The sequence below is a fragment of the Gallinula chloropus genome (assembly GCF_964237585.1).
Source record: "Gallinula chloropus genome assembly, chromosome: 18".
Classification (NCBI taxonomy): Eukaryota; Metazoa; Chordata; class Aves; order Gruiformes; family Rallidae; genus Gallinula; species Gallinula chloropus.
This window is the reverse complement of record NC_140103.1, coordinates 2893677-2954624: the sequence shown is the minus strand read 5'-3', so window position 1 is coordinate 2954624 and position 60948 is coordinate 2893677. Positions and strand designations below refer to the sequence as shown.

Here is a 60948-nt window from a genome sequence, read left to right as displayed (position 1 = left end):
AGAAACAGCTCTTGCCTGCGGAGTGATGGATGTGCTCGGGGATGAATCAGTTCTCAAGGGCCCTGCTATTTTAAACTCTTCTCACCAAGAAGCTTCCTGACGTTGAAACTTCTGTTTTCCTAGAAGATTGCCCCATAAAATCCCTTGCCCTCAAGCCGCCTCAGTTTTTTAACCTCATTATTTCTACCTTTTTTCTCAGGCAGCCCCCCCCCCCCCCCCCGAGGGATACAGGGGCTCTAAACACAGTAGCAAAGGGTTTCTCGGCGGTGTGTCCCTGTCACCAGGGTTTGGTAACGCATTTGGCCAAGGAAGGGGGAAGGAGGGAGCGACCCTACCGCCTCCCTCGCCCTGCACCTCGGGGCCAGGGCTAAGAGCACGGCGGCTGGCGGCTGCCAACAGGTGCATTCTCTTTGGACGGAGGCCCCCCGCTCTCCTCAGAGGGAAACAGGGACTGGGCCTCCCCCTCCGGCCGCCAAAGCTGCGGGACACCGGGGCAGGAAGGAAGCGATGGGAAGGCGGGTCACGGCCCCAGCCCGCTCCCGCCGCCGCCGGGCGCTAGGCCGCGTCTCCAGGGCCGGCGTGTTGCTATAGCGCGGCCCCGCCTCGCCCCGCCCCGCCCCTCGCCGCGCGCCGCTGGCGTCCCAACATGGCGGCGGCGAGCGGCAGCGGGCGGCTGGCGGTGCTGGCCCTGCTGCTGGCGGCGGCGGCTGCGCGGCTGTACCGGGCGGGGGAGGACCCGCTGACCGTGCTGGCGGCCGGCTCGGTGCGGCGGGCGCTGCTCAACTCCTCGGCCGCCTGGGTGGTGCAGTTCTACAGCTCGTCCTGCGGCCACTGCATCGCCTTCGCCCCCACCTGGCGGGCCCTGGCGGGGGACGTCAAAGGTGAGGTGCTGCTGCCGCCCCCCCATCCCCCCTCGGCGAGCTCCGGCCGGGCCCACACACCCCCCCCCCCCCCCGGGTCGCTGCCGCCGCCCGGCTCTCTATACCTGCGCCGGGCGTCAGGCCGGGCTGCCGCGGGGGCCTGACCCGCTTGCCCGCAAGCCCTGTGCCCCCGCGGCCTCTCTCGCGTCCCTGGGTCGCGGCCGTTAGTCCTCGGGGCCTGGGTACCCATGAGGGCCTCCGCGGGGCCTCTGCGTCTGTGGGCACCCTTGGGACACAGGGCTGCAACGAGGCCTCGGCTCGCAGGGTCACCCGTGGGCTTTGCGGGGCCATGGCACAAGTGGGTGGCCAGGCGGCGTGTGGGCCGCGGTGCCTCAGAGCATCGTCCCTCTTACCGCCTTACCCACAACGGGCACAGCCCAGCCACTCGAGCGGCACGTGGGACAGAGCGAGGTGTGGGTGACAGCAGCCAGGCTCCACAGGAAAGGTTTCATAGGAATCCAGAGGTCAAACACAACCGCCCGCCGTGCACACAGTGACCCGGCTGTGTGTTGCCACACAGCGTGCGAGTGGGCACGCTCTTCCAGGCCTTTACCCTCTGTCTGTTTTGGGAAGGGACTGGCCTATTTGCAAGGCAAAAAGAGAAATAGATCTAGTGGTACTGAAGAGGCCGTGTGTGCGTTTGGTTTGTATCTTGTGAATTCAATATAGTGTGGATGGGATGGAAGGGGGAAAAGGACTGCCTGGAAATAGTGCAAAAATCAAGCGAGGTGAGCACCAGATTTATCGAATCTTGACTTAAAAAGAAGCAGTGACCTCCATGGCTTGTGGTGAGGGAGACTTGCATCGCCGTGTTTTGGGCTGCTTGGGTTTTTTGGTCAACTGCTGAAATGTTTTGCTCTCTAGATCTATGGAAATAAATGGGCCCCTCAGGTGAATTCTGGTTAAATTCAGTATCTCTGGTGGGGAGAAGGTCTGAGATGACGTGTTATCCTTAATGTAGTGGTGTTAAAGGCTTTTAAGTTATTCTTATTTTAGCATTTGACCCAAGAGATGTTTCTGGGATGATGGCAGTCCTAGTGCATTCAGATGGTTTCAGTTTGAGAGGGAGTGGAGAGCTGTGGCAGCCTTGGATGAGAAAAGTGTTAACGATTAGCGGATTAGGGATCCATGGAAATGGAGACCTACCCAAAACAAGTCCTGGTGAACTCATCGCACACTGAGGATGGCTGGCTGGTGAGCAGACACTCAGAAGCTGAGAAACACAGAACGGGAATGGTTTCAGAGCATTTCACATGCTCTTTACTGGGATGGCTTTTTTTTTTTTTTATTAAAGCAGTAGCTTTTTTTCTGTTTTCTTTGCCTAAGCTTGTGTAACATTCTTTCACCTTCTTATTTAATTTGGTTGTGGCCAAAACACTTTTTGAGGGAAAGTTAGAGCAAGGAGGGTTTGAACGCTGCAGTGAAGATCATGAGGAGCCTGAACTGACTAGAGCTTTTGTCAAAAGAAGACAGGGACGTGTTTATGTATCACTACAGCAGCATGATAGTTTTCTAGGCAATATTTTTTATGTAACTTATAATAATGTCTTTAAATATATGTTTTCTTTCTCATCTGCAGTCACGATAACCACAAAAGATGTTATGTGCTTGCATTGCTCTAGCCAGTTAAAGGTCTGTCTACTCTTTAATCCATTAATGGAGTTTTTATGAAGACTTCTATTTAAAAAGTGGATTTTTATGTTTGTGGACATCAGCACGGCCAGCAAATGCAGTTGGCTTCTGGTGCTGCTTGTCAGCAAAACGTTTCCATGCTGAAGTTGGAATGAATGGATTTTAGTAAGAGACTGAGAACGGTCATGCTTTTTGTTGGTAGCTCCATCCAAAAAAAACCCCTAAAAACCTTTCACCCGCCTAGGCTGTCTGGACATTTATTTTTCAAAAATATTTACTCACCCTCTAGGATATTACAGCTGTCTGCAGTCTCATCTACATTGGAGAACTAGATCGTTGTGGTTCTATTTGCTAACTCGATGGATTTCAGTTAAATGGGTGCCAGGCCTGTGATGATATACCTAATTCTTATTTCATTTCTCATTTGTTAAACCTTGGCGATGCTGTCATTTTAAACTTCATTGCAGAAGATAATCCTCCTGAAAAGCAGGACTGGGGCTTGCTTTTGTTAATTGGCATTTTGAGTTTGCCCTCCCTCTCCTCCCAGAGCAGGCTTTCAGCTTAGTCGCTCCCGCTGCATTCCTAATCACACGTGTAGTTTTATTACAGTAGTGTCCAAAGTGGCTGTTATAGTTAATAGTACTTTTTCTGTCTTAAAAGATGATTGCATCTATCCACCAAAACGCCTGTGGGCTGGAATGATGTGAAGTAATTTTCTGTGTAGCAGTAACAAACCCTTGAAAATCTCATATACAACCACCCTTGACTTCTATGCGGGAGTAATCTACTCCTATGGATTTGGAAGAAGTGTTTCAAATCTAGCAGTAATTATTTCCTTCTACCAATTGTTCTTCAAACACTTTTGATGGGGACCAGTAGAAACTTTGTGTTCAGAAAGCAGCCTATATGTTAAAATACGTAACTGAAGTAGCACACAGGAAGAGGTTCCTCATGATGCTCTTACCCCCTGATTGAAACTTCGTAGTAACAAGTGCTGGAGGGAACACACAAGGTCTGTGCAGAGAAAGTCTCTTCCTCCTACCACTCTGAACAGGGTGTTGATGTCTGTAGTGTTTCTTCAGTGGGAGGTTTCACCGACCTGCTGGAGCTCCAGCTTGACCAATTCGGGTCATTTGTTGGAACCTGTGTAGGATAAACAGAAACAGTGTTGGTTTATGTGATGTCACACACCAACCCCTTTATAGAGTTTGTGAATGAGTTAGTATTTCAGAAATGTTAACACTAACTTAAAATTAATCAGCATTAAGAAACCAGGATGCTGTACCCCTAAGCTTGCACAGGCTGGGTGCTCTAGCAACCTCCACACCCTTTAAAAAGAAAAAGCTCCTTTTTAAGCAGAAACAAATGCAAAGCAGCACACATCCCAGCTGGTGCTCTTTAACCCAAGTATTTAGCTAGAGATGGGCTCGCATTGTTGCCAGCAAGCCATTTGCATGAGGTTCATAGTGCTGCTCATTGTACAGAGGAGGATGGAGACAGGTGGAAAAAGGAGGAGGAATGGGGAAAGTTGAATGAGAGAGATACCCAGAAGCCAAACTTTTTATTTTGTGTTTTATTTGATGGAATAGCGTTGTATCTTTTGTGCTCTGGTGAATGCATGCCCATCTGCTCTAGCATGCTTGTAGTTACTCCTGGTGCCTGTTCAGCTGTTGGCATGTTCAGCACAACTGAAATTCTCCCTCAGCTGCCCCATCCTCCTCCAAAGACAAATAAAGGTCAGGCTACATATCAAAAGCAGCTAGGCGTGCAACTGTCAGTCAGATCTTGAACTTGATGAAGCTTTCTTGCTCTTTGCTGTAAAAACAGGTTTAATTTTAGTGCTTTTTAAATTTTATTGATACTTGGGAATTGTGGTGTGCCTTCAAATTCTGCCCACTGCTGTTTTGATTTAGCTTAGCCTTAAAAAGTACCTAAGGAGTCTGTTGGAGCTGTTCTTCCTCAGGGCGATTGCTGCAGTGGAGTATGGCTCAAAAAGATAAGTTCCTGGCAAAATGAGAAGGAAAAAGCTATAAATGAGTTGAAAGCCTTTACTGAAGTTATATAAGCATATTTATAGAAATACTTGAACTCTTGTGGTTGTTGCTATGAAACATTTATAAAGGAAACTTACAGTGATGTTCAAACCCAATTATTTAGCACTCTGGTTAAAACTCAGGTATTTTTTGAGATCTAACTAATACCTTCCTGAAGAATGCCAAAAGATAAAGACAGCCTTCAGCAGGCGACCTGGGAGCCTCTGAGAAAACTGGACAGCATGTGGATTAGTAAACAGTTGGATTATATTTTATTCAGTTATATATATTCTGCATGCTTTGTTTTATGAGCTTAGCTAATGGGCAGAGCTAGGCAGTACAATCTGGAATCTTGCAAGTGTTGGTCTGGCCCTTGTTTCATCTTCCTGGATTCAACAAAATGTCTTTGGTCCTGGCAGTGCTACGTTGGGTGTTGGGATTCCTCTTATTTAGGTGTATTGAAAATACTGATGCAGCTATGAAAAACAAGGAGGGTTTAGTTATTTTAAAATCAGTAGATTGTTACACTTGAGGATAGAAGTGAATAGCAAATGAGAATCGACCAGGGGCTTGATTTTTATGCCGTTGGAATCTATAGGAGTTCTGTTGTTGATTTCCACTGGAAGCAGAGTAATCCATCAGCTGGGATCCATGATTGCTTCTGCTGAAAATTGAAAGATATCTTTGTTTTCAGACTGGGAAGCTGCAATTAGAGTTGGTGTGCTGGATTGTGGGGAGGAAGAAAACTATGAGACGTGCAAAGAATACGGTATTCACTTTTACCCAACCTTTAGGGTAAGTGGCATAATATGTTGCCTTAGGTAACTGGTGCATGCTTCATAGTAACAAAAACCATAACAAACTACTTACACAGTGTGTTATGTGTAACTAGTTGTTCTTCAGCTGGACCTTTTTTGCTTTTGGTGAGAAAGCTGTGGGGTTGATAGAAGATTAATGGGAGTTTTTTGCTGAATGCAATAAATGTTATTTGTAGTGGTAATTCAGTCCTTGGTTCTGAATGTGAAAAATTCTTGTTTAAAGATGGTACCATTCTAGAAAGCACTATATTGCTATGCTTATGTAATATTTAGATGTGATGTTCTCATTAGATAACAATTTGCAGACATATTTTTCAAATTCAAATATTCATGATTATTAATAATTTTTTAAAAATCTGGTATGTGAAAGTGAATGTAATTTATTGAAATTGCATCATGAAACCAGCTGATTTCATTACCAGAGTTGCAATTAAAAATTTGCCTTTGATCACTTGCTGTTTTTCTAATTAATTTCATAATTTGCTTAAACTGGCTTTTGAAAAGGATCTTGTGTTTGCCAAAAGTATCTACTATTGTTCATCTGCAAGTCTCAGTGTGATTTTTAACTTCTCTGTATTTGTCAGTCAGTATAACCACGTTACTAGCTGTAAGTGTAAGCAGAATGTGATGGATTGAGTAAACTGGTAGGACAGGAGAGGGAACAGGAGATGTTTTGACTGTAAATTTGTGATGTTCTCTGACAGAATAATATTCTTTTTTTTTTTAATTGCAATACACTCTTTATTAGCCACTGAATCTTTTGTATTTTTATAGCAGAAGGCTCCACTAGATGTCCCGTTTAACCACTGGAGGGAGTTAAGAAAATGTGAATAGTGCTCTAAGTATACACGTAGTGATTTGGTAATCAGTGAATTCGTGCTTGGGTTAATGTTTGCAGTAACGGATCAATATATAACGTTGAATTATGCATTGTTGTATTTTTTTCCTCTAAAGGTCGGCTTTATTGTGTATCAGTTTTGCTGTAATAAGTAAAAACTACTGAAAGCCATTTTTGTTTCTAAACTGAGCTTTCATCTTATACCACGAGTTATTTTCAAAGTGATAATTGTTGGACTTTTTTTTCTCTCCCACATAGTACTTCAAAGCATTTACAAAGCAGTTTACTACTGGAGAGAATTACAAAGGTAAGAATATGGTAGCATAAGAAATCCCAAAGCAGTTATCCTATCAGCCAGGAATGTGTCATGCAGTAAATGAAATCCCTGTGTCAATTAGTTTAGACAGCTGAAGTGGAGATGGACACTAAATAGCTCTTTGAGATCTGATACAAGTACTGGGATGAAAATGGGATGTCAGGCAGAGTTTTAGACAGGCAGAGTGCTTGTTCAAGAAATTGGGGCTCACATTCCTCATTTTTTAAAAATATGGTTCTTAATTTACACAAATGGATAGATTTTTATTATTATTAATTCCTTTTTTCCATCAAACACCTCATCAGCCCAGATCCTATTTGCTCAATCCTGACTCTGGGGCTTTTTGATCTGTCAGCCACTTTCCAGGCATCTCATGGGGAGAAGCCCTATTCAGATGTTGACTAACTGAAAACAGGCTTATCCTGTGTGTCTGACAGGATCACAGCTTGAGGTGGTTTGTCTGGGCACAAAAGTAATGTTGTCCTTTTCAATGGATTAACATTTAAAAGGCCAGAGGTCAGGAGAGAGACCACCTGCACCATTAACCCTTCCTGGAGAAGTAGAACCCTAGTTGTACCTGTTACTTTTTTGGCACTTGGGAGCGTTTCTGCTTTTTAATTTATTTATTTTAAAGAAAAAGAAAATATATCCTCAAATTCTTACGTGGCTTTATAATGCCACCTGCCCCATTTGGTGAGAACAGGGAACCTTGGCAGTGTTTAATGCATGATGAATATCCTTACTGCAAAAAAGCCTGCTGAAGTTACCCACCCCAGCTATTGGGAAAACGAGCACAGATTTAGAATGAAGCCTTGTTGGAAGAGAAAATCAGCAAGGCAGGCAGATGGTTAGATTTGGAAAAGTCTTGAGGTTTTATTAATTTTGGGGTGGGATGACAGCTTTTAAAAATGATCTCATCTCAACATTAAAATGAAATCCTACAACTAAATCCTTAGTCCCTGTTCTTCAGCTAAATGACGTTCTGGTTTTAAGTCCAAATTTAAAACACAAACCTGACACAGAAAAGCATGAGGCTATGAAAACCTTCATGTGACTAATTTTGTTTTATTTTTTGCCTTTTTCTGTAACCTGTGCTCAGCAGGAGCAGACAGAGAGCTGCAAACAGTTCGGCAGATGATGATCGACTTCTTACAGAACCATTCTCAGGAGGTGAGACCACCTGCTTGCCCACCATTGGATCCAGTTTCGTAAGTCCCTTGTTCAAATTACAGCTGGTGTATTCTTACTGTGTTAATGAAATAAAATCTAGAAGGTCCTATAAAAGACAAACTAAGCTTTTTTCTTATTATCGACTCTGCTGTGAGATTGTAAAAGGAAATTCCATCAGTAACAGCGGGTGTATTGCATCCTACATGTGCTAAGTAGCTTTTCTTTTCTTTTCTTAAAAGGTCTGGTGATATTACTTCTCTTTTTGACAAGAACAGCCACCACTATACTGCCATTGTGTTTGAAAGTAATAACTCCTATGTTGGGCGAGAGGTAAGGTATGACTTTGAGTGTGAATGAGGGAATGTTATCATAACACAGCTGAATCTTATGTCACTTAGCCAAGGCACAAAGTTTCTCTGTAGCTCTGAATTAAAAAGTTACAAAGGGCAGTTTGTGAGGTATCACAAAGTCAAGGGATTATTTAGGGCTGTTGTATTTAATCACCCAGAGGAACTTGCTTACAAATGAGTGGGATGCCATGTTATCTTCTTCAATTCATGTTTTAGCAGAAGATTTAAATTACAGCACAATTCTCTCTTTCAAGATTTGGAAGATCACAACAAAAATATTCTCAGATGATGTTATTTGGTTTGGTTACTGCTAGAGAACCCTTCATAATATTCCTTCTCCTGGGCAGCTGTTGTGATTTCACTGTCCATAGTAATCTGAATTATTGGGTTCTCTTTCTTCACGTAGGGGTTTTAGGAAATTACGTCCTAAATTAGGATGATAGCATCAAATTGTTTTCACAGCTCTGAGGCACTGAGGAAGTGGAAGTCTTTGGGTTTTTTGCTTCCCCCACCCCCTCAATAAAATATTTGATTTGGCATCATTTCACCACCTAATGAGCCTGCTGTTAGCTTAAACAACTGTTACTTTTCTCTTCCTGCCAAGATCTAGGATAAGTAAAGAAAATAAATTGCATAATTATCTAGGCATAATCTGTGTAGAAACATCCAATGTCTGTGAAATGTTTCTAATTAGATTTGATGCTGAGATGGCCCAGTTGCATAAGTGGAGGAGAGTGTGCTGCCAGAAGTAAGAATCACTTTGAGAAGCAGGCTGCTTCCAGACATTTGTTTTCTGGAAGCTGCTGTGTTGATACAAGTGGGCATTACTGAAGAGAAGAAATGTGATGATTATAAAGTTCTTCAGCTTTTTATCACATTCACTGTAGTTTTATTACCTGCTGCTGTAGGGAAAGGCTGAATGTCACCTGATGAACAAAAAGTGGAGTCTGCTTTCAGAAGAAAAAAAATACTTGCTAATATTAGGTAGTATTTTAGCTTTATAGAATAGTGAAGTAGAAAATGATATTGTTTTCAGATTTACAGTAGAAGACAATATGGACAAACCCAGTAGAAGTCACAGGAGCTGAAGAGAGGAAGGCTGTGCATTTATCAGTGATGAAAGGATCTCTTAAATTACAAGTTGGAAAGTGAGGGAAGACATAGCAGAAGTAATTTTCACCTGAAAGGGTAAAAATATAGTCTAAACTGAAGCAACAGGAAAGACATGGAAGAGGCAGAGGGAGGGAAAAGTTAAAACATGACAAACAGAAACGTAAGAAGAGTTGGAAAGATGGAAGGTTCTGTAGGTAAGAATGAAACATTTGAAATCATAGTATAAGAGCTTAGGGTGGTAGAAGGATGTGAGGAGTGCAGTCCTCAGCATGACAGAAGAGGAAGCCTTCAGCACTGGGATCTTGAAGGATTTACAAGGTTGTTTTTTTGCAAAGGACAAATTTTCATTACTTGAGAGTCATCATTTTAGTAGATGCAGGGGTGGTTGGCAAAGAATGGTTGAGTCCTGGCAAGTCTTTGAGGCATCTGGATGTTACTACCCTCTGCTGCCTCCTCTGTCTTTGCTGAATTTTACACTTTGCAAAGAAATTTGTGCCCACTCCCAGCTACTGTAGTGCAGAAGCTCAGTGTGAGGTTTAAACAGCTGATGCAGATTAGTTTGAGGTAACATCCCAGACTGTGAACTGGAACTCATGAGAGAGACAAGTTCCAGTGCAGAGTCTCTGCCGTGGGGTTGGTAAACAAGAACTGAACAGACACAGCTATATTTGGCAGGGCTTGCCAGGCATAGCCCTAACTCCTGTGAGAGCCTATAATCATTTTCCAAGTCATGGCCTTTGGCATCAGAATGCTGTGGAGTGGTGGGACCAGTGTTTCTGCACTACCTGAAAATTTGCCTTCAGACTCATGTACATAACATGAAACACAGACCTGTTGGTGCCTATGGAATATCCTCTGGGCTATTTTGAGGTTTATGAAACCATTTAATTGTCATGATTTCTTTGGATGTTAGACTTCAGGGGGGAAAAGATCAGCATAGACCAAGGGAAAAAATGGAAGATAAGAGTTAATAATTTCTTTAACTGAAATTTAGTGTCCACAGGATACTCGTAGATGTGTACTCCCTTGATGAACAGCTTAACAATACCCTTAAAAGACGATGCACGTCCCCTATTCATATGTCTTGTCCTACAAGATTGGCTGTTCCTTGAATGATGTGTAATTCATGTCATCTGTTCATTATCCAGGTTATCTTAGACTTGATCCAGTATGAAAACATCGTTGTCAAGCGAGCGTTGAATTCTGATAAGCCTTTTCTTGAGAAACTTGGTATTACCTCAGTCCCTTCGTGCTATCTGGTGCATCCAAATGGGTCCCATGGATTAATTAACATGTAAGTAGTTATCTCTCTGAGGAATACAGGGAGGTTCACTTAAGCTATAAAACCAGTTTCCATAGCTTCCTTTCATACCAAGTAAGTTATTCTATAACCTTTTTCGTGAGCACAATGACATTGTCCTGGCATGTAATCAATACTCTGTGCAGACTGAAGTTGTGTGTTCCATCTCTTTGTGTTTGAAAATTGCCTGTCTTGATCTCTCTCCAGCAATTATTAAATAATCCAGTGGTCTTGTTTATTCTTTGTGAGTGCTTGTAATAAACAGACGTGGGTTAGGCCAGTGGAAGTTGGATTTCATCATAGTGTAGGGGTGATTAGCCAAAGTGGTGTGGTGGCTAATTATAACCCTGTGGTGTTTGACTACAAAACCAAGTTTATACTGCTGCCAAAACTCACTTGTAAGTGGATGATTTGAAGCAGTGCTTCTAACTGGAAATAAAAGCTCTAAGCCAGCGTTTGTTACCCGGAGTTTGATATGCAAAGAGCAATGAGCTGCTTGTTCTTAATAAACCATTTAATATTGTTATTTCTTTTTTAATAAGAAACCTAATATTACTTTCACTTACTGCTTGCCTGTTTATAGCTTCAACCTATTACTGTGATACTCCTGGAAGGAAAAGCACTTTGGAACGAAAGTGGAAAAATAATCAAGCATCAAAGTTCTTAAACTTGTTTCTAAGTCAGAATGTTTGTTCTGTGTGAACACTGATGGTGTAACACCAACTGACATTTTGATGAACATGATTTATTCTTACTTTCAACAAAACTTCATACCACTAGTCCCAGTGATTGTTGTCACTATTCCTAAACTGAAAATTATTTCATTTTGCTCTGTATCAAAACATAAAATGTTGCCACCAGGACTGTAAAACATAAACCAAAGCAAGTATCTGATTTTAGAAATACACTCATTTATTTTGATTTTCACTTAGTCTGAGATGAAAAGTAATACTTACTTTGGTTATGTGCAGTTTGAAGCCTCTGCGGTCTTTCTTCTCTTCATATTTGAAGTCACTGCCAGGTGTTAGAAGAAAACTTCTTTTGCCACTTCAGCTACCTGCTCAAGAAAACAAAGAGAAGAGTATGGAAATCAAAGCCTGGAAAGACTTTGATAAGTAAGTGATACCCTCCATTTTCAGATTGGTGCTTGGCTACTAAAATTTGCTTGCAGATTTTTCTTGCTATGTGGGAAGCTGTGCTGTAATTTATTAATAAATCCTAGCACAGGTCAAGATTTTACTTCAGTCCATCCCAGGTACACCTTGAGGTGAATAGGTTGGTCACTACTGGATGTAAATTAAAGTAAAATTTAAGGCATTCATGCTAAATACTGGAGAAATTATGGTGTTGGAGCTGAAAGCAACGTTTTCAGCTATTGCTTCAAATTTGTCCATTTTTCAGTTTATTCAGGTTGTGAATGAGGCCATTTCCAGCATCAGAGTTAGAGGTTCTTTATGATTGTGAGCTGCTTTTTTTACCATTCAGAGGTAAAATTGAGGGCTGCCAGCATTTGGTTAGTAGTGGGAAGCATCTGCACTACTATGGAAGGAATGTTTTCTTCTCCAAAAATATTGTTAAATACTTAATTGACCTAAAAGTGGCAAGGACTCATACCCCATTACCTGAAGTACATGGGTCACTGATATGAATTGTTGGGAGACTTCAGCAAGTAACCAGTGTCCCTCTAAAAAAAAAAAGAATAATAAAACAACAAGCTGTAACATTTCTGCAGAAAATGAGAATTCTCTGTGTGTGTAACAGTGAAGTGGTGCCCTCTAAAAAGTGCTTGTCAGATGCAAATATAATAGGAAATAAGAAAGTCACTGTAAGAGACATTTATCATACAAAATCCATAAGGTTTATCTTCACCCTCTTTCCCTTTTTGAGAGAAGGATGCAAAGGCTTTGCAGAGAGATAATCCCTCAGCATCTTTAGATGGAAAAGATGTAGGACTGAGTGCTTCATTTTGTACTTACTTTCCTTTCATGGACACTATTAGTGTCATCTTCTTTCAATGACTATTAGAAAATACTTTATATGAAACAATCTGTTAACAAAACAACTTAGTTAAATCGAGCTGCTTTTGAGCAAGGCAAATAGGCAAGTCCAAATATCTTCCAAATAGGATTCTTTGGGAGAGCCTCATGCATTCACATGGATGTCTCTAGGAAACTCCAAGCAGAATTTTGCTGGTATTTAAAATATAAGTGAGTATGTTATTAATGAAGGAGATAACTTCAGAATAAGTTTGTAGTTTCAGTTGTAAATATTTGCAATTGTTCTGCATTTTAATGTATTATTTCCTGCTGGTTATTTAGGAGGTGGAGCCAGCCACTTTATTGAATGATTGGGGTTTTAGTTCTGTTTGTTCAGTTACATTGCTCTGTATTACAGTGTCTGAAGTTTGTGCTCTGGAAGCATTGAAAAATAGGTGGCTTGTTTGATGCATTTGAGCTTTGTGTTGTTGCTGTGAATATATTTGGTTGTGAGAAGGAACTTTTTAAATTCTTGGGTTTACATGTACCTGTTTAAGGTACCTAATTCTGTTTTAAGAGCTGGTGTGATTAAATTTGGCAGTTAAACTTGTATGCAGAGAGTAAAACTACTGCATTTGGGAGAGAATTTCTAGGTTCAGTCCTTCCCAACATGAGCTTTTTTCAGTCATGTTGCACTTATGCTCTGTGTACAGTCTACCCTTGTTCAACAAAACTCTCAGCATATAATTTTTCTGTTTGTGGTCAATCCTGAAGAGAAGCTGTAATTTCCTTACCCTGGTTATTTCCTTGCTGACAATGTCAGGGTTATAATTTCACTACAAGGTAAAACTGGGTGGGAGGCAAAAGGTTTAGTCAAATACAAAAGAAATTCTAGTGTGTGGTTGTGCTTCATTTGTCTAAACTGAACAAAGTGACATAAAATTACTCCTTTAGGAGAGTGTGGTGAAGCTCATTGAACTTGACATTCACCATACCCAGCACTTGAAGTAACTGCTGTGTCTTCCCACGCTGGTGTGGGGCTTATGCAATCACTGTGGAGTGGCAAATGTTGAGGTTTTAATGACACCCACTATATATCAATTTTACCTTCATGACTGGTGAGAAAATGAGCGAAAGAAACCTGCCACTTTGTACCATTATATATGTGTGTTTCAGATCTAAGCTCTACATGGCTGACCTTGAATCAGGATTGCATTACCTGCTCAGGGTAGAGCTTGCTACGCACAAGACACTTGAGGGAGCTGAGCTAAAGACCTTCAAGGATTTTGTTACCATCTCTGCCAAGGTATACACTTCCAGCCTTTGATTATTTGTAAGAATAAAGTGACTCTAACATAAAATTTATTATATGACATAAGTCTCTCAAAATGTCTTTCAGACTGTTTAAATATGTGCTTCCTCACTAGCTTAAAAAATAGTTTTGTGGCTTTCTTTAAATGTTATTATTGAGTTATTGTCTGCTATTGACATACTTACAGGGTTGAAATGCATTTTAATTTAATCTTAGTGGGCTTGAAATTAAATAAAGCTTAAGTAGTCTGCAGCATATTGAACAAACACTGTAAATACAGTCTATTTATCAGATTTTCAGGATAAGTGGCTATTGTAACTGGGATTAAAAACCCCTTTGTTTTTCATTCTTGATTTTTGGATTTCATTTGGGCATACTTGACAAGTGGTGTTCTATTTAGAGATAGTAGTAACTTCTGCCTTGATTTTTGAATGCAGTTGAGATCTTGAAAAATAGAGGCATTGAATATAACTGAGAATTTAAAAAGTAAAGATGCTTATAAACTACATTAGAGTGAAGGAATAATCATAGTATAGTGTGGTATGACTTTAATAACAATTGAAATCATTTCTAATGTCAGCCTACTGAAATGACCAATGTCTCTTTATATTTACTTACTGAGCAGCTAACACTTTGTTTTATTTTAAAGAAAGTGAATCTGTATCTGTTTAAGGGAGTAATAAGGCTGATATGAACTACTTCCAAGTATCTGGATTTATCTGGAAATCAGACAGACAGTTCCTTGCCCCCCCGCAGCCATCAGAGGTCAGAAATCTCTGGCTGGCCTCATTTCTTTAAGAAAGTGTAGTGGTAATCTTTCCATCATATTATCCCTAAAACATCCTCTGCTCTTCCTGATGGCTCCTGGCCAGCTGATGTCATTTGCTTATTAGTGCATAAATGGGGAATGCTCTCTCTTGGTTGCATGCTCATCTCCAGACTGCCATGGCACAAGTGGGGATCCCTTGTCCTTTATTTGCATCCTCTTGGCATGGGATACTTTCCTCCTAGCTCTCACTCATTCTCAGGTGGTTTTGCTAGGAAATGTTTTATACTGTTCTCCTGTGTAGCAGCTTTTATAGTGATGATAAATCCAAAGTCATGGAATTCTCTGCTTCCCTACTTGGGGAATTTTCATTGTTGTGGCATTAGGGCTTTTTGGCAATCAGGGCAGAAGTCCATTGTTTTTTTTAAATCCTACCTGAGATACTCTTGGCTTTTAGATGGTAACTCATAATATTCCAGGGCTCAGCAGTTCAGATCTTCACTGTTTGGGTTTTTTTACAGACTATTTAAGAGTTGTCTCTGAACCTGGTGTTAGAATATAGACAATTAACAAAAGGGAGTTCCTGCCTATTAGATTTGCCACAGCATCAAGAAGGAGGTCTGTGAATTAGAGATACTGTCAGCAGTTGGACAGTGGCTGCAGAACAACTAGCATGTGTATGGCATGTTCTGTCATAAGTTGTTTTATGTATTTAATGTAACAGATACAGGGACTTTATTTCTCCATCTGTTAAAATACTGCTCCCTCTGGAAGGGTCTTTAGAGAATGGTATGGATACTCTACTTAATTCTATAGTAATTACAACCATCACTAAAGCAAGATACCATTTCTAGTGTAAATTAATGGTGTTACTGCTGAGTTACAGCTCCTCACACTCATCTGGCCAGATTGTGACTTTTCTAAGTTGCAAGTTAAGGAAATCGCTGTTTCCAAATCCCTTTGGAAATCACTATTACATGTATGTAAAGAGAAACAACTTCCAGGTAACCTACAGAAATCTGACCAAATATTTTATAAGAACTGATGAGAAGGGTTTCAGCCTCTTAGGCTAAAAGATCACTTAGGTCTCATGTTCCTTTCTGAACTATACACTGAGCTCAATCACCCTAATGAAAAATTCTACTTAACTTTGCAGAAGTTACTCTGTAGGAGTTCTGCCTGCTGTTGAGTAGCTTCATCACTGATTAACACTTTGTACATGGAGCTTGCTACATTTTGAAAGGGAAAGTTAGTGTGAGACTGCTTCTTACTAGAAGCAGAGCAAGTAGTTAATTTGCTCATTAACAAAAGAGAATCTGAAGCACTTTAAAGACAGGAAAAACACGTCTAGATCAAGATAAGAGTGTCTGGCTGCTGCTGAGATTGGTTGTTTACAATATGTGTGTATTCTTTTTGTTTTTCCTCAGCTCTTTCCTGGCCGTCAGCCTGTGGTAAAGTTGTTAGAGACCTTGCAGGAGTGGCTGGTGAGCCTTCCATTAGACAAAATCCCCTATGATGCTATCCTAGATCTGGTCAACAACAAAATGCGGGTAAGCTGTTACTAGTTTCCAGCATCAAATACAGCATTAGTAAAGGATAAGATTCTATATAAATCTAAGACATCACTTACTGATGGTCCCTCAGTCATAATGGAGTTATAAGAAGGTTAAAATGAAAATAAAGGGAAATCATTACCAGGAAAAAAAAATCCACATGAAGGAATTGAAATGAGAGAATTGAAACACACAATCCTGTCTCAGTTTTATAGTGAACAAGCAATGTGCCTGTTCCCTGATGTTAGCTTCAAATGGTGCAAGATTCCCAGCAGAAATTTGTGAGCTGCCTTTGCTTGCTGAGCTGCCATCAGCAAGATTCTTCCCCAAGGTCAGAGTTTGAGCAATGGGAAATTTACCCATTGAAATGGGTATTATTCATGAAGAGTTTCCCAAAATACTCTTTAATTTCCTGGCATGGTAAAGGTCTTGCTAGGAATCACATCTCTGTTTGGCACTGCAAAGCCCTGTGATAGGGCCACCTTTGCACAGAAGTTAACCTAAGTCTTTCCCTTGTCACTGTCTGACATTTGGAAGCATCCTGTGTATTTTAGGAAGCAGAGAGATAGGTCTCAGAAACTAAAATCTGGATTTTTTTGGTATAATGAATACATAGTTGTTTTGTTTTAAGAAGAAATTAATTCTACCTCTGAGCCTGTCAAGACTTTGCCACTGTAATTCACATAGATCTTTCCATAATATGGAATTTTTCATGTGCCCAGGGAAGCTGTAGCTCTGTCAGAGTTTAAAATAATATTTGTGTGTGTTATATTCATACTGTGCTTAATAAACAATTACAAGTTACATATTCTGTCAGACTAATTAGACATTTGTGATATGCATTTTAGTGGTTTAACAGCAGTGACTGTACATTGTATATTGTGTGTTTACAAGAGACAAGAGTTTGATAAAGGTGCATCAGAGTATCTCAGAATTAAGGTTTATTATAAGCTTAAAATTTGGTTGCTTTATGCATAAATTCATTAGCAACAAGTGCAGAGTCATTTACAGTTCTTTATCCTTGGATCACTTCAACTTCAAGGTAGGATCAACTCTGACTGCTGGCATGTTCAGTAGTGAATTTTAGTCCCAGAGCTGTTTATATCTTAAATATGTCTTCAATTTTTTTCCAGATTTCTGGAATATTTCTCACAAAGAAAGTTCAGTGGGTTGGATGTCAGGGCAGCAGACCAGAGCTCAGAGGTTATACCTGCTCCCTTTGGAAGCTGTTTCATACCTTAACTGTTCAAGCTGCTCTGCGACCACAAGCTTTGATGAACACAGGTAAGCAATTATGTCAGACACTTAAAGGACAAGACAAATACATGCAGCAGTTCTGCCATCAAAAAACTGATCAGAGAAAATAACAGATTGGTGAAACAGTGGCTTGTGAGCCTTAGCTTTCAGGTTTGTACCAGCAGAGGTCAGAGCATCGCTTTGCTGCAGCAGGAAGGCTGGGAAGGAAAGCAGGTCAGTTTGTCCTTGCTTAGAAAGGTGGTAAATAAACTCTGTGGCCTTAAAGCTGTGAGCAGTAAAGCAGAAAAAAAGGATAGAAATTCGAACTACCTGAAGAGGGATGAAGATTGTTCAGGCTACCTGAGGTTGTACTGTTAATTTAATTTGAGGAGAATGAGATTTAACTGTACAGTTTAGTAGCTATAAAAGATGTACAACCATTAGCCAAGTCTTTTGCAATGCTATTTCTTAGATATTGAATGTTCTGAATGTTTGAGGGGTTTTTTTAGCTGAATGTAACTAGTCCCCATTAATCTGTGCAGTGATACACTACTTTGCAGACACTTGGTAAAATTGCAGATTTGTTCACATTCTGGTGATTGCTGTTTAAGAAATGTACTGGATATATAATTATTTTCCTTATATAATGGAAATAGAATTACTAATGCTAAAATATTGGTCTTGATTTGTTTTTATTCTTTCCAGGACAGTGCTTTGGTTATAATTCTATTTAGTTTTCATTTAAAGCCTTTTTAATGTCTTTTCCAAGGAATAGAAGAATGCTAGGTGGACTGTTACTACATCATAAAGTGCAGTAATTTGCTATTTCAATTGCTAATTATATGCTAAAAAGAAATTAATGTGATTATTTCAAATTCTGGGTACAAACATTTGTCCAGCATTACTTGCAATCATGAGAAAAATCTCTCACTGCTTATTGTTGAGTCTCTGACAGAATAGGGATTTTTATATATATATATATAGCTAATCATCCTATTGTTGATTTTTGTTCCTCTCTTTTTGTTTGTTTTTCATGGGACAAAGAGGTTGAATCCCTTAGATTTAGTCCTGTACTCTGCCTGGTGAGTTTGGGGGTTTATTTACTGCTCAACAGGACCCTGCAAAAGTTCAATTTTCCCCTTTTGTCCCAATTGCCAAAAGTGCTCTAATTAAATGTAAAAATGTTCTTAACTATTGAAAATTGCATCTTAAATCACTGTGAACTCCAGTCATTCTGAAGTTAAAAATGCATTGTGGAACCTGAGAACTCTTTGGCACACTTACCCATCGATTTAAATCGGGACAGATATGTGATGATCACTTCTTACGGCGAAAGAATTGGGTCAGTCTGAGACTGTCGGATTATGTCTTGGGAGGTTTTCCTCTCCTTATTGCTTGTTTAAATCCCATCTACTAAAAAGCATGATGTACTCCCTAATCCTTCCCACCACAGGTAGGGTTTTATGGTTCTTGTCCACTTTAAAGATTAGGGTTACCCTGAATTGCAGTAGTTTGGGAGGAAAGAGAAAAGGAGGATTACACGATGATACATGGCAGATGTTAATAGAAGATTCATCTCTGGGCTGATAAAAGAAAAACAAACAAAATGAGCCATTTTGCAATTGTTTGTTTTTCTTTTTAAAGCAGCTGTATTTGTCTTGATAGTTTCCTCTCCTTGCAGAGCCTGGCAGTCGGTGTGAGCTTGCTATGGCTTTCTTGATAGAATGTTTTTATTGGTTTAGATCTGCCCTGTTCTGCTGGCAAACGCTGTAATTTGAATCTGCAGTGGGATCAGCATAAGGGAATCCAAAGGAACTCTGAACATAACTGCTCACATCAGAGGCTGTATAAAACCAGTGTAGAAATGTAGTCCTGAGCATGCTCTTTTATGTGAAATGGGGTTCTAGGTAACAGGATCCATTGGGGTGACTAAGACAGGCTTGTGGATTTTAAAAAAAAATTACCTGAATTCTTTCTAATCTGTTGCTGAATTTAAAAACCACCCCAGAAATTAAATTTTCAAGAGCACAGTGTTACACAGACATAACTAAATCTGTGTATGAATCCCTTTTCCTCCCTGAAGAGGTTGTTTACTAGTAGCTACTTTTGTTTTGTTTGTGGCTTTTCCTAAATACATGTTTTGGTGTATGTGGTAAAACTGTTTTGCCTGAAATTCGTTTCAACTTTCCAAATTTATTATTTAGCCTTTCTTTTAATACTGTAATTTAATCTGCTTTAATCTCATAGCCTTTTATTTATACATGCCTATTCAATCACAGATATTGAATGTCTGAGTAGAGATTGTTTGCTTTTTATGATTTCTTTTGGGCTTTAAAGACTATTTTTTTTCACTGCCTGCTTTAAATACAATGTTGTTGCTCTATACAAAGGTGTTTATGGCAGTCTCCATGCATTTCTTACATACAGAACAGATATCTAAGTACTCCTGTGGCTTTGAATTGGTTTTGTTGAGGGTGTTGGGGTTTTTATCCCAAGAAACAATGCACAGGGAGAGGGCATATGTGCTACCAAACTGTTTGTTATTCACTGCCAGAACAGGAGGCTGAGCAAAGCACCGTAACCCTTTACTACAGACCCTACAAAACCTGCATTGTAAATTACTCGTGGTAGAGGTGTTCAGCTGCAGGAGTCGGTAATTTGATCAATCTGCATCATAAAATGTGTTTCCTTTGACAAGTGCATGTTTGTGATGATGTATAGCACGTTTGGAAACACATTTTGGCATAATTTACTAGGTCAATTAAGCATGAATCAGAAAATCTGAGACATGGAGATGAAGCCATTAGGATCTCAAGAAATTATAGCAGGTTTTCAAGCCTCTTAGAGATGAAGGCACTACCTGCTGCCATGGGAAAGCCCCAGGACAAAGTTTGCCATCTGCAAAGACTTTCACTTCTGAATCAAATAGTTGTTCTTTTGCATTATCTTTAGTGTAAAAATGTGAATGGTAAAGAAAGAATGTGTTTGTGTTTATTTTAGGGGGAATTCCTGAGTTATTCATGGAAGTTTGAGTGTTGCTGAGTAGCTCTTACGTGTCTGCATTCAGTGCCTGCCAAAAAAGCTGTGGAATTAATAACCATAATGAGATTCTGGTATTCTCTAATACCTCAGAGTCATGGAGTAACCAACATTTATCACAAGCCCCCTCTGAAATACTTACCAGAGGGTTTGTGACTCTTGGTGTTTCAGTAGCACTGTAACTGTAGTGCCTGAGCGTAAATGTAATGGTGAATGCATAAGGTAAATATGCATGTAGTTACTGGGCAAGATCCTGGAGAAAGTCTCTGCTTCCAGAAGCATTGTGTAAAGTATAGACAGTGTGGACTTAGTATTTCAAACAGTTTCAAAATGTATTCTAATCAGGGGCCTCTGGGAAGAAAATAATTAATGCCTGATTTTCATGTAGCTACATTTGTTCCCCCACTCGAATCAGAAGATAATCTTTCAAACAAGGATGTCACTGTAAAGAGCACTTGACTTTTATATCTTATTTTCATGTGGTGTTCAGGGTAACTTTGAACACAATTGTACAGACCAAATGTGTTAGCATAACTGTACTGGCCAAAATAGCTCTTTTGCATTTTTAATATCACTGTTGCTTACCTGGCACTTTCTGAACCTTAGTGTGAAACAATTCCTTTGTGGCTGTGTCTGATATCCCAGGCAAAACAAGTACTGTTTGAGAACACTTAAATTCTACTTTATTTATTGCCAAATAATTTGGCTTCTAAACATCTCCCCTTGACTGGTTAGTGACAGTGTTACACAAGTATATTCCTGGGGAGGAGCGTTTCTTCTGAGAACTGTGTGAAGCTTTTAATCCACCTGCTGTCTCTGACTCACTGGTGTATAGGTTCTGAATGGCACATGTGCTATGGGTACCTTTACTTTAAAGTGACTGGTTTCTTATGTGTAAAGTGGAGCTGTAAATGTGCATGGAGCAAGAAGGTAATGACATTTCCTTTCCTTTTCCCACAGCTCACTTTTATGTCCATTAAAATGCCTGTGTTGAAGCAATGCTTGTCTAGATGGTGCTCAGTGCTTCTCTCATCTGTCTTCCCAGGTCTTGAAGACAATCCCCAAGTAGTACTTCAGACCATGAGGAAATACATTCACCACTTTTTTGGATGCAAGGCTTGTGCTCAGCATTTTGAAGAAATGGCCAAAGAGTCCATGGATTCAGTTAAAACCTTAGACAAGGCTGTTCTCTGGCTCTGGGAGAAACACAACGTAGTGAATAACAGGCTGGCAGGTATGGAAGAGCTTGCCTTGGCACACACACACACACCCCCAAAGGTAGCTGTGTCTGAAAGGCATGGCACTGGGTTTGCCTTTGAATGAAGGGCTATGCCAATTAGGCTTTGTAACACAAGTTTAGAAACAACAGAAATAGTTGTTCCAGCTTGACCTCCCTTTGTTAAATATTGGCTTCAAAAAAGCAGCTACACATTGACCTTGGTGTACAGGAAGGGGTACTTGTGTGTAGAGCAAATCCTAGAGCATCCCAGTCGACTGTAACGACTGTTTCTCATAAGCATGAGAAATGCATGCTTGAGAGAGACTGCTCCAGCAGCAGAATGATCTGTTATGATACATGTGAGAGAGAGAAAAGCATCATCATTGTAAAAGGTACTATTTCTTCTGAGATTTCACCTGTTGCTTGATGAGAGGATCTTTCTGGAGTAGAAATCAAAGCCTTTCAAAAAGGAGCAATGCAGTTCAGCTACTTACCAGGGGATAAAAAATAATGGCATTTCTTTCTGTAGCAGTTTAAATAGATGTTAAAACCTGTCTTAATTTTGTTCTGGAGAGCTACTGCATAGAAAATTATGATAATTGAACAGACTTTCTCAGGATAAAAGAGCCTAAACTATTAGCAGATCAGCAACTGAAGAAAATAAAATTACTCTATGAAGAAAATCTGTTTCCCCACTAGATTGCTGTGTTTTCAGTTAGACCAGAAGTACCATTAAAATACTGTTGTATTTAATCCTTTCTGTTATGGGGATATCAAGTAACTAAAGCACTAAAGAAAATTGGTTTCTCTTTGCACTTAATCCCTGTCTGCTGTTATGGATCTGTGTAATGTAGCATTACTTACAATTTAAATATGCTATATTGTGTTTATACTATGGGTACACTGGATTCCCAAGATTTATGAAGTATTAAATACTGTTGTGAGTATAAACAGTTTGTCTCCTTTCTCCAAGGGAAAAGGTAAAAGATGAGGTATTAAATGAAAGCATCCCCTGATGTTTGGTACTATAGCCAGGTTGAACAGGGGGAAAAAAGTCTTCCTGTTAACTTGAAGTTACCAAGTAGTGGAGCAATCTGCTTATTTAGAGCATTAAATTATTGGAAAACTCCCATGGATATTGATTTAGGTGATGCAGCAGCCAGCTAAAATACCCTTTTAGTGTGAGGTCTAAACAGACTGGAATAAATAATAATGTTAAATTGGCCTTTTTACTAAAATTTCTTTGTGGGACAGTGACTTATTTTAATTCCTAAAAGCTGTGTGGGTCTTTCTGGTAATAAATAGCTCTCTGAGAAAGGGTGTTGGAGTGGTCAGTGCCACCACAGCCTTCAGGTGTGGGTCGTGAGGTGGTTGTGTGCAGCTCTGCCCTGTTGTACAGGATTGATGGCATTCTGCTTTTTGGCAGGAAAACATGAAGCACAGCAAGTTTTGTGTTTGTAATCTTGCTGTAAGATGTTTTCTTTCTACTTTCTCTGAAACATTGATTAATGAGTGATCTTTATTTAAGATACCTGCAACACATGCTCGCTCTCCTACTACTCAGTGTCAGGGAGATGAAGATTTTTAAGCATCCTTTGAATCATTGAACAATATTTTGCTCAAAATCATGAGGACGTTTCCTGCCTTTTAAAAGGTTAGAAAGCATAATAAAATAAGAATCTCTATATATTTATATTTATTTTTATGTATTAAATATACAACTTTTCTTGAGAGCAAAGGAAGGGAATTGTGATTTTTGTGTTTGTATTTTGAAAGAGGAAGCAATACTTTGGAACAAAATTGATACATTTACAAGGAAACTTGGGAATTTTCAAATGTCTTTCTGATTGTCTTCAGTTGAACACAAACATTACTGTGCTGTGGGCTTTTCTTGCCATCCTCACTTTGTAAGTGGAAAATGTTCTCTGTGGCTTCCAGTGAAGTGTCTGATGGTTCAGCTTTTCTAGTTCACTCACTTCTGATTTTATTTGCTTCCTCTTCTCAATCAGGTGATTTGACTGAAGATCCAAAATTTCCCAAAGTTCAGTGGCCAACTCCAGACATTTGTCCTGCATGTCATGAAGAAATCAAAGGGCTGCACAGCTGGAATGAAGCCCAAGTTCTACAGTTCCTGAAGCATCACTATAACAGTGAAAACATTCTCTATAAATACACTGAAAGCCAGGCTGACTCTGAAGCTGAACAGGGAGATACAAGGGAGGTGAAAGACAAAAGCCTGCTGAAGAAACCAAGTGGAAACAGAGAAAACAAGATCCAGGATAAAGAAGATTCAGGAGTGAAGGCGTTAGACAAGCTGATAGCAAACCGTGGACCTGGCAAAGACAGCGGGAAAAACGCAGCTGAATCAGCCAACCTTAAGGAGAGCAAGCAGGCTGTGTCTTTCTTAGGGATTGGGTTTTCAAACCTAGACATGAGTCTGTGTGTCATACTGTACGTAGCATCCTCCTTGTTCCTGATGATCATGTACTTCTTCTTCCGGGTGAGATCCAAGCGCTGGAAGGTGAAGTCCTATCGGTCGGCTGTGTAGAAGTTCGAATGGGAAACGCAGTTTTCATCCTTTGTGGCTGTTCAGGACCAGATACAGCTTTAATATTTATGATCAGGGATTTTATACACAGTGTTCCTTGTTTAAAACCCCTTTCTTTCCAAGTCATTTCACAAGTGTTCTGGTTTAATACACAGAGTTCACCGTAGGAGCCCTAACCCTTAGCAGAGGCACACAGTGCTACCCTGAAACATCCACTGCAGTCAGCATTGCATTTCTCAGTTAAGATTTTTCTGTGACTTACCACCTGCATCCTTTACTCATTCTCAGAGTAAACATTACATTATGCAATCAGCTGTGCCTGGGTTTAGAAGGGAATTGGATACTGTTTGTGTACTTCAAGTCAGTTGCTGTTTTGGTTGCTTTCTTTTTAATTTATCCAGAGCTGATTTTACCTGCCAGAGTACTGAACAGTTACACTGTTGCCTTGGCTGCTTCATTTGGAGAAGCAAGAATTCTGATTGTTTTCTTTTTTCCAGGAAACAGAGTTGTGTTCTGATTAAATCAATTCTAAACATATGTGACTTCCTCAAATATTCTTCACTGCATACTTACAATAGAAAGCATTACGTGTTCCAACCAGTCTTCCCATTCCCCTGTGTGTTCCAGCCAAGGATGTGTGTGTCTCAGAATTTGGGGGCAGTTTGTATCCCAATCAGCAGCCTAATTCTGATTGCTGATGGTGTCATCTGTTTTCATAGAGTTCATAGGTAGGCAGGGACAGACTGGGACCCAGTGCTGTACTCGCTTGCTTACTCTGCCAGATGTGTTGATGGGGTGTTAGGTAACTTGCTTCACTCATTATGAACCAGAAAAGCAGGAAGTGTTCTCTTACCCAGATGGAAGCCAATTCTGATGAACTCCAGTTAAGGGAAACACTGGTTTCAGTGAAGGATGGTGAGATTTGTGTGTCAGAAGAAATGTGTGGATCTGTTACACAGCAGTAATTTGTGAGGTGGGATAAGCTCTTCTCTTGGTACTTCAGTTCTGAGCTCCCAGAAGATACCAACTGCTGCTGGCTGCAAAGCTGTCTGTACATAGAAGAACAGCCCATTTCTTTGGCTCTTCTGATGGAATGCTCCTCTGTTTGGGTCAGGAAGGGGTTAACTAATGGCCAAATCTGATTGCTGCTCCAGTCTGGGCTGTGACAGCACTTGGGAGTAGGGGAGTTGCCTTTACAGATCTGTTTGGGGTCCTGGTTGAGCAGTTAGAAGAAACCATGAAAACAGTTATAAAATGACCACTAGAACAGGAGTTCCTGTCTGATCCTGGCTGGGGGGATAATTCACGTCCTGGATAGTGAAGTTTATAATCCTATCCAATGTAATTGAGCATGTTCTAGTTATCCATTACCTAATCTTTAGTTAATCCTAATAGGTTTTGGCCTCGATGTTTTCTTGGGCAGTGAGTTCTCCAGATTAATTATGTTATATAAAAAGGCTTTTCCTTTCAATTCTACATTTGCAACTTTTAATTTGATTGAACGTTCACTAGCTCTTCTGTTACAGGAGAGGGAATAAATAGTTCCTGGCCAGTTCACTGTATGTATACTGGAAGTGTCTCCTCCTTATTTCCATCATAAGCCTTAGCACAAAAAGTTTAAAGCCTGGTCTAAAGCACAGGCTAAAAGCACAAAAACTCAACAGGGGTGTTCTTTTTTTTCATTATGAGTTCTTCTTGGTATTTTTTTCATAATCAATTCTTGTTTGCTCACAGACATGGGCGTTTCTGACACAGGTTTCTGTACCTTCCAATGGCAATAAGAAAACTTGAGTGTAAAAGATGCTGCCAGGCACGGCCTCTGTGGTCCAAGAGCTGCAGGGAGCACCTGCAGACAGCTGCTTCTGCTGTGCTCTGACCTGAAAACTTCCCTCTAATTCTGCTTTTTAAGGACCTTCCCTCACTGTGGAGGAGTTCTGGCCCGAGGAGCCTTTGTGGGTGTCTCTCTTCTTTAGGAATTCATGAATCCCTGTATTTATAGCACCTTGAATGTTAAAACAACTTGTAAGTAGCTGGAAATGTAGTGAAGGTGGTCCAGGCTGGGTCCTTGGTGCTGCTGGGGTCCAGGGAGGGGTCCTGGGAGGAGGTTGGTGAAGAGGAAAACCCAGAGTTTTCAAATTCAGTTTTGAAAAAATCACACAACTTGTAAGTGACCTGATCTGGGGAGGTGTTGATACCGTCCAAGGAGGAAGGATGTGTAGCTCATCTTAAGAAAATCACCCAAACACCAACAACCCCCCAAACTGCAGCACAGCAAGTATCAGATCTGCAACATGTGGGAGTTTGGGGGACTCTTGGATTTCCCTCTGTCAGTATTGTCACATGTTTTGAAGTTGAAAACCAGTCATTACTGCTGCTGTTTCAAACTCTGCCCAGTGTATAGAGTGTGTTAGCTTTCAGTCAGGCTGCTTATTTCCATCTGCATAGGAAAACAAAAGGTTTTGAAGGTTTGTTGGGATGGTTTTGCTGTTAAAACAGCAGCAAGGGTGGGTTTGGAGTAAGGGAGGGATTTTTTTGTGACCTTCATGTTGCTGAGGCCTTGCTGGGTCATGACAAAATGAACTGATACTCAAACTTCCAGTGGGTTTGGCTTGTTAAGAGCCTAAAAACACAGGGTTGGGATCTTGATTACCTGTGGTGGTTGTTATGGGCTGACTGGCTAAGGCTTTCACTTCAGCTGCTAGTAGTGGCCTCACCTGGAAATCATTGGTTACATCAGTTGTGTAAATCCTGGTTTACTTGCTCCTAATTACTATTTGTCTTTATAATGACAAATCCCATCCTCTTCTGCACTCTGTGAAGGTGTCTGCTGGGCATGTGTGATGCTGCTTTGCCATTTGTCAGGGCTGAGTTACAAGAAAGTGTTTCCTTGTTCAGAGTTGCCTCAAACCACCGTCTCCTCAGTCCTGGAGGGTCTGTGGGGGTGTTGTGTGGGACACCAGAAGTTTCTGCAGTGCCACATTCATTGGTGGATCGAACCAAGAAGGATTTCTTGGCCCTTTGTAATTCATGGAGCCGCCTTTGCTCTTGGATGGTTTTAAAGAGCAAATATTAAACCTGCCTAGAACATAAAAGGAGCACTGTGGAATGTGCCAGGAGGGAAAGAAAAGCTGCAAGTGCTGAAGAAACCTAATGAAGTTACTCCTAGGAACTCTTAATTTCCATCCTGCTGTTCCAGCTCAGGACAGGATGGGAACTCTCACCTTAACAAAAGGCTGGGCTGGACTGTCCAGGTCTGTGCGTGGTGTACGAGGTGTTGAACACAGTGACTGTAACAGCTCAGTAATTTAAATGGCTTATTTATTTGAATTCAGTAACTTGACACTTTCAAGTCTGTTCTGCTTTGGTTTTTTACTCTTGTCTCATTCCTCTCTAGGAAGGAAAAGTGATGGTTTTGTACTAAATTGTAAACTAACGTGCTTGTTTAAAATAAACTGCAAAACCTTTGGGCAAAAAGTGGTGCCTTTTGGCTTTTCACTTGTATTTTCAAGTTGTTTTTAGCTAAAAGCTGGATTGCAGGCTGGTTATCCAAGGACAGCTTGTACACCTGTCCCTTTCAAACTGTCTTGGTCACTTCAGGTACGTACTTAATCTTGAAAAGCACCAGGAACAGGTTATCACTGTTATTCCACAGCTTTATGAATGGCAGAGAATTTTTGCAGGAGTGATGGAAGATGATTTGCATGTTATAGACACCCACACATCTGCCTTTCCCTTAAACCTGAACATCTCCTCTTTGGCCAGGATGGTGCCAACCTCCACTGGATGCTTCAGAATCCTCCTGCACAGCCCCAAGGCCACCGAGGAGGTGGGGTGGGTGACTCATTAGGAGTATCGATGATCTTCCTGCAGAAGGACTCAGATATTTTTATAAATCAATAAGGTTTTAGAAATCAAGAAGGGTTCTAAACCTGTAGATAAGGTTATCTGAAGTTTGGTGATGCAACACACCTCTCCAGGGACGTGTGTTTCCTTGCTGGGCTGTGGCCTTGCCTAGAAAACTGATGTTCCCTTGGGGAGTCTTGAGGAATGGGCTCATCACCTCAGTGTTGTGAGGGTGAGCACAGCGCAGATGATGATGCTGCTGGGGGTGCCCTGCCCTTACCACACAAAGTTGCTCCCAGACTGGTCCAGTTTCCTCTGAAGGATGGTGCAGCCTCTGGGTCTGATCGCAGGAGAGCTGATGAGAAGGGAACAGGGAGGGGAATAGCTTTAAGCCCAGAGCTCTCAGGGGCTGCTGAGTGATCTGAGCCAGGAGAGGGAGAGGGCAGGAACAGGTACAAGTTTCGTTGGGGTTTCTTTTTAATAGTGGTGGAACCCCAGTGAGGAGCCTACAGCCAGTGTGACGCCTGCTGCAACCCAAGCAGGAGGGTGCAACAGTGTGTGTCAGGTGGAGATCATCCAAAGGGGCTTTTGTGGACCCTGCTGAGATGGTGCTGTGGGGCGAGTCCCCCATGGAGCTGGGAACAGGAGCCTGCACAGGGCTGGCACGTGTGGCTGATGGTCCTGAGGGGGACACTGGCCACCACCATTCTGCACAGCTGCAAGTGCCACGACGCTGACCTGTGCCACGTGCACTGGGGAGCAGCCACCACCACACACACTTTCTTAAACGGCTTCCTTAGAGGATCAGACTAAAAATCCACTTATAAAACTGAGCTTAAAAGAGGCCATATGGGTCGTCACCTGCCCCCCCCCCCCACCAAAGCTGCCCCCGGCCCTGGGGAGGGTGGAGTGCAGCCCGTGCTGGTGGTACCCAGCATTGCCACAGCATGGTACTGGTTGTGCTCCACCACTGCTCTACCTGGATCCCAGATCTAAGCCAACCTGACATTTCTAGGTACTTTATTTGGGGCTCTCAGATCCTGGTCCCCAGAATCTCTCCCTGCATTATTTTCCACCCATGCACATCTGAGCTGTCCCCAGAACAGGACCTGTGTCCCTGTCCAGATGGACCATCTGAGGGGACGGACCTGACCCAACCATCAGTCCTGACAGTCCCGTGTGGTGCAGGATCTGGAGCAGGCAGGACGACAGCTGGGTGCCCAGGGGTGAGTGGCAGCAGTGCAGGGCCAAGGTGGGCACCACCAGGTCGGGGCTTTCAGGAGCTCAATGCTGGGCCCACTGCTCAGCTGCCCCCACGAGCGGGCGAAAGTCCCCGTGCTGCCGTCCGGCAGGAACATATGTGTGTGTTTGGAGGCTCCCGCCCCTAAGCTGCTTTTATTAATTTGTAATCCCCTGTGAGCAGGAGGTAAAGGGATTCGGGGGATTAACGGGCTCACAGTAACAACCACAATTATCAGCTCCGGCTGCCTGGAGCAGGCAGCACCCCCACGCACGGGGCTGCCCAGCCCGGCACAGGCACACGCACAGGCGCACAGACACGTGCCCACACCCCCTGCACATACACCAACACCTCTGGGCACGCGAGCACGAGGGTGCGGGCACAGCCTGGCACATCTGCTTGTACACACACACACACACACGGAGAAGCATGCACGTCCCCATGGGCACACAGGCTGGCACACACACACACACATACACACAGAAGCGTGCACGTCCCCATGGGCACACAGGCTCTCACACACACACACACACACCCTGCTTGCACACTCACACAAACCACATCAAACACCCGTGTGTGCACACACACAGCTACACGCATGGTCCTGTGTGCACATGTCCCTGCACCCTGTGTGCACACACACGCTCCTGCACATGCCCCGTCCCCGCACGCACATCCATGTAAACACACGTGCACACAGGTCTAATGTCTGCCCCATCCTTGATTAGTGCAATTAACGCCCCCAGACACAGGGTGCTGATTGCCACGGGTCAGACTCCGTTCTCTCTGTGCTCATTAATTGCTCAGTGGAGGGGGACAAACCCAACACCCACCCGCTCCCCACGGGTGCTGCTGGGGGACCCCCGTGCGCCGGGACAAACGAAATCCGGGCGCGGGGGCGGGCGGGGGGGCGGTCTCGGGGGAAGGGGGGTTCCCCCCGACGGCGACTCCCTCGCCCCCCGGCAGCAGCGCGGGGCTGCCGTCGGGGGCTTTGCGGGGGGAGGCGGCGGCTGCAGCCTGAGCCCACGCGTCGGGAGCGGCGGCCCCGACCACGCGTGGGCCGTGGGGGAACAGTGTCCCCTCCCTCCCCTCCCCTCCCGCTTTTCTGATGCTAAAGAGCCCCGCGGTGAACCGCGGCCCAGCTGCGGCCCGGCCCGACGGCACGGTGCCGCCCCCAGCCCGCCCCCCCGCGCCGGCCCCGCTCCGCCCCGGGCGGCGGCCAGCCCCCGCGCCGCTCCCTGCGCTCCCCTCCGCGCCGCTCCGCCACTCCTCCGCAGCCACCCGCGCACCTCGGACGGCGCCCGGCGCGCCCGCGGAGGCCGCGATGTTGCTGGAGAGGGTCCGCGCCGGTTCGGAGAAGGCAGCGGAGCTCTGCCCCTTCCCGCGGAGCCCAGGTGAGGGGGGGCCGTGCAAACCTCCGCGTCCCCCCGCGGAGGCATCGGCGACGGCTCTGGGAGCCCCGGCGGGAGCGGGCCCGGCCGTGCCCCCGCCTGCGCCCGTTCCGCGCTGCTCGGGGTACCGTCGGGGCCACAGACGTAGCCGGCCGCAGGGGAGGGCGGGCGGTTTGACGGCTCCGCGGGTCCATCCCGGACCATTCCGCGCCTCCCCGCGCTCCCTCTCGTTCTCTCCTGCCTCGTCCCCGGCATCACAGGTCACCCCGTCGCCCCTCGCGCCCAACAGGTCCAGCCCCGCGCCCGGCTCCAGCTGCCCCTCTGGGTCCCGTCGGGTCTGGACCGGGGGTCCGTGCTCCGTCCCGGAGGGAAAGGCGGCGGCTGCCCCGGGCTCACCCCCTGCGCCGGCCCCGCGGGATCTCTGTCCCGCACCGCGGAGCGGCGGCTCCTGGCCCGCGGTCCCTCCGCTCCGCGCGCAACGACGGCGGGGACGAACCGGGGAGTTTCTGCCCGCCGGTTGTCCCTTGTCGTTGGGCACCCCCTGCGCCAACCCCCCCGGCTCCCACCCGGCTTTTTCCGCTCCTAGAAAAACTCCCGTTAATTCGTCCCCTAAACGTTTGGGGTTTTTTTAATGTTTAACGAACGGAAATGGCGCTGCCGAGACGAGGAGACCCGGGCCGCGCTGCCCTGACGTGTCCGGGGCACCGGGGGTCTCTCTGGGGGTGGCAGAGCCGGGTCCCGGGCAGCCGATTTGGTCCCGCTGCGGGACCGTCCCGGCTCTCGGCAGCATCGACGGGGGCTTCAAATCAAAATAACGAGAAGCCGAGGCGGGGGCCCCGCCGGCCTGAGGGGACCGAGGTGGTACCGGGAGCGGGACCGATCCCGCGGGACCGACAACCCGGCAGCCCCCCCCCCGCCGTCGGGCTGGTGCCCCCGGTCCCACTCCCGGTTTGTGGCAATTCCCGGCGGCTCCCGGCGGTGCGGTCCCGGCAGCCGCGGTAGTTGCGCGCTCGACCCCGTCAGTTGGGAGATGCTTTTGCTGGGCGGGGAGGAGGCGACACCGCCGAAAGCGAAGCCCCGGTAGGAGCAGCGACACGAAAACGCCGTTTGCCCGCAGGACGCGACGCCCGTTCGTGGCACCGCGGGCTCCGTCGGGGCCCGGGGAGGCAGCGAGGAGGAGCAGCGGGGCTCACCGGGGCTCACCGGGGCTCACCGTGGCCGGGCGCCGGGGCAGGGCGACGGCAGGACCGGGTCCGGAGGGGGTTTCGTGCCGCCGGAGGGGCCGAGCCGTGCGGGGCTTTGTCCGGGCCGGGGGCAGCCCCCGGGGCTTGCGGCTAACAACGACCCCCCGGCAGCGGCCGGCGGTACCTCCCCACGGCGCCTCCCGGCGCGGCCCCCGCCGCCCGCTCTGCCCCCCGCCCGCCACCGGCCCCGTCGGGGGGCGGCCCCGCGCCGGTTTCGTTTCCGGGCGCCCCGGAGCCGTCTCTCTCCCGCCGTGCCCGGCCGGGAAGGGGCGGCGGGAGGGGATGTGCCGCCGGCTCCGGGGGGGATTAAATACAGCTCGGCGCGGTGCCCTGCCCGGCGCTTCAGACCGGCACCGGCGGGGAGGGTCGGCATCTAAAAATAACCCGCTTTAGCGAATTAAATCCCCGGCGCCGCGGGGGTGGCAGCGACCGGGGGAGAGGCCACAGCCGCCGTGATTTGGGGGGGGGGTCGGGCAGGGCCGGCGAAAGGGGGAGCGCGGCGGCTCCGTACCCCGGCCCGGCCTCGGCAGCGACGGGGCGGGGGGCGGCGGCGGGGCTGGGGGCGGCGGGGGCTGCGCCCGCGCCCCGCGGAAGATGCGCCAGATTTGGCGGCCGGTCTGAGGGAGCGGCGCGGCCGCGGCCCGCGGAGACACCATGCAGCGTAAGAGCCGCGGGCCGGGACCGGGCCGCTCCGGGACCTTGCAGGGCTGTGCCGTGTTGCCGTGCCGGTACCGCAGCCCGGTCTCCCCGGTTCTCCCCGGTTCTCCCCGGTTCTCCCCGGGGCCGCTGCCTTCAGGATATTTTTCTGGACGCGGTGAATTGTTGAGGAGACGATCAGTGCCTCTAACGAGATCATCTCCAGCGCTGCCCCTACGCACAGCGAAGCATCTCAATCTCTCTCTATATATTTATTTTAACGTACAGATACTCTACTGTCTGCATCTATCTCTATACAGCCGTGTCTATACATCTCTCTTTCTGCATCTCTACGATATATCTGTATTTGTGTACCTCTCCATCCACATATCCATACCTATATACCCCTATCTATATGTTTATGTCTATATATCTGTACATTTTCGTTCTCTATTTACTTTGTTTAATTTTATATCTCTGCTTCTTTACATCCGTATCCTTATCACTTCTTTCTATGTCATCATCTCTGTCGGGATCTGCAGGGTGGTAAGACAAGGCTTCTGCGCTTTTATTTTCAGGGCAATTCTCATATTTTCCGGCCGTTTCTTTCCCCTCCCCGCCCGGGCTAACCCGCCGTTATTTACAGGTGAATTTGGGAAGTGTAGAAAAAGGGGAAAGAGCCGGGAATAACTGCGGTGCAACTTTCGCCGGCGGCTCGGCTCGGGAGTTAATTCCGTTCCCGTCGCTTCCCTTCTCCTCCATTTCCCGGGGGGCTCCTGGGCGCTTCCCCCGGTGTTCTTTGCCCCGGGGGATCAGTGCTCCCCGCGGCGCCGGGAGCGGCTCGAACGGCGCCAACGAATTTAAACGAATACCGTTTTTTTTCGGGTCGTTCTCCGGCCCATCCCCGGGTCCGCCGTCGGGCAGCAGCGATCCCGGTGGGGCCGGGCCGGGCCGGTCTCGGGGACGGCGTCGGGAGGCAGCGGGGCCGTCAGGGCGGCGGCTGACGGGAGCTGCCTCCCCGCAGAGATCCCGCTGTGCGCCGGCTGCAACCAGCACATCGTGGACAGGTTCATCCTGAAGGTCCTGGACCGGCACTGGCACAGCAAGTGCCTGAAATGCTCCGACTGCCAGACGCAGCTGGCCGAGAAGTGCTTCAGCCGCGGGGACGGCGTGTACTGCAAGGAGGACTTCTTCAAGTGCGTGGGGACGGGACGCGGCCGGGGATGGGGACACGCCGCGGGGCAACGGAGGGAGAGAGAGGGAGGGAGAGGGGGGAGAAACCGCAGGACAGCCCGGGCGGGAGCCGCACGCCTGGGGCTCGGCACCGCCGACAGCGCGGCGGAGGGCGGCGTTCAGCACCGCGGACAGCGGTGGGGGGACCGGGCCGCTCCCGCCCCTCCGCCGCGCTCAGCGGCCGCCGCTTGTCCCCCCCCCCACCACCCTCCCCCTCCCCGCTCAGGCGCTTCGGGACGAAGTGTGCCGCCTGCCAGCAGGGCATCCCCCCGACCCAGGTGGTGCGCAGGGCCCAGGACTTCGTTTACCACCTGCACTGCTTCGCCTGCATCGTCTGCAAGCGGCAGCTGGCCACCGGCGACGAGTTCTACCTCATGGAGGACAGCAGGCTGGTATGCAAGGCGGACTACGAGACGGCCAAGCAGAGAGGTACCCCTTGCCCCGCACTCCCCTATCCCCCTTAGTCCCTGAGGGAAAGAGGGAGGCGGCCCGGGGCTCTCCTATCCGCCCCCGGGAGCGGCGCCGGGAGCATCTGCCCTCAGGGGTGGCTGGAGGGAGGACGGGGAGGGGGGTCCCGGGCCGCTCCGTGGCATCTTCGTCTCTAACTCGCACCGTGTCGGGCAGAGGCCGAGTCCACGGCCAAGAGGCCCCGCACCACCATCACGGCCAAGCAGCTGGAAACCCTCAAGAACGCCTACAACAACTCGCCCAAGCCGGCGCGGCACGTCCGGGAGCAGCTTTCCTCGGAGACGGGGCTGGACATGCGGGTGGTGCAGGTGAGACGGGGCGACCCTCTCACCCCCATCTCCCCCGGGTCTGCCCGGGGGCTGCGGGGCGGGAGGCGGCGGGGACGGGGCGGAGGGAGCTCCCCGGCGTGTCCTGCTCGCAGGTCTGGTTCCAGAACCGCAGGGCCAAGGAGAAAAGGCTGAAGAAGGACGCGGGGAGACAGCGCTGGGGTCAGTACTTCAGGAACATGAAGCGGTCCCGGGGGACCTCCAAATCCGACAAGGACAGCATCCAGGAGGAGGGGCCCGACAGCGACGCCGAGGTCTCCTTCACAGGTCGGTCCCCGCAGCCCCGACCCCGGCCGGGGCTTTGCCGAGCGCGGTCTGTGCCCTCCCTGCAAAGCTGCTGCCCGTGCCGCGGCTCCTTCCACACATCACCCTCCCCCGGTGCTACGTTCATAATTTTCGGCTATAATATAATGGGTGAAAACAGGTGCCCAAGGCGGGAGCGGCTCAGAGCCCAGGTCCTGGCAGGGCTGCGGGGAAAGCGAGGGGCAGCCGAGGCTGAGGAAGTGCAGTGGAAACTCCGCGGGGGCTGTGTCGGTCCCGAAAAGGAGCAGGGAGAGCAGGGAGAGCTGCCCGGGCCGGCGCAGCCCATGGCCGAGCTGCTCACAGCCCTTTCAGGGGACTCCTGGAAATACAAAACCCCGAGTCCAGAGTCCCTGAGCGTTTCTGTGGGGAGAAGGATGTAGAATTCCTTTCGGTAATATTTAGGGCTGGGTTTATCGGCTAGTTAGGGCTCCCTCCCCAGCTCTTGTGGGAGCTGTTAGCTCTCACCCTGCTGTAAAGGGGAGATGACAGCGTGCTGGGGAGTTCCTGCACCAGAGGGTCCCAGTTTAGGGCAGAGATCTCTGTTGGCAAACCACAGGGCACAGGTAGTGAGCCTCATCCCACACCCCCCATCCCCACAGCAGCTGCTGTAGGAGCAGGATACGGCCCTGTGCTGGTGGGGGGGGGGGTTGGTACCTCCAGTGCTGCGTGGGGACACATCCTGCGTGGCCCCCAGAGCTGACCCAGAGCCAAACAGTCTCCACTGACACGACCCCGTCAGCGCTGCCGCGGTGTCCAGCCGTGTGTGTTGTGTTTGTGGCATCACCAGAGAGAAGCTGAAGTGCAAACCCCCGGCACATATCTACACCGACACGCTGCTGTTCAGAGACACGCAGCGCTTTGCATCTCAGCTTCTCTCCCCTGTTCCTTAAAACCACTGGCTTTCCAAGCCTGTTCACACACACCGTGCAGCAGCGTCATTAAATATGAATATACTATAAATAATAACTCAAAAATGTGGGACAATTCTTGATAGCTTGGTGCCACAAACAGGTTTGTATCCCGGGCAACCGAGCGGCTCTCGCTGCCCATAAAGCCCCTAACAAACACAAACGATTTTTGCTGGTCACTTAAAAAATATTGCTCATTTTTTAAGAAGTGTTTTAGAGCCATACAGATACATTTCATCAGCCTGTTCCTGAGCAGATAAATACCACTGAGGTTTGATATAATTTTTTTCTGAGCAATGGAGAGCTTTTCCTCTATCAGAGAGTGTCCAGGCAGCTCCTAAAAATGGTGTAAGAATTCAAGATAAACCTCAAAGCCAAATGGGAATGCAGAACAAAAGGTGGGAAGATGTTGAGCTCCTCTTCCCCTTTAAAGGATTATTTTTAAATTGCAGTCCTATATTTTAATATGCACTTTTAATGCATATTCTTAAAATCCAAAATGTATTAGATGTTTGTACTCAGAAAAAAATAATAATCCTGTGGCCTCCCCTGAAGATCCATCAGCAGCGATGGGAATAATAAGGAATTACAAGTGGCAAGTCTGTGGCAGCTCAGTTAGCTCAGTTCCCATCCATCTAATCTATTTATACCTCCAGCTCACAGGAGTTCCCGTGCGACCGCTGCCAGCCAGGACCATTGCTCTCCCAGTAAAACCAGTCCGTTTCCCTTTCAGATGAGCCCTCTATATCTGAAATGAGCCATTCCAATGGGATTTACAGCAATCTCAACGAAGCGTCCCCTGCTCTGGGGAGACAGGCTGGGACCAACGGGAGCTTTGCTCTGGATCACAGCGGCATCCCAGCTCAGGACCAGTACCACGACCTGCGATCCAACAGCCCCTACGGGATCCCCCAGTCACCAGCTTCCTTGCAAGCCCTGCCCGGCCACCAGCCTTTAATCTCCAGCTTGGTTTACCCAGACAACGGCTTAGGCATCATGGGACAAAGCGGACAAGGGGTGCCCCAGTCCATGAGGGTCCTGGCCGGGAACGGACCCAGCTCCGACCTCTCCACCGGCAGCAGCGGGGGATACCCGGATTTTCCTGCCAGCCCGGCTTCGTGGCTGGATGAAGTCGACCACGCTCAGTTTTGATAGAGGGTCCACCACCCTGCAATGGGAAGGGAAAGGACTCGGTGCTGTCAAACATCATCTACCCTTGGAAACGAAGGAGGGACAATCCATGGTTGCTGAGCGGGGCAGGAAAGCGTGAGGACATGGAGAGAGCGGCCGTGCTTTCAGAGAGTGACCCCACGGCGGGTTAGGAGAGGACAGCAGGCGAAGGCAGTGGCATCGCTGTGAGGTGCAGCATCCAAACAGAACTGACCATTGTGTCTTCACTGAAACACCAGGACTTGTGCTTTACAGATCTGATAGAACGTGTTTCGCTTTCTGTTGTCAGTGCATCCTCCAAAGCAGGGACTTTGCTTCATCGCCCAGCCACACCGAAACCTTCCCAAGGGAAAATAAAAGTCCTCATCCACGGTAAAAGGTGTGACAATGTCTCTGTTTCTATAGCAGAAGTGTTAATAGTGAATCACCTCAGACATCCCTGCTAGAAAACTCCTCTGTTCTTCCAGCAGGTGTTTTGAAAGGCGCACGGATGCGGTATGTCCGGGTTTATTTCCAATTTACATCGACTTTTCTAAAATGAAACGCTCTTTAATATGCCAATCACTTACCAACAGCCCTTTTCCTTTGTAAAATGAAAAACCAGACGTACTTCTGCCTCTCACCCTTTTTAATTTGTAGCTTGCTAGTTTTATTCCTCCATATAAGCATTAAACCACCAGAGTAGATGTATTTATTACCAAATAACCACACTTCTATCACCAGGTCAGGAGGGGGTTTTTCTTCACCCAGGAACACTAGTGGCTCTGGGTTGGGATCCTTAGGCTTTTCTTTCCAATTCCTTTGCAACAATTTTACTGCAAAGTGTCTCAAAAATCACCCTGATGTCTTGTTGCCAAATACCTTCTGGGGGAGGAGGTGTGTGTGGGGGGTTTCTTGGCCGGGGCGGGGTGGGGTGGCTGGTTTAGTTCGAGCCGTCCTCCACGCTGGGAGCATGTTGGAGTGAACACACACGTTCCTGGTGACACATCTCTGTTCCAGGCACTCGTGTTTTTCTGGAGATAAAGCTGAGCTGATTGTGAGGAAAGGCAAGACAAAATGTATATTGTTCTCTGTAAAAAAGAAATGATCGACTTAACTGTAGATGATGTGAATGTCCAGTGTCTTTTATTTATATTCTCGCTTTCTCTCTGATGATCAAATACTTCAAGGTTCCAAATAAATTTGTCAGCTAAACTTTAAATAGTCTTCGGCTAAATTCACATCTAAAGCATCAACATAGGTAAATGTGGTACCTGAAAGGACAAGGAAAAGCCCTCAAAACTCGATGCCATGGCTGAAATAAGTGTCAAAACACACTCTTCCCCATAAATACAGGAATAAACCCACTGATGTGTAAAGGCTTTGATAAGCAGAGACAAAAAGCTGTTGGTTTTGGAGGCTGGCAATCCTCTGGAGATCCAGACAGGATCGCACAGGCTTCGGTCGTGGTCCAGCTATTTTTGATGGTTATTTTCCAGCACTCACAGCAAAGGTGGAAGCAGAAATTCATGCTGGTAAAGTAAAAGCAACAAACAGAGCTGGAGCCTGGCTGTGTGTGAACAGAAAGTTGTGCAGGTGAAACACTGCAGTTGGATACGGGAATCTTTCAAAGAGAAATCAGAATGAAGTGAAAGAAACCCCTAAGGAATTAAGCTTGAGTGAATATGTGCATCCCGTGTGTGTTGCACAGACACACGAGAGGTGCTTGCACACCCACATCTTCATACCCAAATGTCCGTGGCCAGGCTCTCAGCTGGGAGAGACCTTTTAAAGCTCATGGGCTGGGAGACCCTCGCTCCTCTGGGAAGTCAGGGAATATTTGGGATCTTCTGTGCACCAAGAGTCTTTGAGAGCGTGTGGATTGGAGAAGCCTTTGGCACAGAGGCAGCGCTGGGGTTGGGGGTGCAGCTGCCTCCGGCCCCAGGGCGATGCTCTGGCACAGACATCCCTCATCTTGCTGGGAATCCCAGGGGAAGGGAGAGCTGTGCTGTGCTGTGCTGTGCTGTGCTGGGCTGTGCTGTGCCGGGAGGCTGCCAGCCTTGCTCGGGGACTCACCAGATGTCAGGCGGCGACACCTGGAAGATCCAGGCTTTTATCCTGTACCTTTTCTAAAGGCCACATCGCCGCTGCGGGAACAGGGTGACGTGTCGCTGGCTGCCGTCCTGGCTGTAACCGCCCCGGCTGTTTCCCAGCTGCAGGGATGTGCGCTCACCACAGCACCCAGCCATCACCCCCTGCTTTCTCCGGGCCTTTGCTCGGTGAGGGTGAGACGCTGCCGGCTCGGGAAGCCTCAGGGATCGATACTATTCGCAGGAAGATTTAGATTTGCAAATTCCTCGTGCTCTGTGAGCATCCCTGCAGCTTCTCCCCCTCCTGACAGGCATGCCCTGTGTCTGGGGAGAGGAAACACATCCAGTTTCTGCTCTCAGCGAGCTGCCTGGAGCCTGCCCAAAGCAAAAGGGGTACTTGGTGCCACAATATTCACCCCATAGAGAAATCACACGTGTTTTCAGGACACTCAATCCCAGAGCTACAGCAGGGAAAGGAGAAGCCCTGCAGCGTGACACCAGGGGGCTTTCGGTGTAAAAACCACCGTGCCAGTTCTGAGCCAGGGGTGAGGTGTCTCAATCTGCTTGTGTCTTTGCTCCTGGGGAAGGGAGGTTCCGATGGGTGAAGATGTGTCTCCTGCAGCTGAGAAATTCAGCTCAGTCAGGTCTGAGCTCTCAAGTCTGAGCCCAGAGCTGGGCTCGGCAGCAAATTCAGGAGCTGCTTTTTCTGCCTTCTCCACAACTGAGTAACGCTGAGACAACTGTTGCTGCTGGCCCATCAGGGTACCACAAGGACAGTGGGATCAGGAAATAACTAGAAAAACCTGGGATTTTAAAAAGCTGGATACAAAACTTCACCCAAACCAAAACCCAGAGTTTGTGTCCTCGAGAATTTTGTGGCTTCTGCTCTCTTACCCTTGAAACACTCCCAGCAAAGCTGGGTAAGAGTTTTGTATCACAACATTCCATAAATAATATTTTCCTAAGAAAGACTAAAAAAAAAAGGACTCCCAAAGACTCTTATTTCCTGAAAAAGAAGGAAATAAGAACAGGAAGGCAGATATATTGCTGATTTTAAGGTAATGCTGCTGTTATAAAACCACTGTCTGGAAACTGTAGCAACCGAAGGCGTATTTTATAGATCTTTTTGTCCATTGTTCCCCCTCCCCAACAAATAACGGGCACTGTTGTTCCTCTCGCTCTGGGAATTCCCAGCAGAAGGCTGAATTTAAGGAAGGGAGAAATGCAGATTTCCCCCTCTGCTTTTGTGCTTTGCTCTGAAAGGCAGAACGGGAGGAAAGTTGCCGGCGCTCTGGGCACGGAGAAGAGCTCCCCGAGCATCCTGATATACAATTCAGGGGTTGCATTTCAGCCTCTCCTCTCAGGGCTGAGGCAAGGGAACTCCATTAAGATAAATGCTTTCTTCCTGTTAAAAAAGAAAACCAATTTGAAAGAAGCAAATAAAAACTAACGCTCTGGAGCTGACTGACAGCTTGTAAAACCCAGCTGGGATTCCGGAGAGGGGTTTTGCATTGCTCAATTCGGAGGTGAGTGGTACAACCTCTGCTGACCTGTGTGAGTGCCTGACAGGGGAGGCACAAAATTTTCTGTAAGGAGAATCTAACACCTGATTATCCCTTTTTTCCCCCAAACAGTGTGTTCATCTCTCAGCAGCTGTTGTGCCTAACCTTGCATTCCCTATGGATGCAGGAAATTATTAGATTTTGTGCCAAACAGTAGAAATACTGTTTCTCGCCCCACTTGTTCTGAATTCCTGTCCGAGGCTACTGGAAGCAAAACCCCCCTGCCAGGAGGAATCCACACCACCTTACTGTTAAGTATTCACTGTGGTTTCTGAGGGGTGTCAGCTCTGGAAGGGAACTTGTTTATTGCAGTGACTGAGGCTGATGATGCTCGTGGTAACCCAACTCCCATGCTCGGAGCACCGAGGCCAGCGGGACCCGTGTGCCAGAGGGTGGCTGATCCACCCAGCTCTGCTCACGCAGCTTCTACTGGAGCAACAACTTGAGGAGGCAGCATGAGCAGAGCCAAACTGGGTCAGGACACAGGGTTTTATCCAGCCTGATCCAGGGGATTGAGGTGGTGAAATGGGGGTGTCCCCAGTCAGGGTCCCGGGGCTTCCCTGGGGTGCAGGGTTTGGGGATGTTCATGCTGTTTTGGGGATGTGGGATGGGTGAAATCCCTCTCCCACGGGTAGCAGGGAAGGTGGCTGGAGCCAGGTGGTCCTCAGGCTGCCCGCTGGTGTGTCAGAGCATCCAGCAAAGGCATTACCACCCTGCACATCCCACCTTGCCTCCCCCTGCCCGCACCAAAGTCCGTGGGAACCAGGCAGGCGAGCGGAGACCAGAACGATTTACACACTGAGATAACATTAAAAAGCAGCAAATGACTTCATTAAAACCTGACAAGAAAACCAAGCTGGCAAAAAAATATGCCAAGAGAAAAAAAAAAAAAAAGCAAAGGTGTTTAAATTATTATTTCTTTTCCTTCCTGACATCTTTATTACATCTCTTGGTGGGAGCACGTCCCGCTCCGAACCACACGTGTTCGCTGGAACAGTGGGCAGGGAACAGAGCCCGGGGGGAACGTTGATTTAGGATGCAGAAAGCACTGCTTTTGTGCTCAGCAGTTTGCAATCTGGGGATGAAAAAGAATTTAATAGCCAAATATGCAAGGCTTCTGGATTTAAATGAACTTTTCTGTGTCAGAACACGGCGGGTTCCTGCACATTATTTCTCTTGCAGGGTATACACATGTATCTGTGGTGCCTGTGTGAGCAGAGTGCTGGGAAGGTGTATGTAATGCCTGCAGTGGACACAGACCCCAATTCCCTGACCAGAGATGCTTTTTAACTGGTCTTTCCTGGTTTATAAGCAGAAACTCTGTATTGGTTATCGAGATGTTTGTCTTCTTTCCATTTTAAAGGAAAATTCAGGGAATTTGTAATAAACAAGGGAGACCCAATGTAGCCCCGGGGTCCCAGCAGTGGTGCTGCCTGGTCCAGCACCAGCCAACCCACCCTCAGTGTCAGGGCCCTGGGATCAGTGATGCTGCCTGGGGAGGAGCATCCTAGGGGAGGGGACCCAGGACCCTTCCCCTTGTTCTGAAGCACTGAGGTTCCTGCCTGAACCCAGGGAAAACAGAGGGAAGCTAACAAATGGCTCAGTCCTGACTCACCAGAGATGGTTTTGGACACTTTATCTATGACCCAGACCCTCCTCCTGCAGCGCAGGCAGAGATGCCTGCTAGGGGGGAAGGAGAGACCACGAAGATTTGGGGGCTCAGTAAATATTCCAGCAAAGATGCTCCATTTTCACAGGCAACTCTGGCCACCAGCACCCCCCAGTTCAGACAAAAATAAACTCCACACCTTTTTTAAAGGTTTTTTTTTAGCTTCCCAGTCATTTTCCCACTATGTTCCAAAGAGCATCCCTGTCTCTCTGGGGAGGAGAGAGCCAGTGTCTGGCTGGCCACACATCCTGCATCCCACTCCCACCCAGGCACTGGCCTCTTCCAGCTCCCAAGCAGGAGCCTGTAAAAAGTCCCCGAGTCAGCTGGAGGTGAGTAAATCATTCCTGACAGCTACATCTCTACAGGGCAGTTAGAATTAATGTAACAATTTGGCGTTTAATGAAGCAACAACATGCTGGGCTGCAGAGAATAGCTGGGACCTGCTGCAGTCACATTATAATCCCGGAGGGACCCAAACGGCAGAGACTTCATCAGATGCTGACTTGTTAGGCTGAGCAAACTGCCGCGTGGGAGGGGAAGTGGTGAGGCTGGGGTGGATGGACAGGAGTTGGCAGCCCCCTCCCCAGCAGCCCCCCTCCCTGGCAGCCCCCTCCAGCTGGGAGACAGCCAGCACTGCCCGCAGGGACCAACCTGCGGCTCCATGCCCAAAACCACGGTGCCTTGTGTTGCAGGGATGGACATGGGTCTAAATGGAAGGAGAGACTCAAGGGATGAGAGGGCATGTTGGCTGGGAGCTGTGTTCTGAGGGCTGTGGGGAGGCCTCGTCCCCAGCAGGTCACAGAGATGCTGAATCAGTGGTGTTGGTGTAAAAGAAGTAAATATATAATCTTCTGAAGCTTGTCAGAGGAGTAGAGAAAATAAATCAGAGTTGGAGGTGCTGGGTGGGTGGGGGGGACTGGCAGAACAATATGTAAATAAACCCCATCTCAGTCAGGTGTACCCAAAAGTCTCTGATTTCCATGGAATTTTCAGGTATTTCAGGCATCTCCAAGATAAGTCCTTTTCCAACCACTCCCTGCGTGAGGGAGGGGAAGGGACGAGTGCAAATGACACTGGAGACAATCTCCTGCTCCCCATGAACACACACATGCTCTCAGAGCATCACAGTTTGCAGCAGCTTGGATGCTTGAAAATAAATCACTCAGTGCCTTTCCCCCCCCCCCCCCCCCTTTCCTCCTGGCTTTTAAATGAAACCAGAGCACAAACCCAACATCCCCATCACTTCCCAAACCATCCACCCTGGCTCTGCTCCGCGGGGCTGGCTGGTGTGTGTGTGGCCATAAACCTCAACCCGTTTTTGTTGTGAAGCCTCATGGTGACCAGCTTTAAGGGCTTGACAGGTTTATAAAGTGCTGAGTGTCCCCCAGGGAGCGCGGCACTGTTTGCAGGGAAGATGAAGCGTGCCATATCCAGCTGGTCTAACAAGGCAGCGGGAAATCTAAATTAATTCAGGAATCACTTCTGGTTTGCTGAGGGAGGATGCTGGGCTCCATCTATGGAAAGAGCACATTGGGAGAATACTTATTAAGGGCAGGACTGGGGGTACAACGCCAGGCTCCCTGCTCCTAGAGTGGTGTAAATCAGGAGGTGTTTAACTGCAGTGCAAAGCAGTAGAAAGAAACCTGGGTCCAGGGGCTGTGTCCTCACAGAGACATCCCACACAGGGCTAGGCAGGATTTGAGGTGGCAAGTAAGTTTATTTCCCCTTGAAACAACTGATTTACCCAAACCTGGCTGTACTGAGAGCTTAGCCTCAACCAGTCCCACCTGGGCTCTGCAGGTGAGGCCTGAGGGGAGCTATTTAATGCTCCTGGCCACCCTTCTTCCTGGTTTGTACCCTTGCTGATTCCTGGCTTCCTTATGAGCATCAGAGTCACCCTGTACTGACTACTTGGGACCTGGGATTGAGCCTTCCTGCTGTGCTGAAGGTCAGTTGTGTGGGCTGTGGGGTTGGTGTGGGAGAGGCTGCTGCAGATTGATGGGACAGGGGGCTGATTTCATTTCCAGATCATGGTGCTCGGTGTTTCCCCCAGTCTGTCCTGGCATTTGTGTGAGCCATAGGCTAAGTGGTATGTATTTCTTTATAGTTTTAGGAAGGTTGGGTCCTAACATGTGATTCTTTTCTCAACTCAAAACACTCAAACCACACTCCTGATTGTCTCTGTTGGATGTGCAATGAGCCTTTACTTGACACAGCCTGAGTCTGAAGGGTTGGAGGTGTTCTGTGAGGCCACACAATGCTGAGCTGTGGCTGCTTTTCTCTCTATGTGCTGTGAGTTGGGCTAGAATTGGTTTGGATTTGTTTTTCTTTTCTCAACTGTGAATTATAGTTCAAAAGGCAGGGAAATTTCTGGAGCCTGGATGCTGAAACTCCTGGTTGCCTGCTCCTGGAGGCAGTCCTGCCCTGGCCCTGCTGCTGCCTCAACCCTGGGGCTGGGAAGGGCCTGGCAAGTGAGGGACTGGCCAAGCTGTGTGTGTAGGGGAGGAGGGGGGTTGTTTATCTCCTGGATCAGGAAGGGCTAAATACTGTGTCATTGTACCAGAGTCATTGCTGCCTCAGGAGGGGCAGAGGCCCCACAGTGCTGGTGGGTTTGTCTGGGGGTGATGGAGCTGGGTAAGGCTGTGTGCCCTGAGCAGGCCAGGGTGCAGGGGGTGTTGGATGTAGAAGTGTTGTAACTCTGCTCCCTGGCAAGTGAAGCTGAATCGTGTTGGTGAGCCTGCAGCCCCTCAGGATGGCTTTGAGCAGCAACTGCTCTGATGGCTCTGATCAGCCCCAACCCAGAGCCGTGGGGAGCCTTTAGCTAAACGAGGGAGGACTTGGACAGCAAACCTCCCTGTCTGGGAACTGGGCGCCAGTTGTTGAGTTCATCATGTTGAATTGGCTTCATATTAAATGGGGCTTTTATGGGAGCGATGGGGAAGGAGCAGAGCCAGGTCCTGCTTCTGTTCCTTGCCACCAGCAGCACTTAGCACAGCCTTTTCATTTCCACTTTCTGAGCATACTCTCCTCACTATGGCCTGTTTCTGACAGGAGGCTGCCATGAACCTCAAAATTAATTTTCCTGGACTATCCTAATCATTCTAGTTGAAACATCCCCTTGTTATGCTCTTATTGGGACTTGGCTCTGGGGGATAAGGGTGTTTTCATGAACCTGCCTGATGTGGCAAAATTAAAACTTATTCTGGTTTTAATTTGTACTAATCATACACTCAGAAATAAAGAATTGGTCCCCCAAGTGTTTTTCTGGACTAGAGGACTAGGCTTGCTTATTAGCATGGATTAATATGCTGCATGCTAATTGTGGGATGCTGATATTGGCCATGCTGCAGCAACAGGGGCAGCATTAAGCACACAGAGTTGATCTGGAGACACAGCCGTAGCCCAGGGCCATTAAAATACAGATTTCTATCCTCAGAGTTGCCAGCAGAAAGATCACAATGTTCAGAAATAAATTCCCTTGTGTTAGTTGAAGTGTCTCATTAACTTAGAAGAACACTAATTGGACATGCTTTGACCAGGTGGGAAATTTCTTTCCCCTTTCAATATAAAGGGCAGTGGGTTATGTCCCATGTGCAAGTTTAACCACCAGACTGAGCACAGATGATGCTCTGAGCAGCCCTGTGGTATGGTGTGTTCATGGGAGCTGCCACTGGAATACCTGAGCTCAGCTCAGAGTTGGGCTGGCTGGTGCCTGGTATCAGGCCTGCGGTGTCCAGCTGTAAGACGTGTCTTTGTGCCCCAAAGCCTGCCCTGGGGGTGGGAGAATCCCTCAGGTTTGGAGGAGAGGTGCAGTGGTGGGGTGAGGGTTCTGTGTGCCTTCCCTTACGTGCTTGTGGCTGTGGGTGTGAGGAGCAGGGTTTTGGGGCCCCAGCACGGCCCCCAAGTGAGCTGGTGTTTCTCCTTCAGGTGTAGCACAGCTGGAATGCGATCTCTTCTGTGGTGCTGGGCTGACACATTGCTTGTCATGAATATTAGATCAAGCCCAGATCCAGTTGCAGTGTGTGAGGCCTTGGTGTGGTTGTGCTTTCCCTGCTGTGCCCAACGGGCTGAGGGAGGGGCCTGGGGTGGGACTGGCAGCAGGAATGAAGTGGAAGTCGTGTTGCAGGACCGTGTCTGGTCCCACCACTCCCTGCTTGCTGTGCTGGTGGGCACAGGAGTCACTTGGAAGCAGGCGGTGACTCCCAGTCTGGCAGAGGTTGTACTCTCCACTCGTCTCGTCAGACTGTAACGCTCAGCAGAGGATGCAGGAAGGGAGAACCAGGGTCCTCTTACTACAAGGCCACTGGTGCTGCTGCTGGGAGTCAGAGCAGGGAAGGTGCAAACTTGAGCCTACCCAGGTCTCTGCTGCAGCACTGGTTAGGGCAGAGCCAGTGGCACATACCACTCCAGGCTGTGCTGGCTGCTGCGTGTGCCCCATCACCCCTGTGTGTAAGTGCCCTATGAGTTTCTCCACCAACAGCTCAACCAGTACAGAGCTATAGCTCCATATGTGCCTCCAAGTGCAAGGCATGTGATGCACACAATGCATGTTGGGCAACACAGGTGAGGTGTGCACGCTGTGATGCTGCCCCTCACCAGTGAGCTGGCACTGGTGGGATCCCCCAGTTAGGGATAGAGAAGCAAAGCCAAGACTGAGCTCAGGTATTTGTCAGCTCTGACAGACCAGCCTGCAGCCTGATGGCTCTTACAGGTGTGGAGGCCAAACTCCTCTTTCAAAACTGGAGCTGAAGCCACACGATGACCCTTGTGGGTCCCTCACAACTCAGCAAGAACACGCAGGTGCCTTAAACCACCCTATGGGTCGCATCAGCTGAGCTTTGGGGGGCTGCATCGCCTCACACAGATCAGCCAGCTGCTCTGAAGTCACCTCTCCTCCATTAATTAAAGCTGCTTGGTGTGAAGTGGTGAAGAGGGATTGAGGAAGGGCTCTTGATGCCGTTAGGCTTTCCATAGATGTTGCTGAGTATCCATTACAGCCCGTGAAAGCCTTGTCAACATTTTTCCAAGGAAGAATGAAAATGTAAATAACTTTAAAATGATTCAGTGTCACCGTGGTATGGAGAAAGGTCATGCTGCTGGAGACCATTTATCTCTTTGCCGATTTAAAGAGCTTTTTTCCTATTACATTTTTTGAAATTAATGTTTTTAAACATTACCCAAAGTAATGTTAACAATCATGGGGTTTATGGGATTGATCGTTATGCAGGCTGGGATTTAAACTGGAAAAGATTTGTTTTAGGTAGTTGCTGCTGGGGGGGTTTAACTGACTCTTTGATTTATTGCTTATAAAAACCTTTGCGGGGTTTAATGAAAAGACAAAACCTGACCCTGAGATCCCCCACAAATACAAGGGGAGTTCTTTGGGAATGAGCTTGGGATTATGGAAGCAGAGTTTGTGTATGTCTAAATATTAAAGGGTATAAATTTAAGGTGAGCCTGAGGGGACAGGGTCCTTATTTGCAGAGTCAGGGTTGGAAGGAAGGCAGGTCAGAGGCTGTTTCCCCTTAGCCCTGTGTAGGGATGCTCCTCACTGCTGTGAAGACATCTGGAGCTCTGGGCTCTGCCAACCCCACAGTGTAGTAGGAAGTCTGAACTTACAGTGCTCAGCAAAGCCCCAGTCCAAAGGAGCAGGGCAAAGCTGGAGTCTGTCAGTGTCCCAGTCAGCTGGGACATGAGAGGGCTGGGGTGGTGGTACCTCCACAATGCAAGTGCAGAGCACTGCAGGGACCTCAGCTTCTGCACCCCTGACCTGAGGAGGGAGAGCCAGCAGGGACTGTGGGGATAAGGGATGGGTGCTTAAAATCAAGGTTCAGGTTTGTCACTGTGGTTCAGAGAAAAACTGCTTGGATGTAAGGATGCTCTCTCCATCTGTCCCACAAAGAGCAACAGTGCCAGGGATGCCGAGCAGTCAGAAGATGGGTCACAGCTACCTGCCTCCTCCAGTGGCATGGCACAGCCCACACAATGAGGTGTGCCAAGAGCTTCTTGCTGCCTTGTCTGCTCCAGCCATCCTGCAGCAGTGCTGACCTGAAGATAACATCTCCTCTGGTCACTGCTGACTGAGGACAGGTGACACTTGTGAAAGGCTCTCCACCCTTCTGTGTGGGAAGGGTTTCACCAGCACTGAACCGTGGTTTGGGGAAGGGGGGGGAGGAAATAGCTGTGCTCTTAATAGAAACACTTGGCCTGCTGAGATGTACTTGCATTTTTCACCTCTGCTGCCCCTGCTACATCAAGTGTGAGGGAGCAGGGGATGCCACAGCTGGTGCTTTGCATGTAATTTTCACCCTCTTGTTAATGACCTTGCAGGGATTAGCATGGCCTTCTCCATATGCCAGTAGATTATGTCTGTTGGCAGCTGCTACTACTGGAGCAAAATGGGATAGTTTTCATTAGGAGTGCTTGACACTAGGCTGCCCTGGGTGTCGTCAATCCTAAACTGTCAGTGCCTCTGAATAAAGCAGCGTGCAGATGTGATTTATTGGATGTGCTGCTGCTTTGCTGAAAATGTGGTGTTTTCAAGCCAGCAAGGTCTTGCAGAAGTGAGAGAGGGACCTTCTTGCTCTTCCCTACTCACTCACCCTTCTGTGGGGCTGTCCAGCAGTGCTGGGTGGAAAATCTGCCCTGAAATGACAGTGACATGAAGACTGGAATTAAATAACCCTCCTGTGCTGTTTGATGTAGCTCCTCACATTTGTGTTTAGTGGGGGGGACGAACACAAGACTGGTGTCTCTTCCAGCAGCTTTAACTTGCAAGTATGTTCTGAATGAGCATTTCTCTCAGCTTGAATTGAGAGGTGCAGAGGCTGTTCCTCAGTGTTGAAACTTGACTTGACCTTGAAATGATTTTATTTTGCTGGTGAAGAAAGTGTTTGGATTTACCATGCAGACCTCCCCCCCCCTCTAATTCAAGGAGAGCAGAGGAAAGACAAGTTTCAGTATTCCCTTATTGCTATAACTCCATCAGAGTGTATCCTGAGCCTGCAGAACACTTTTGTGTGGACTGAGGGGGATGCAAACCCCTTCTAGGGACAGAATTTCTAGGGTGGAGGGCAGGAGGTGGGCAAAATCCTCTCCCAGCTGCCAGGGAGGGATGCTGCGGAGGCTTCCCTGTTCCCTTTGCCCTGGGAGGAACCAAGGTCTCTGTGCTCTGCGAGGTTATTAATCCCCTGTTTATCCTGTTTTAAAATAAGCAGTTTAACAGAGGCTGTCAAAGATGATAGGCCACAAATCCATGTCATTCTTTTGATTTGCAGCAGCAAAGCTAAACCCTCATGTGTCCCTCCCTCCTTAACAGAACGAGGGCTTGTGCTCCCCAGCACACTGCAGCAATAACCCAGCCCACCACAGCCACAGGAGACCTGTCCTTGGGCAGGACTGCTCATTTGAAAGGACCTGACACTATCCCAATGACCTGGGGAGTACCCAGCCAGCCAGCCCACGGAATTCAGTGGTGTTATTTAGGGCTTGTGGCCACCTGACAGGCCCATCCATCACTGATGTGATGTGGCTTTACTGACCAGCAGACCTGGCTAAGGGGCCAGCTGCTGTGGGAGAGTCCTGAAGCTCTTTGCTCTGGCTGACTTTGTGCCCTCTCTCAAGAATGGGCCTGGGGACCCTTCTGAGCAAGACTGAGCAGAGCAGGTCTGCTGCAGTCTGACTCCTTTTGTGAGTGCAGTAATCGCCAATTAACAGCCATGTAATGCACCAGGTATGATTCATCTTCAATAAATGTGTCCCTTATAATCAATGGATAATTATTTCATCAGTGATAGTGCTGATTAAATCTAAATTAACAGTGCACGTGAGGCACCCGAGTTAAAAGTGGGGATGTGAATTTTGCTCATCACTTAAGGCAGCGCTTGGCTTTGCAAGCTTGGGTCTGTAACAGTGGCAGAGGAGAAAACTGAGGGGGGGAAGCCTCAAAATTGAATCCAGGAAATTTATTGGCCCATGGTAGCCTGAAACAACTCACAAATGTCTGTGGGTAAAGCTCCCTGTCCCCTGGGGCTGAGGGAGACCTTTGTACAAGTCTGAGCTGGGAACTGAGGGGGCTGTTTTGTGCTTGGTCCCCCAGGGACAGCTGGGGTGGGGGGCTCTGGATGCCTGGGGAGTAACTTGCTCTGAGCAATTTCCTGGTCAGAAGAAGCCAGAGGAGTGGTGAAAGGGTGTGGGCAGGGGATGATAAATGAGGGAGGAGGGGGGGGAAAAGAAGCAAGAAGGGAGGATGTGAAAAGAAGCGCTTGAACTCTGCCTGCAGTAGCATTTACACCCCAGATGGGTCTGACTTCTTGTATTCAGCAGCGGGAATAAAGCAGCACCCTTGGGAATCAGAGGCAGGAGCAGCACAGTGAGATTTGGGTGAGAAAAACAAACCAGGTTTGTTAACAGGGATGGGTTTAAAAAGCTTCACAATAGTCTTGTGTGTAAAAATCAGCTCCAGCACCAAAGTACAGAATAAGAAGTAATAACCAGAGCTCTTGTCCTACACCACAGTACCAAGTGTGTGAATCCCATCATGCCTCCCCAGTAATGATGCTAAGGTTTACATGAATGTGACTGCAGCACTGGGGTCCTCCCCAGCTCTGGGGTTGCTCAGGCTTGTGGCTCTTGCTGTCCTGTGCCTGCATGCCCAGGGAAGGCTCTGATCTGGTTTGGGGTGACAGATCCACCCCAGTCACTGCCAGCTGGTATCTGCCAGCTGGGCCATGCTCAGGGTGTGATCCCTGTGTCCAAACCCCTCCCTTCCCCCAGGATGTCCCCTTGCAGACAGTCCCACTGAGGTGTTGGGGTTCAAGCACAACCACCTGCTGGGCTTGTGCCTGGAAACTTCCTTTTGCAGCCACAATGAAGAGCTGTGAAAATATCCTGAAAGAGGAGTTGTGCCTCTTACTGTCTGTGCTTGTGGTTGGAAGGGCTTTGCCCTCACCAGTGGTCTGCCTGACCTCCTGGCTGCACCCAAAGCTCCTCCTGAACAGTTCTGGAACCACTTTACCCCATTCTCTGGTAGAAGGTGACAGTTCTGAGGGTGTAAAACCAGCCAGCATGATTGCTGAGCCATGTTCCCATGAGCATCCTGGGGATGTGGAGGAGAGGATCCAGAATTCTTACCTGCCTCCTGGCCCTGTGGGCTGCAGCTCAGATACATGTGTGCTTCCACACCCAGCAGACTGGGGACTAAGGGAATCTGGGATGAATTTGTGATACTGATGGGGCTGCTCTGCACCATTTCAGGCAGGTAGAGGCTTCTGCTTTCTCCTCCAAAAAGTGAGAGGGGCAGGTGAAAACTGCTCTAGGAACGTAAGGAGTGGCAAGCTTGCTTGCTTAGAAGCAGGGATGTAAATTTTGGATTTGATTATTTCTGCAGTAGTATTTTGGGGATTTCTAGCAAAAGGCGCCGCTGTCAGCATCTGGGGAATTAGAATTTCATGAGAACTCACATTATTCAAATTCCTTTTTTCATTAAACTAAGTATTCTAACAGCTAAAATAAGGAGATATTTGAATATGCTGGTATTTTCAATAGGAAAATTAATAGTCATGGTAGGAAATTCTTATTGCTTCCCCCCCCCTTTCATTCTGCTCTCATTAGAGAAAAGCTCGTTCCAAAGTTTAGTTAATTATTTAGACTACCGATGTAAACCTTTGCTGAAAACATTCTCTTGACATCATAAGTCTAAATTAGAAAGAGAATTGACATGAAAACAGCTCTAACACATTGGTTGTCAGCACCTATTAAATATACGATGTGGTTTTGGCATGGTTAACGTTCTCGATACCAGGATCGCAGTTTCATGCAGTATGACATCAGCACAGAGAAAGATGTTAGAGTGATGAGAGTGCTTTATACTCTGGAGAGCTTGAAATCCCAGTTTAAAGCTGTAGGGTGGAACCAGTGCCCAAAGCCTGCTCCAGAAGCTGTCTGGTTCCCCTATGTCAGATGAAGGCATGGGGAGAGCCATGGGGATGGAGCCAGTCACCCTCCCAGTGCTCCCCAGCTCATCTGTGGATACTGCAGAGCATGACACAGGTTTGCTTTGGGATGCCAGTCTTGGCTGTGGGTTTTTTTTCCAGCTGAGGGCATGTGGTACTTAGTGTCTCATCTGCCCTTTGCAATACCCATGGATGAGCTGGGGAGTGTTGGGTGACTGGCTTCTCCCTCTGCTTCCTGGAGAGTGAGCTTTGTGTTGGTGTGGAGGTGGATCCTTGCAACAGTGTTTAGGGGTGATGCAAAGGCTTCCTTTCCCAGCACCTAGCACGCAGTTCCCCCAGCTAGGCTCATCAGGAATGCAAGCTCTTTGGTAGAACGTTAGGATGGGGAAAGGCACAGCACCCAAAGGTTGGAGGTCTTCCCTGGGGCACTACCAGGTTACCCTACCCCAAGGTCTGCTGGCAGAGCCAAGACCTGGCTCATGTGAGCAGAGGTCCCAGTGTCAGGGACTCATGCACTGCAACAACCCCTGGGGGTCAAGGCTAGTCGCATGCTGAGGAGTGGGTGGCTCTGGCCAGGAGCAGAGCCAGAGGGTTGAAAAGCTACTTTCAAAAACACCCAGGGACCATCAAATCTGTCAGGCCACTCCTGATTCTTGACTAGGTTTTTAATGAGGTGCAGGTCTGTAACCAGAAGACACTAAAAAGCAATTGCATTAAATCAAGAGCTACACTTGACTTTATGGATTGTTTATGTGATCTTTCTTTTATTAATTCTTTATCCTTTAATATTATAAAGGATTTGTGCCTACAATAAATAATGTAAAGTTATATTACATCCTCTTTGGCTTAAAATTTTAATATTCCTATTGCCCATCTCCATAAAGAAATTGTATTTGAGGTCATTGCATATGTACAGCTGCAGTCATAACCCTAATGGAATTACTATTCGAGCGCGGGTGAGATTAGTATGAACGCCAAGAAACTACCCGTCTGTCAGGGGAAAAGGTAAAAGTTCAGAGTTCAGCTTGCATCCAAATTATTTATCTCCCTAATAACTTAATAGATTGAATATATTACTTGTCAGTGACCTTGATGTACAACAATAAAGACCCCTTGGTTGTGTCAGAAAATATATGAGACTATAATAAGTAGTACTTATGTAGTGGAATAAAAACATATTCTTTATGATAATGAGGTCTCTTCCCACAAGGACACCACAAGGACGTGGGGCTGTGTAAATATAAACACCAGCTCGCATCTGAGCGTAGCTGAAGTTGTCTGAAGCGATGCTGGTGTAGGAAGCTGTGTCCTGCAGCTGCCCCAAGGGTGCAGTGGGTCCCTCCCCACACATGGCAAGGGGTTGGCTTGACCCCTTCGCTGCTTGTCTGGACACGTTGCATCCTACATCTCCTCTTACAACCACTTTACACAGAGTTACTACCTTCTTCAAAGAGCCCTGTTGACTTGATGGCATTTCTAATTATTTCCATTCTGGATCTCCCAAGTATTTAAAAGAATCATTTAAATTGGAGTTTAGGATCAAAGGTAATACTGCAAATAGGCATGTTGTAAATGTGAGATGGGAAGGTAATTTCCCTGAGTGCCGTGGTCTCTGTAGCAGTGCAGCACAATGTCTCCATTCCTTTCTGTTTCTATCTCTATTTTTCAAGGCTTCACATTATCTAAAGGGGAAAACAAAAAGCCCTCAAAGGATATTGTTCTTTAATAAGGCTTATGATTATGGATTTTCTTCTTCCTCAGCCAGCACAGAATCACTCTTAATATACTCAAATGGAATGAGTCTCTTCTTTAATAGGTCATTTTAATCATATATTTAAAGTTTTACTTGGAGATGGAGGAGGGGGGTGAGCAGGAAGACAGGAAAAAAAGGACCTTCTTTTATCTTTTTGATGTTTTCCAACTAATCCTCAGGGTGTGCCCACCCACAGTGCCTGAGGCAAGCCGAGCGCAGTGATGGTTGTGCAGCCAGCTCTGATACAAGCCAGGAGCAGTCCCCCCACCTCCTGGGGTACCTTGTTTGCCAACTGTGGGGGAACTTGGAAAGGTCCCATGTCCAAGGCTGAACATCAGTCTTGGAAAGCAACATGGCATCTTGTCTCTGAGGTCCCTGAAATTACCAGTCTCCCCCTTCCTTCCTCCACCAGCAGTGCTGTGTGCTGGGCTGAGCCTGCAGCTCCTTCCCCAAAAGTGCAGCACCCAGTCCTACACTGGAGAAGTCCCCTGCTCCCAGTAAAGCCCACTGGAGCTGACGTGTGTGGCTGTGCTCCCATTCCCCAGCCACTTATCCCAGCGGCCTCACAGTTTTGATTGTATTTATGGCCACTTAATCTGTGCTAGCAGCCAGGATCAAATATATCTCCAAGTATTGATCAGCTTTAGGCTGATAGAAGTTCAAGCTCATGAGGTCTCGGTCTTTGACCCTCAAATAGGATATGAATCTCAATCCAATAGACTGATATTCACATGCAGTTGCTGCCCAGGGTTGCAGGCTGCAAGGGAAAAATCAATGAAGAGTGCTAATGATTCACAATTTATAGAGCAGCTGCCATTTTAATATTCGAATAAATGTTATATTGCAAAGGGATGGGAACATAGGTGGTGGCATGGAAAATATTTCTTTGGAACCTTTTCTGTGAGAAAATGATGTGCACAGGATTTTATGAAGTATAATTTATTGGCCTCATTTAGACTTATAATTTAAAACTCCTTATGAAAAAGGTATTTAACTAGAGTGGATTGGGGAGGGAAACAGCAAGGGCAGAGCAGGCTGTCTTAAGAGTGCTTCAAGCGCATGCTGGTGGGGGAAAGGAAGCAGTAGAGATTGGATGTAAGAACTCCCCTCCTGCTTAAACATCCCTGCAGCATCTGGCAACAAAGTGACTCCTCCAACCACATTTGTAAATGAAAATAAAAGTGAAATAAATGGAATGTGCTGATGAGGATGTGTAGTGCATTCAGGTTAATTAATGGATTTGTCAGAGTGGAACAACAGGGCAGAAAACCCTGCTGAACCCATGTGTGAGGGCTAAAGAGAATTACTGGAGCTAAAGAGAAGGGGCAAGCTGGAAGACTGACTTCAAACCATGGGAACACAAGAGTTCTCTGTCCAGATCACACAAGTTTTTATTGTATTCTCAAATAACTCCGTTCTATTTGCACTGAATTGCAGTTTCCTTTGAGGTTCCTTCACAATAGCTTGTGGGGACAGGTAATCTCCAGCCTGTGTCTGAGAGGCAAGGAAAAAGGGAAGGTAAACTGCCCTTTTGCTTTCTCCTTGGCTGTGACACACTGGCGACTGGAGCTGGGAGTCTTTCTGGAGAGAGCAGGGGGAGGGAAGGAGATGTCTTCAGCTGCTGTAGTTCCCTGGGTGACCCAACATCCTGGGCCAGGGCGGCGTTGGTGAACTTGGAGTTCTTCCTTGAGCTACGTGTTGGGGCTATAAGCACCCTGGGAAGCAGCATCACTCCTGATCCTCCACTGTGATGTCCTGAAGGATCGCTGGCAGAGCTCTGTTAGAGGATGGTGCTTCTTTCTTCTCCCTAGAGACCAGCTACCCCCATGCTGGCTTGCAAGCCACCCTTACTGGGCAAGAAAATGCTTTGACCTGGGAAGGCTGCATCTTTCCCTCCAGCTACCAGCCAGAACTGCACATTTTTTTTTACCTCTCAGTTCTCAAGTGCAGTAAGTCTTCACCTGTAAGTCCAGTTTGCAGGATGCTATTTCAGTCTACAGTAATGCCTTTCCCTGCAGGGATGCAGATGGTAAAAGGATTTTCAGCACAAAGAGCCTGAGCTTTTTAGAGCAGACAAGAAAAGATGGAAATCCTACATCAAACGCACAATTTATGGCATCCGTTTTGGCCATGTCTGTATGTATTTTTTATAGAAGTGAAAAGAACTTAAACAATTCATCTGCCTGAGAGCTCATAACTCTCTGGCTTGCGTAGAATATCTTTCATATATCTCATAACCTAGAGCCTATTGACAAACTGTATGAAAAATAACAGGCCTTTCACTTGCAAAAGCAAAATCCAATTTATTGATTGTGATAGTCTAAATAATGGCATTTCTATTGACCAAAAGGTATTGCCCAAACAGGTTTGAGTTTACTTAACTCAGGGCATGAAATGTCCCATGCATGCCATCATAAAACCAAAATTTACTGGATCCTTTTTCTTCCTTGGTTGTACTGTCAGTGTGACCACTTTGTAAAATAGCTTGGTGACAGGTGCTTCATGAAAGGAAGCACCAGATCTTTTCGGGGGTGTGAGGGGAGCAGCAGACTTGGGGCATGAACACATTTATTTGCATGAACACACTTTTGTTCTGACAAGATATAGCGAAGGCTTATCCATATATCAGCACACAGGTGCTGTAGTAACCATTCAGTGCTCTAGATTCCCAGACTGGAGGGGTAAGGGGTCTGCCTGTGGTTTTTGGGTGCCACCACCTGGCTCAGGGATCCTGTAAATGGGGTGTGGTTTGAGTGGAGAGAGCTGGATGTGCCTGTTAGTCCTTAAATTTCCTCTGGAAGAGCTTGAACAGTGACTTCTCCAGATGATGAATCTGTATAATTTGCTGGTGTGTGGATTCGGGGAGTGGGATGAGAAAGCCAAAGGATGGGCAGGTTTTCTGCAAGGAGGGTGCATTGTGTTCTTGGTGGTACCTGGGCTGTGTTCACTGCTGTGTGCCCTCTAAGCGTGGCCCACCAGGTAACTGTACTTCATCTGTGGGATCTTCACTGGTTTTCAGCTCTCTGGTGCTGCCTGGTTTATGAGTGGTCAGACAGGGCTCTGGTGCTCACCGTGAGGCTGGTGCCATGCTCCCAAGAGCCCAGTGAAGGCAAGAACCTCTTCTGCTGCCGTTAGTGTGACAGATGTGAGTCTTCAAATTTGCACCCAGGGCTGACCCTGGAACCATCTGAAGTTCAGGCAGGGTTTGTGCCAGGGTCCCAACTTTATGCTAAGTCTTGCTTTCTCCCCATCTCAACAGATTTCTGCTTTCCTTTGGGTTTTTTTTATTCCCTGTCAGATTCTCTCTCCTAATGGGGCAGCAAAGAGATTGTTACAGCCTCATAAAATACTGAAAATCCTTCCCCATCAATTCTGCCTGTTGGAAAATGTTGTTCTCCAATCCCAGTCTTGCATACATTCTATTATTTAATTCATAAATGTTTAAATAGGGGCCTAAGAGATCCCAACTGTGTCTTTTTACATAATGAAATTACAAGGAGTCATATGTTACTACCATCCATAAACTTATTGCTCACTTTACATAAAATTCAGATCGGGTGGCTCTGCATCCATGCATATTTTACATTTTCAACTTTATTAAAGAAATTAGTAGAGTGCTGGAAAGGCTGCTTTGCTCTACGGTCAATTCAGATCCTGGGGGCCATAAATCTGAGAGCTTGTGATTTGCTGTTCTTTGCCCACAATAAATTAAGCCTTTCTTGATGGAAAGGTTGGCTACATTTGTTGTAGTTTAGGTCACAGCATTTGAACAAAGATGTATCTGGATGTGCCGGGAAGGGAGCTTGTGCTGGGGCCAATGAGGCAGGGAGAATATCTTTGTGTTGATCTGGCTGTTGGAGCTGGAACCCACAGCTCATCCTGTGGCAAGGGTTTTTGAGCCAGGATAATGGAGTGAGATGACTTTGGCTGAGGGCTGATTGCGTTTTAAAGGCGTTTGATTTGTTTCTTGAAGCTCTTTTGCCTGGATGAAGCAGTGGCTGACCAGCAGGCAATACTGAAATAAGCAGCTAGTCTGCAAAGACTAACCCCAGAACAACTAGCCTCCCCTGACACAGATGCAGGTTAGCTCCCACTGGTATGTTCTGTTCCCTTCCAAGCACCAAACTTTGGAATCAGTAGGGTGAGATGAGCTGTGAAAATTAAAGGAGAAGGTGCAATTACCAAAGTGGCAGGTTTTGTGCTTACAGGAAAAAAAAACCATCAAATTGAAAAGAATCCAAGCAGTGACTCTCTCAGTTGGGATAAGAACAACACTGGGAAAGGTGACACTAACAGAACATTCCCAGCTTATTGGTCTCAAAACCAACCAAACATAAGATCAGACCTAACTGCTGGTACATTGGCACTTCATGCTTCTCTTGGAGATGCACTGGTTAGAAACAGATTTCTGCCAATACCTGTATGCCAGATAGGGATATGCGTGGGAGAACTTAGAGCTGTTTAAGATTTCACTCAACAGCTCAGAGATATTGGTATTAAAAATTGGTAGGTGTGGGTAGAATATCCCATATCTTTCTGAATAAATACCGTGTGAAGGATATAAACTTTGTTCAAGTGAGGAATATGTTTCTAGTTTAATAGTGGTCAGGTCATGTCTATCCTCTAGCCTGGATTCACCCTCCTAGAAAGGCAGTACTATCAGTTGGATGTTAGTCTGTAGTAGATCCCGCATCTGTTCCTTATTGGTATCTAGAGTTCTTCTGAACTAAAGCTTAGCCTGGACCAGTTGAAGCAGTGCCTGTGCTGAGGGTCTGGCAGGCCTGCAAAGGCTTGCAGGACTCTCTTGGTATCTTCTCCAGGTCCCACTTGTGACCACTACCTAAAGCCCCCTGACTGAAGTCTTGTGCAAAAGGCTTTAGCAAGGAGCTGCCCAAGTGTGGCTGTGAGATGCTGACATGACAAACCTGCTCTGCATTTCAGTCCTGGCCAAAGGCTTTACCCCTTGATGACCAGGTAGTAACCCCCTGGCAGGTGCTGGCTGAGGGCGCTCGGATGTTACTGAAAGAATGGATGGATTAAAAAAAGAGAAAAATGAGAAACCTGAGCTGGTACCTATGAGATAGCTGAACTTATTGTGTCCCTGGTGCCATGGGAAAGCTTCCTGAGCTCTGCAATCTGCATGCCTCCAGTGCTAACACAAAGCACCTGACAAACTCTTCCAAACACCAGCCTGAACTTGAGGGGAATTGCTTTTGCAGCACAGCGATTATAATTCCTGCTGTATATCCAGATTTTGACAAGTAAATCTCATATTTTGAACACAGGATTAAAAAATTTTATTACTACAGTGGGGATTAAGTAGTAAAGCCTCAGAATGTAAGTCTGCAAAGTAGGAAACACAGGGAAATAAAGTGAAATCTATTGTTCAAAATAACTCGGGCTTAACCCTTTGTCACCTGGTGCAGACCCAGATTGCAATCGGTACAGCCCTGTAATAATTATCCCCGGGTCTCCTGTAACATTTCACAGGAGAGGTAGGGGATATGGAATTTCTTCCTGTTGTTTTTCAAATCCCTCCATTTCCAGACTTGGCTGCTGCACCACCACGCTCAGAAATAACACTGGCGTTGAATAGCATCCGAATGAGACATCCAAGCCCACCAGCCTCATTTGCTGTGCTGACTTGTCTGATTAGAGGGGTTCATTTCCGTTCCTCCTTGTTTGTTTTTAGAGGAAAGTCTCTTTATTAAGAGCTCCATTGTAAAAGTGCAGCAAAATATTAGAAGTTAACAGCTGACAAGGTTTCAGGCCGTCGGGTGGAACCCTGACCCCACAGGAGGCAGCAGATGTCTGGCCCTTGTTTTCAGCAAGCTTGGGATTTTACCCAGAACTCCTAATTTTGAACCCCCTCATTGGATGGGTGATCCTGGGAATGAAGCAGAGGAGCTGGAAAGCGCAGGTTCTGTTTCCTAGCAGTGCACTACCTCAAGACCTCCCTTTTCTACAGTGACAGATAATATTTCTGTACCTGCCAGGTGGAAGTTTAATTCATCTGTGGCTAGTAGGTGATTTGAAATCCTTGGCTGAAAGCTGTTATGGAAATGGGAATAATAATTCTTCCAGAATGATTTCAATGCAAGAATTTAGCGGCTGCTACCTCTCACCTCCAACTTCAGAAAGTGAACTCAGAGAAGGCACAGTTGTCTTGGAGTTCAAATTTCCCCCCAAATATTCCCACCCAGGACAATGGAACATGATAACAGAAGTGACTTTATCACAGAGACAACTGCAGCTAAGCTAGGTACCAGCAGTAACCACCTAAGGGGAAGAACATTCCATTCTTTGGGTGAATAAAGATACTGCTTGATGTTTAGTGTGTCTCTTCTCTCCCTGAGCTCTCACAGAGTTGATAAATTGCATTATCTACAGAAATGCTGGATAGCAGCCGCTGCTGGGCTCAGGGCCACTGTGGTGTTGAGAACGTGGTGTTGTGCTATGATATGCAAAGCTCCATCAACCCAGCAGCTCCCACTGCTCCCAGGATTCGGCTGTTTTCTACCAATATTGCTTTTTCCAAACAACTAATGAACACCTAATATCCAATTAGCTGTCTGTTCCTTTGGATACAGCTTAGGAATATAATAAAATCACAGGTCCAATCCTAAATCTTATGGATCTGGAGTCCCTACTCTTGGTTCTCCCAAGCAGTGAGAATCCTGACAATTTTTTGTGGCTTTCCAAATGAAGGTTTCTGTGTTTCCAGCAAGGCAATGTGAGCTTGTAACTTGTTTTCAGGATTAACAGTGAAATTGTTGATAAATGTAAGCCTTCAGAGATTCCCCTGCTTTGCTAAGGGAGGTAAATCTATCTCATCATAGGTTAATTACCTGCTATTTTCACACTACCAGAACATTCTTAAAAAACAAATCAATGCCTAATAAATGATTTGTGTGTGTCCAATAATTAAAACCTTAATGCTCAGCACTCCCCAACTTTCACCATCCTGGTGTTGTCAGAAGATGCTATTTCATTCTGGTGCTATCAGCAGCACAATCCTCTTACACAACCCACTGATTCTTG

General features: G+C 46.9%; 2 protein-coding genes across 2 annotated transcripts; both read left to right on the top strand.

Annotated features, from left to right (window-relative positions):
• Positions 1 to 646: 646 nt before the first annotated feature.
• Positions 647 to 24581, top strand: QSOX2 (quiescin sulfhydryl oxidase 2; the record flags this gene model as incomplete). The annotated part of the gene is made up of 12 exons (XM_084272482.1): positions 647 to 881; positions 5280 to 5380; positions 6500 to 6548; positions 7660 to 7765; positions 7967 to 8057; positions 10339 to 10484; positions 11462 to 11605; positions 13643 to 13772; positions 15972 to 16094; positions 17231 to 17381; positions 21418 to 21606; positions 23601 to 24581. The coding sequence occupies 12 exons, from the start codon at positions 647 to 649 to the stop codon at positions 24137 to 24139; spliced, it is 2004 nt and encodes a 667-aa protein (XP_084128608.1). The 3' UTR covers positions 24140 to 24581.
• A 5965-nt stretch (positions 24582 to 30546) lies between these two features.
• LHX3 (LIM homeobox 3) lies at positions 30547 to 36883 on the top strand (the record flags this gene model as incomplete). The annotated part of the gene is made up of 6 exons (XM_084272393.1): positions 30547 to 30616; positions 33518 to 33689; positions 33953 to 34155; positions 34351 to 34502; positions 34616 to 34787; positions 36465 to 36883. The coding sequence occupies 6 exons, from the start codon at positions 30547 to 30549 to the stop codon at positions 36881 to 36883; spliced, it is 1188 nt and encodes a 395-aa protein (XP_084128519.1).
• Positions 36884 to 60948: the final 24065 nt, after the last annotated feature.